Source organism: Prionailurus bengalensis, chromosome A1, assembly GCF_016509475.1.
Source record: "Prionailurus bengalensis isolate Pbe53 chromosome A1, Fcat_Pben_1.1_paternal_pri, whole genome shotgun sequence".
Classification (NCBI taxonomy): domain Eukaryota; kingdom Metazoa; phylum Chordata; class Mammalia; order Carnivora; family Felidae; genus Prionailurus; species Prionailurus bengalensis.
Window position 1 is genome coordinate 196,422,990 of NC_057343.1, and position 69,873 is coordinate 196,492,862.

General features: G+C 49.2%; 1 protein-coding gene across 2 annotated transcripts; it reads left to right on the top strand.

Moving 5' to 3' along the window:
- Window positions 1–6,419: 6,419 nt before the first annotated feature.
- Window positions 6,420–30,450, top strand: SPARC (secreted protein acidic and cysteine rich). 2 transcript variants are annotated; one of them, XM_043599264.1, is made up of 11 exons: window positions 6,614–6,674; window positions 15,410–15,612; window positions 17,220–17,289; window positions 18,586–18,648; window positions 19,200–19,287; window positions 20,721–20,842; window positions 22,658–22,778; window positions 25,594–25,727; window positions 26,414–26,562; window positions 28,641–28,789; window positions 29,257–30,450. In XM_043599264.1, exons 3-11 carry the CDS (start codon window positions 17,233–17,235, stop codon window positions 29,283–29,285), a joined length of 912 nt encoding a protein of 303 aa, XP_043455199.1. In that variant the 5' UTR covers window positions 6,614–6,674; window positions 15,410–15,612; window positions 17,220–17,232; the 3' UTR covers window positions 29,286–30,450. The 2 variants fall into 2 exon arrangements, with proteins under 2 accessions (XP_043455125.1, XP_043455199.1); XM_043599190.1 differs by lacking the exon at window positions 15,410–15,612 and having other exon boundaries at window positions 6,420–6,674.
- The last annotated feature ends 39,423 nt before the right edge of the window (window positions 30,451–69,873 follow it).

Below are 69,873 nucleotides of genomic sequence, written 5' to 3' on the forward strand. Positions count from 1 at the left end.
ATGTTGAATAAGCTCATGCTCTAATGATATGAGAGTGAACATTATGGACAGCTTAGGATATGCAACAGTGAGCCAGGTGTATGATATATATGATCTCCCAACTCCTCACAAGAACCCCGTTACGTGGGGGCTTACCCTGCACACTTGAGGACCTGAGGCTGGAGGCCCAATAATGTCCCCAAGTTTTCCAGAGCTGAATATCTTGCCGTAGAACCCAAGCCCAGAGATTTGACTCCAAAGCTGGGCCTCTTACCCACTCTCTAAAACCCATGCTCACTGGAGTAGTACACTGACTTTGTACCCACAAGGGTCAAGTATAATCATGCTCATTTTATAGATAAGGAAGCCAGATGGAGAGGACGGATGTCTGCCCAAGGACAGACTGTGGGCAGGGCTGTAGGGCACAGGTCCTACTAAGGGCAGAATCCATCTAGGAACTAAGGTTAACGCTTCTCCTCGGGTGGGTTTGTGTTCACGTGAGGAAGGACAGCCAACCATGTGTCACCTCAGTGAAGAAGGGGGGTCTGTGAGGTAGGCTTCGGTAAGCCTTCCCTGGAGCCCTGGCAGGAGGCACTGGAAGGAGACTTGGGTTGACTGTTCAGGTTGGACTCTTCACTTCCGCTCCCCCGGGGGTCAGCTGTGTGACCTTGGGCAAGTCCCGGAGGGATGCTTGCTGTCTGCTCAAGCCCAAAATGTTCTTAGTAAATCCTGACTTTTCTACCTCACAGACTAGCTGTACCACTCAAGGAGATTATGGGTATAGAAGTCATTTGTGAACTGTGAAGATCTGAGGGGAAAAAAATCTAAAGTTGCTCAGCGGGCGTGCTACAAGTGGGGAGGGGGCTGACGTGAAATTTCATCGTCTTCTCTGTTTAGCCTTGGCCCGGTCAGCAGCCACTCTGCCCAGGAGACCAAGGGCCAGTTGACAATGGGGTTTTTGTGCCCTTCAGCCAATGGAGGGCCTTCCTGGGAAAAGATACAGTAATAGGAACACAGGCTGAGTCAGTCTCTATACACCCAGGCCTTCCTAGCTTGGCAGCCTTGACTTTGAGCCAGACACACAAAGAGGGCATTTCAGAGTTTTGCCGCATAATCTTCATCCAAAGGCATCAGCAGGTCCAGTCTCTGCCTCTGGAGACCTGGAGCAGTCAGAGCTGGCCTCGGCCTGGGCCTGTGGCCTTGGACTATGCAATTCTCAAATTCCTCAGCCCTATAGGGAAGGTGTAGTGTTGAGTAGGGCTTAAGGGCCCATCCGTTCTGAGCTTCAAAGAATAGGAGAGATTCAGCCTGATCTTGAAAGATGGGTAGGTTTGGGGCAGACGGGGGGGGGGGGGGGGGGGGGGGGGGGGGGGGGGGGGGAAGGGAGGCAGCCTCACCAAAAGTGTGGTGTAGGCAGGTTTTGTGTTCAGAAGCCTTGGAGAATAGGGGGTCTGGAGTTGTGCTACTTGTGTGGATTCCTGGCTACACCACTGTGGGACTCTGAGCAAGTAATTGAGTTCTCTGAACCTTTGTTTCCTCATCTTTAAAATGGGAATGGTAATTGTACTTACCAAATAATGGCCCCCCCTCCCAAAGGTGTCCATGATCTGATCCCCGTAACTGTAAATATGCCACCTTACATGGCGAAGGGGACTTTGCAGATGAAGTTAAGGGTTTTGAGATGGGAAGATTGCCTTAGATAATCAGGTTGACTCAGTGTAATCCCTAGTCTTTAGTAGAGGGAGGCAAGAGGGTCAAAGTCCAGAAACAGATACGATAAAGAAGCAGAGGTCGGCATGTCGTTCTTTCAAGATGAAGGGATGGGTCACCAGCCAAGGAATGCAAGTGGCCTCTAGAAGCTGAGAAAGGCAAGGAGACGGTTCTTCCCTCCAGCTTCCAACAACACCCCGATTTTCCAACTTCTGACCCCCAGAACTGTTAAAGTAAATGGATGTGTGTTTTAAATCATCAGGTTTGCAGTAATTTGTTTTAGCGACAAGGGGAAACTAATACACTACCTAAGTGTGTATATTAAGTGAAGATTAAATGGGATGATGGATAGAAAGTATTTTGCCCAAGGTCTGCTCAGTATTACTGGGATTATTATTTCTTTTCCTACTTGAGTCATAATTATTCCACGGGGACCTGGTCCTCCAGGGGCCTGCAAGTTCCCACACACAAAATCTGTCAATGTTTTTAACTGCAAGGCCCATTCAGGATTTATGGCCTGGAGACCTGAACCCCTGAGATTCTGACACCGTTTCTGATGTAAGGCCCTAGGGGATGTTTCTTGGCACTGCTTTTATTTACTTGACTTTCTGCTTGGTTGCGTTCGTTCTTGCCAGAAGCCAGGTCGACAGAGACTCGCTGATCTATTTCCAGGGTCCAGACCTCTTGCTCCCTGTCCAGGTACTGCTGCCCATACGTGGGAACACTGGATCCCCATCTGGCTCCAGTCCAGCTCCCAGAGATGGTCCTCCAGCTAGTTCAGGTGACAGAGACTCTGGAGTTTCTGAGCAGAAAGACAAACAGGTTCTAGATAGGATTGAAAATCTGCCTCTGAGGTAGGGGACAGGAGACCTGGCTCTGAATCCCAGCCCCACTGGGTGATCGGGGCCTCAGTTTCCCCATACCTACAATATAGGTTATAAGCCCTACCCTGACTCCCTCACCAGACTGCTCTGTCCCTCGCTGAGACAGTACATGAGGAAATAACCTTAGAATGGCCAAAAGGGTGTAAAAATGGAACGAATGAAGAAGAGGAGAAAGAGGAAGGAGAAGAGGAGGAGGAACAGGAGAAGGGGGATCTCCGAACGGCAGTTCTTTTTTTTTTTTTTTTTTTTTTAAAAACTGCAGTTCTTATCATGGATATTTTTTTTTTAATTTTTTTTTTCAACGTTTTATTTATTTTTTGGGGGACAGAGAGAGACAGAGCATGAACGGGGGAGGGGCAGAGAGAGAGGGAGACACAGAATTGGAAACAGGCTCCAGGCTCTGAGCCATCAGCCCAGAGCCCGACGCAGGGCTCGAACTCACGGACCGCGAGATCGTGACCTGGCTGAAGTCGGACGCTTAACCGACTGCGCCACCCAGGCGCCCCTCCGAATGGCAGTTCTAAGCACACTTTCAGTTACTTAAAGATGCCAAGCTCCCCCTGCCCCAGGGTCTTGGCACCTGTTTCCCCTTGACTGGAATGTTCCTCCCGCCGCACCCCTCACTGACTCACCATGTAACCTTTTTTCTCAAAATTTGCGTCTTTCGAGAGACCTACCCTAACTACGCTATCTAAAGTAGCCCCCCCATTACTTTTTTCATTTCATTCTGTTTATCTCATTCATAGAATTGATCACAATCTAAAACTAGTTCATTGCCCGCCTTAGCTATTCGAATGTCTCTGTCCCACCTCCTGCTGTGTCCCCAGTGCGGTAGAGTCAATGAATGAATGAAGGAGGTAGCTGATGTTCTGGAGGTGTGGACAGCCTAGACGCCATGCACGCGTGCACATTCCCAAGGCAGTGGGTAGTAAAGCACCCTTGAGTTCCAAGGCTGTGACTGGGTCACAGGATCGGTGCTCGGGTCGGGAAGGACAGGATCAAGGTAGAGTAGGTCGTGTCTAGAAGAACACAGCTGGAGGGTGGCTGGACAGGGTGGTGGGCAGGCAGCAAAGATCCCAAGGTACTGACTTCTCGTTTTGCAAGCTGAAAAGCTGATTCAGTCTGATGTTGGATACACAGCATTCCCAACTAAGAAGAGGGGTACCAAATGGCTGTGGGGTCTAGAGTCTGCTGTCAGAGCTGTAGAGAAATTTAGGAGGTGGTAGATTGTAGTGGTTGAGCACTTGGGCTCTGGTGTTCTTTAAACTTGGGTTGGAATCTCTGAATTGCCATGTGTCTGGTGGATGAGCCTCGGTGTATTACTGATCTGAACTTCATTTCTCACACCTATAAAATGGGGATACTAATAGTTCCTATTTCATAGAGGTTAGATCTGAAAATATATGCCAAAGACTTAGCTCAGTGCTTGACGCATAGCAGGTGTTTAGTAAATTCTGGCTCTTATTACTACTATTATGCTGTCCAATCTATTTACAAAGGAAAACTGTGTAGCTCATATGGGGGCGGAGATGGGCCCAAAGTCACTTACTGATTCAGTGGCAGAGTGGGGACTCACAACCAGGTCTATCACACCTGGCCCAAGGTGCCCTTCTTTCCCTGCCTCTGAAGCCCTTGGTGATGGCAGAAAGACCGGCCTTAGTCCTAGCAGTTTCCCTTCCTAGGTCAAAGTCATCCTTGCTTCAGAGGCTCCTGCTTCCCCAGGGGTGCTCCTACCCTAGATATAAAAATCTACTGAGTCTTCCTGAGAGGGAGCCTGGCTCAAGGTATCCCCACAGGGGCTGGCAAGTGGCCCCTAGATAGAACCTCTCACCCAGAGCCTTAGCCTAACTCCAACCCACTCTCCAATTCCTGAAGCAAAGACCACATGGGAATGGTTCCATTGGTTCATTCTCATCAGAATCATTATCTTAGTTTATAAAGAAGAAACACAACATTTTAGTTAATTTTAGTCCCCACAATGCCTGGGAGCTATAGCAACCAATCCTATAAAAATATGCATCTGTCCAGATGGCAAAACACTTATCTGAGGAGTCTGCCAGCAGCCAGTATTGAACAGCCAACGCAGGCATCAGCTCTTGGCTTTTGGATCAGGCAGAGGCCTTGGGGATCATCTAGAGTAGAGTTCCTTTCCTGGATTCCTGACTAGTGCCTTTGGGAGCCTGAAGAAAGGCTTGGGCCTTCTCTGCAGAAGAATGCACAGCCACTCAAACTTTTACAATCAATTTTTATAGGGTTGAGGGTCTCTGGAAGACCAGTGTTGGGCACTATTCCAGTCTGGAACCCTATTAAAAGACAACCTCCTCATTGCGTGAGTGCCAGCTTTGCCTTGGCCACTGTTCTCAACACTTAGAGCATCACAGCGAACATGACATGTGAAGCCCCTGCTCTCATGGATCGTTTGTCTGGTGGGGGAGACAAATAGTTTCTGATCATGGCAAGTGCTGGGAGGGAAAAAAGAGTGTAAACCGGTGAACTATGCCTGTGAGAGAAGCAAGGAGACTAATTCCAGTTGGGTGGTCACGGGGGGCCAAGGGGCTTTGTTAGGAGATGACATGGTAACAACAGAGACCTGACGGATGAGGAAACTCCAGGCACAGGAAATTCAGATCGACAGCTGTCCCTGGCAGAGGTAAGTGCAAGTGCAAAGAACCAGAGGTGGGAACAACATGAGGGTCATCGAGGAACCGAAAGACTGGTGTCCCGGAGTAGAGTGAGCATAGAGGACAGGATGGCGAGAGAGGCAGAGGCCATATCGTGTAGAAGCTTATGAGAGTGTTCTCAGTCTTCTCTTTCCATGTTATTCAAACCAAATCCATGCTTCAAGAGCCACCTGTTCCAGGAAGCCTTCTCCACCTGCCCCAACGGAAGAATCCCTCCACTCTGAACTCTGGGATAAACCTCAGAGTCTGTACCACTCGTGTGAGTAAGTGTATGCCTAAGGCATGCCCTCTCAGCAACAGCCAAAGCTCCTTGAGGACAAAGACCAGGTATTAATTCCTGGATCTCTCAAAGTCCTAGAAACGCACTCATAAATATACTCATCATATATATGATGATATATATATTCATCATATATATATGATTGATATATTCATCAATATTCTCATAAATGTTCAACCAAGACCCGTTGTACCAAGAAGTTCATGTAGCATAAGAGTGAGCCAAGTTGAAATGTGGACTCAGCCTGCCCATACCACTTTAAGCCAGGTGATCTTGGGCAAGTGACTTAGTTCCCCTGAGCCTCTGTTTCTTTATTAGTAAAATGGGGATCATAACAAAATCTAAGTTAAGGGGTTGCTGGTGAAGATTATTAAGTGTCAGTAAACCTTGGCTATTGTTACTTCTATGATTATTATCACTATCATCAATCACCTTATCTACTCTATACTGATGACAGATTCCCTGGCTAGAAAGCTCATCTCTTATGTGTTATTAGTGGTGCAACTTGAGTCAGAGTTGTTATTTTTAGATTACATCCCAAATCATCAATGATGATGCCACCAGAGGCGGCTTCTCTTGTCTGTACAGAGGCGAGTCCCGGCTTTGCCTTTGTCACAGATACAACCCCCTTGAATTTCTTTGCCCTCCTCAGTATTGCCTAATGTTCGGGAGGGCTCTTGTAAAGATCCCTGGTCACAAAGTCAGGACATCTGGGCCTGGCTCTGCCCCTGGGGGCCTTTGGGTAATCCCTGGCCCCTTCCAGGCCTCAGTTCCCCTCTGAACAATGAGGAGGTTGTTCCTGGTGATTCCTGTGGACCCTTCCAGCCCTGGCACTCCATGAGTCTGTGTAGGCAGCAGTCCCAGAACCCATGAGGCAGGCAGAGTTGGGGAGTCTGGTCAGGACAGCAAGGAGAGAAAGAAAAATCTGGAAGACATAGCCGGCTTTGGCTATGGGGAGGCAGGGGAGGGGGGAAGGAGGAGACAGAGGAGGAGGAGGAGGGACTGAGGGGTGGAGGGGAGACAGACCCAGCCCAGAGCTCCTAGTGGTTTCCTGTTGCCCGGCTCTAAACCCTCCACATTCCGGCAGACCTTCACACAGCCCAGAGCACTCTGCCTGCTGCCCGCCTGCCTGCCACTGAGGTACGCACGACCCCCACCCGGCCTTCCCCTTCTCCAGTGCCCAGCCCCTACACCCTAGTTCACTCCTGCACTTTGTGTACAGAAAGAGAAGCTGGGCTGGGAGGTCTCTGGGTCAGGGACGGGGCGCGCATCTCCTTTGGGCTCCATCACCGCTGCCGCAAAGGGCAGGAGCCGTGGACTGGCTGCCTGTTGCTTTTCAGGTGGTATAACTTTGTCTCCCTTTTAGGTTTGCAGAAAATAATCTCATTGTGTCTTTGGGGGAGTGTTTTCTCTGTGTGTGTGTTTGGCTCTCTGGTTTCAGAGGCTGCCTGCTTATCCTCTTTGCTCCCTCCACAAATGTGGCAGCCTCCTTTCCTGGGAATCTGATCTGGTCACAGCTGCACAGGGACAGAGGGTGGCCAGAGTCTGCCCTACTCCCCCTTCCAGAAGATACTTCCTAGACTGGGTTCTTGGTCGGAGGTTCTGTTCTCCAAAAGGGACTTTGCATGAGAGATAAATTGATCTCTGGAGGGCAAATTGGGGGGGGGGGTCTCCACCTTTAATCAGTACCCTGGGAAGGTTCCTGTTTCCCTGGAATTCTCCCCCAGTGACCCCTCCCCCCCAACCCACACACTCTGAAACAGCACCGTCAGACAGTCACTCCTGGGTTAGGCATTGTTCCCATCTGGGGCTGCCCCGGGGTATAAACACAGGAACTCACTGGCAGTGGCCCTTAGTGTAGATAGATCTGAAGACCCCAGGCATCTGATATCATCCAACCAAGACACCTGGGTCCTTTGGGAGGCTGGGTGTGGCGGAGGATGTGCCAGGAAGGGGAGAAGGGGGAAGGCAAGAGAGAGAGAGTCCCAGGGCATCTCTCTCACACCACCTTATTTGAAAAGCCCAAACTCTACATGGGACTGGTGTCTAGCCTTTTAGGATGTTAAGTCCTCTTTGGACGCCCTCCTTCCCATCTCTACCGTCTTTACCTTCACTGGCTCCATTGGCTGGGTGATGAGGGGACTTCCTGGGGTCTGAGACACATCAAGGATAAAGGGGGCACTAAGATGAAGCACGTCTTCAAGGAAGCCCAGCCTGCCCAAAAGAGAACAGAGAGGCACACATTTTCCTCCAGAAAGGACAGCATTCTATGCAGAACACATGGAGAAAATGTTTCCACCAGCAATTCTCTAGGGTTACATTTCTATCACCTCCAAGTGCTGATGGTAGAAGTGCTGAGAAGCAATTAAGAAGTAGGTTGGCAGACTTAAAGCACACATTCTATGTGTTATCTTAGGTAAGTGAGTCCTCTGGACTTCGTTTCCCTATCTGTAAAGTAAGAAGACTGGACTTGGTCTTCTGGGTGCCTGACGTCATCTGAAACTTTCTAGGGAAGTTCTCTTAAACTGGAATCCATGGACTGGCCTTTGAATGGGCTTCAAGCATCTGCAAGCCACTTAAAATTATATGTACAGTAGTGTGTGTGTGTGTGTGTGTGTGTATGAGACAGAGAAAGAGAACGAGAACAAGGGGTATTCACAGCCTTTAGTCTTAACATATATTCAAATGGATGCACTACCCCCAGATAGCCAGAGGGCATGACGACGTGGGAGATGGAGTGTGGGTGGGACTGGAAGCAGATGTATATTTGCAGGAGGATAAACAATTTTGAAAGAGAGTGGTTGGGGGAAGAGAGGGTTAACTCAGAGTGCTCAGCTGCCACATCGACAAAGCCTGAAGGCGGCGAGGGAGAGAGGAGGGGGGAAGGGGTGCCTGGAGAAGGAATCAACTTTTGAAACTTTCTCCAAGTCCCACCCACAGAAAGGCTCTTCTTTGCCGTGACTCATTCTGGGAGGAATGTGAGTTGCCACGGTAACCTTTTTTTCAGGGTCTCTGCCTGCTGGCTGGGAGGGGACACTGAAAGACTCAGAACGTCAGGGTCAGGCTCATCAGGCTCCGTCTGAATGTCCCTTCCTTCACTCAATCCCCAGACATCAGGACAGCAAACTCTAGGTCCTGCCCTGCTGATCTCCCAGGATCCCAGGGCAGCTGTGGGGCTGTGATAAGCCTCCCTGACTTGGGTGTTTGAAGAGTTTTTGTTCCGCTGCTGTCCCCGGGGTGCCGTCTGACCTTGAACTAATCAGGTTCTCCCTTCTGAGCCCCAGTTTCTTCCTTGGTTAAAGAACAATAACAACCGTCACCTCCAAGGGCTATCCTGTGGAAGAAATGGGCTGACACACAGGAAGCAATTGGTGAACTGTGGTCCTCCCACCTAATGCAATGGGTTTTTAGAACTGATAAATTTATGGCATCCAGAGACTTAATGAAATCATTTCCAGCTTTTTTTGGCCCGGGAGCTCCATCATCTTGGGTTTGTATATGACTTCTCTTTACTAAAAGTGCTGACAGGCACAATTTAAGCAAAATATTGTTTAAATCCATTTTGATTTGGGCACCTTCATATTTCCCAAGAGTGTTGTACCCCCCAGTGTGAAAAGAGCATTGACCAAGGCTATGGTAGAGGTGAGTCTTAACTCACAGTGAGTGACATTAGGTAAGACCCTTCCCCTCTCTGGGTCTTAGTTTCCTAATCTGTTAAATGGGGCAGCTAGGTGGTCTCCCAGGGCCCTTCCAGTTCTGAAAGGGCCTGCAAACCTAAATCCCAGAGGTTGCCTTCATGAGAAGGAATAACTGGCCTACACTTTTAACACCTCCGTTTGCCTACTTGAAAAGGAAACAAGAGAGGAGGGGCTACGGGATCTTGGGTTGCATAATAGTCCTGCTAAAACCTTTATCCCTCTGAGGAGACTTGTCAACCAATAGCATGGCTGGGGTTTGCTATTTACAAGAACCAGCTTTCCTTGATGAAAATAAGCTATAAATAGGAAAGGATGATGGTGGAAAGGCAAGCACCCAGGATGTGAGGTAAATAGGAGAATATGTGGCTTTTGAGATTATTTACATAGGTGTGCAGAGATAAACAGGGGCAGACACGAACCCATGAGGATGCAGATTCTAAGCACGGCTTTTACCAACAGGACCCCACTGGTAGAGCTAAAAATAAGTGCCTCCACACGTGAGCAAAGACAGAAGGCCATACTCTCACATACCTCTCCCTGAACCGTATGCTGGCTCACAACACAGCACAGACAAGTCCCAGGTATGCACCTTGATGCACATACAAACTCTGACCCTTCCCTCCACAGGCCAAAACAGACAGATGCTGAGCCAGGTGGACACACAAAGACACACATACACAGCTTCACATGGTCTTCAGGGCCATACATAACTTACACACAGACACACTGTCCGTTACACACACACACACAACTACCATTTGCAGCCGCACACTGTTGTGCGTAGCCACACATAACTACAGACGATGACAAGGAGGTAGACATGTAACACACATACAGTACCAAATTGCTGGCTGTACTTCACAGATAGAGACACTGAGGATCAGAGAGGGAAGATAACTCATTCAAGGTCACACAGCCAACTGATGTCTGAGCCTAACTTTCAGATGTTCAGAAATATCCAAATGTTCGCTTTTTTCTTTTTCTTTTTTTTTTTTTTTTTTTTTTCTTTTTCTTTTTCTTTTTCTTTTTCTTTTTCTTTCTTTCTTCCTCTCTCTCTTTCTTTCTTTCTTTCACTCTCTCTTTCTTTCTTTCTTCCTTCTTTCTTTTTTTGTTTTCATCTGATCACTTTGGTTTCATGTTTGTACAGGCAACAAGCCCTGTGGATGATAAGTGAGGAGCAGTACTTTCTCTCTCTCCTTTGCTGGCCAGCAATGGCCTATCCCAGGCCTCATTAGGGAATTATGCCATCAGGACGGCACAATGTGGCTAATAGGTGGCTATTCATTTGCTTCTTGCTGGCTCCTTCCCTATCCTGTCTTTAAAGGAGGTAAGAGAGGGCTGGAGCTGAGCTTTTGGCCAACTCTGGGGATTAAAGAAGCCACCTCTTCTCTACAGCAGATGGCCTGGATCCTATCCCCAACCCTGAACTCGGGGATGGCTGGGCTGAGCAGAGCCAGAGGCAGCAAGCAGTGACTTGGCAGAATCCTTTAGAAAAACAGCCTCTTGTTATCCAGGAGGAAGAGATGGCTTAGGTAGGAAATTAGTTCTGCCCCCATTCTCAAGACATAGAGCTCAGTGTCTATAGAAAAAATATGGATGGAGATACCAACTGTCTCCAGAACTGGGTTTTTTCAGAAACTGGTTATTAGCCTATCTTATCTGGGGATCCCTCTGGGTCATCTTATATTAGTCATGGCATGAGGATCCCAGACTGATCAGATGAAATAAGAAACGAAACCAGGTAAACATCTGGAGGTTTCTGAACATCTGGAAGTTAAGCTTTGACACCCGCCTGCTGTGGGACCCTTAAGTGAGCTACTTTTCCTCTCTGAGCCTCAATTCCTTTTGTCTCTCAAATCAGAAGCATGGCAGAGAGGTTTCGCATGGCTTGCCAATGCCAATCCATAGGCAGTCGCTGCTAGAAGAACCCTGTTCAAGATTTAGACGCCACTCTGCACTTTAGGGGAAAAAGATCCTGTGCTTGATTAGTAATGTCTGCCACATGCACTGGAGGAGCATGTGGAGACATATTCACCATGTATTTACTATCCTAGGGATGTGACAGTCTGAGCTCTCATCCCCTCCATTTGTGGTCACCCCATTTGCAGCAGTGGCCCCTAGAGGGAGCCAAGGAGGAAAGCCTGAAGCTCCACCCCGGGGCCTCTCCTAACCACGATGAAACAGTGAAACGTGGCATCTTAGATGCCTTTATGGAATCTCGGGCTGATCCCAGTCCCAGACTCTGGGGCTGCTTCAGAGCTGCCCCAGAACCTCTTCACTTCTGGGCTTGAGCTTGAGTTTCCCTCAGATTCTTCTCTTCCAGCAAGAAATATTAAAATTGGAAGCAGAGTCCAGGGACAGGCTGGGTGGGGTGATACTCTGAAAGGTTTCTGCCTGAGCTGACTTAGAAAGCCAGAGCCATAGAAACCGTGGGGACCACGCTGCCCCAGGGTTTGCAAACTGTGTTTATAGGAGAACCCAGAGATGCTCCAACATGTCTCAGGGGTGTCCGAGTGTGTAGGACCTTCAGTCCCCTTCTCAGCATCACTTTTGCTTCCTTTTGTTTTTTTTTAATTTCATGCTGATTCACTGAACAGAAAAACGCCTTCATGTTTCAACAAATGCCAAAGGCCTTTAGCTGCTTCAAATATTGGACTTTGCAGAAGACCTCATTGAAAGAAAGGGCTTATGTAATTTTGAGCACCACTGATCTAAAACAACCTCCTCATTGTGGACATGAGCAGGGCCAGGTGTGGTCCAGGGAGCGAAGGAGCCTTCCCTAAGTTTGCACAGTGAGCTGGGAACAATGCTGCCAAGACCGCAGTTCCAGGACTCCCGACTTCTGTGTCACGAGACCACCTCTGAGTGGCGGTGCTCTCTCCCTGGTGTGAGTGCCAGGTCTCCGGCCTGGCCCGGCCCTCCTTCCAAGTCCCAGCTCTCTGGCGGGCCTGGCTCGCAGAGGGGGTTCCTTTATTAGCCTCCAGACTTGTTTTTCTCTCTTTAGGCTTGTTTACCAGGAACGTGTGTTTTTGGAACCCTTGTTTCCAAGCCAAACAGTGGGAGAGAGATGCTTGGTTTGCGTCAGCAGGCCAACGAAGGGGCCGGCCTGGGGCCCAGGCTTCGTCACTGTGTTCTCTGGAGGCTGGGATAGTGTCCCCTTGACCAAGAGGAGCAATGCCTCCTTTGTTCCACCCTGACACCCTTTCTCCCTAGGCCACAGGCAAAGAGCTGGGGTTCTTGCCCTGGATTCTTGAGGGGGGGACAGATATTCTGGGATCCTTGGGTGTTCTTGCAAACAACACTGCTTACTTCTATTCTCTCATATAAATCACCCGTGAGCCTCTCAAGGTAGGTGTGTTATTTCCGTTTTACCGATGGAGAAACAAATTGAGGCCCAGAGAGGGAAAGTTACTTTCCGAAGGTCACACAGTTGCTAAGCGGCAGATTTGAATCTGTACGCTCTGTCTCCAGAGCCCAAGAGCTTACCTTTCTGTTCTGCCGCTTCTATAAAAGTGTGTAATCACTCTGATATGGTAGCCATAAGCCGCATGTGGCTACTTAAATTTAAATTAATTACAATGAAATATAATTAAAAATTCAGTTCGCCCACACTAGCGGTATTTCAAGGGTTCGCCAACCATAGCTACCACGTTGGACACTGCAGGTAGAGAATATTTGCATCATCTCCAGAAGGTTCTCTTAGACTTCCCTGCTCCATAAACCTCTTTCTCTTCAAGTCAGATTTGATGATTACAGCTCAAATTCTGTGCTTCACGTTCTTAAGAGCCTATGATTCCAAGGCCCACAGTCTAAGGCTCCATGATTCTGAGATGTCCCCCCTGTGCTGACATTCAAGGGACTTTTCAGTGTCCAAGGAGAGCCCAAAGGAGGCCCTTTATATTTTGAGGGAGATGAACTGGGGGGGCTGGCTGTACTTTTCCACTTTTCCATCCCCGGAGTCTTTCTAAAGAGAGGAGTGACCTCAGCTTCAGGTCCTGCTGGCAGCCACGGACGGGTTTTCAGCCATCTCCAGAGCAAATAAAGGCAAAAAGGAAGGGACTTGATGTACGGAACAGGGGGAGGAGGCGGCGGTGGGGTGGGAGTGAGCAGTGTCTGCATTTGGTGACCACCAAGCCAAGGGAAACACACCTCCTGTTCCTCCCCTGGCCCAGGCTACTTTCCTTCCCTGCCACTCAGGCCAGTTCACAGCCCAACTGGGCTCCATTCAGGTGAGCACCTGGGAGGTAGCAGCTGCCAAGGGAAACTGTGAGACGAAGAGCCCGCCAGGGGTGGAGCGGGGCCGCCTGGGTCCTCACCCAGCCCTGCTGCTCACTCCCTGGGGCTCTGGGAAGATGTCTTCCCCTCTCTGGGCCTCACCTTCTCACCTGTACTACGGGGCAGGAAGACATGCCTTGAGCCCCCAGCGGGATGCTGGATTGTGAAAACACTTTGAAAAGGGTAGACATCTGCATCACCACGGGCTAAAGAGATACAAAGGAGCGAGTCTTCATTCGATACCAGTCATTTCTACGGGGCTGTTTATATTTTCACTGGGCGGACCGGATCTAGGTTTGGTTGGCAGAGGATGTGTTCTGAATGCTGGGGTTTGACTCTGTGTTCTGACCTCACTGGGGTTACTGTTGCACCCCATCAGCTCTGCGGGATGGACGGCTGGCCCCTTTGCCAGACCTGTTTCCAAGAGCCTCGGGGATCTTATGCACGTGTAGAAAGTGTGGCCATGCAGGAAGAATAGTCCAGACATCCCCCTTCCCTCTCAGCCCATCATCTGGAGGCATGGGGTTCTGGGACTGGTGATGTAGCCCTGGGCACTGGGCAGGAGACCAAATTTTGGAAATTCACGCTTTCTCTAAGATTTTGGGTCATTTTCTTAACACTGTCACTTTCTGCATTTCTCCCCCACTCCCCCACCAGACATAATCCCTAAATTGGCCCAACCCAACTCCACAAGAAGGTAGTTTGTCCGGGGAGTTTGACTTGGAAAAGGCCTGAATGTTGCACGATTTCTTCCTCTCAACCGCAGGCTCATCAGGAAAGTGGGACTGTAAGCCCTCCCGTGCCGTGTCTGCCCGTGTGTCACAGCACAGGCTCCAAGGGGAACAGTGCATATGTGAGCCCTTTAGACGCTAAACGCACTACAAGATTTAGAACTATTTTTTGGTTCTGGCTGCAAAACCAGCGGCGGGAAGGGTGATTGTGCCACTAGGAAAGAAATGCAGGAAGGTAGAGAGGCAGGACAGACCAAAGAGCTGACCAATAGACCTTTCCCTGGTCAAGGAGGGGAAGGAACATGGTTCCTCTGCTCACATGAGGGACAGACCGAAGATACTGGCCTTCCTGGCTTTTCAGTCGGAAGCTCATTACATTCCCAGTCCTGGCTGGGGTAGTTCTCCGATGGCATGACTTCTCTGTCATTGGAGCCCAGACAACACCTTTTTTTTTTTCCTTCTAGTTCCCAGTCTCACTTTGACCCTTTAACTTCAAACAGCCCCAGACAAGTCCTTCACTGATGTTTCTCTCTTGCTCCATTCATAAAATCTTATATGGGGGGTTGTCTTGCTTGTATCTTTCAAATGGGAAAGCAAACAGGGAGATTTTTCCACTTGTAGGTCTGGGGCGGGGCGGGGGGTGGTGGTGGTGGTGGTGAAACAAGCATACAACTGTGTGGGGCAGGAACATTCTAAAAATTTCCTGGAAAGGGAAGACTGGACTCGTCTGGGGGTTGGAGCCAGGGTGAAGCAATGCCAAGCTCCCAGGTTGATTCCTCTAAATTTCTATTACTTTTATTTCATACACACGCCATGAAATAAGAGGTGAGGTTTTAGGTCGATTTTAATACAATAAAGGGCCATTATGAATCTGCTCTCCCTCTGCCTGTTTCTACCGTCCAAATACCATAGTCCAAGCGAAGACGGGTTATACCACAGGTGAGGACACATGCCAAGACCAGCGTGTGCCTGTGACATTTTAAGGGCATTTTAAGAACCCAGCCTACAACCTCAAAGCTTACCTGGTCTGACCCTCACAACTAATGGAAGGGGAAGCAAGGTCTGGAGAGGATCAGTGATTTTAACCAATAACCAAGGTCGTTTGGAGGCTGATCAGGATCCCCTGGCATTGAATTCCAAGCTGCGTGTTTGTTTTTTTCCATGATGCCAGGGTACCTCCAAGGAGCTGGGCCAGTTGAAAAGTCTTGGAAAGAACTAGGAATGATGAGCCCGATATAGACGTTTGTGGGGACAAAAGAGGGAAGACACGGCCGCTGCCCACCTTGACTAAACACTGCTTGGAGGCAGAAGGAGAATTCTTGTTTTTGCGTAGCCACAGGAGGAGGAACAGAGTAGACCAGAAGTTGGAGGGAGGCAAGTTTGGATCCATATAAGGAAGAACTTTCTAAAGCCATCTGGGAATAGAAGTCCATCTAGTTAGAACAAGAAATAAAACGTGCCCACCACAGTTCCTTCGTGAGGGATGGCATTTTGGCAATGAATCATCAGAGAAGATTCTGCCTCCAAATCCCTTGCAGTCATGGGATTTTTGGAGCCAAGGGTTTAGCATCCAGAGGATGAGGTCTTAGCAGCGACCAGGGTAGGAGAAGGTTCTAGATCTCAGCCAACATCCTTCAACTGTGAGGGGGAAAGAAGAGAAAACATGAACATAAGTGAGCATTTGGATAGTTTCCCTGGGGGATCCAGAGAAGTGCTGTCCCTTCTGGGTAGAATGGAGACAGATGTGGCTGTCCACTGGTCACACTCCAAGACTATTGCTCTTTGTTTCATTTACTTAATGTTTATTTATTTTTGAGAGGGAGAGAGAGCATGATGACTGAGCCATCCAGGCACCCCTCTTTCTTTTAGAATGTAGATCTCATTGTCTCAAAGTGGCAGGAGGTCTCTGCCTATTAACTTCCCCCCTTCTTTCAGAGGGTAGAAAGGAGGAGGAAAAGGAGGAGGAGGAGGGTTTGGAGGATGGGAAAAAAAGAATTCCATAACATCGGGGATTAAGGGTCCTTGAAGATGATCTGGTTCAGTATTGCCCAAACTTGACTAGTTAGCCAACCACCTTTGACGAGACACTTTTTCAAACCTTAAATAAATGGGGGCGCCTGGGTGGCTCAGTCATTGAGCATCCAACTTCAGCTCAGGTCATGATCTCACACTCCATGAGTTCAAGCCCCGTGTCGGGCTCTGTGCTGACAGCTCAGAGCCTGGAGCCCGCTTTAGATTCTGTGTCTCCCTCTCTCTCTGACCCTCCCCTGCTCATGCTCCGCCTCTCTCTCTCAGTCTCAAAAATAAATAAAAACATGAAAAAATTTTTAAAAACTTAAATAAATGTATCGGGAAAAAAGACTTTATATCTTTACCGTAAGCGGAAAAATCTTTTGTCTTTTGTCATAAATGGAAGGAAACTATAAAAAAAAAACACACACAAAGAAGACAAAACAACTCTGTTGAATTCCAGCTGGATATAGTTTCCTGTGGAGGCTCTGAGCCGGAGGCCTGCTCTCTGTTAAAAAGGAGTGGGGAGCCTGGCTGGCTCAGTCAGTTAAGCGCGTCTGACTCATGATTTCAGCTCAGGTCATGATCTCATGGTTTGTGCGTTCAAGCCCCACGTTGCAGTGGAGTCTGGTTGGGATTCTCTCTCTCTTCCTCTCTGCCCCTCCCCTGCTCATTCTCTCTCTCTCTCTCTCTCTCTCAAAATAAATAAATAAATAAACTTAAAGAAAAAGGAAGAGAGAGGCGTGCTAGACAGGTATCGAAGACACCTTAGCAGCAAACTGAGACTTTCTCCTCATACAGTCAGAACTGGAAGAGAATGGAATAAAAGCAATTTCCTCTGGCACCTTCCATTATCCCTTTGCATGCACCACCTAAATTTTATCTCAGATATCACAGGAATTCAGCTCCAAAGGGGCTTTCCGTCAAGAAGCCTCCCACTCACTCAATTCTCCATCTCCGTCCCCTTGCAGGGTTCCCAGCATCATGAGGGCCTGGATCTTCTTCCTCCTTTGCCTGGCTGGGAGGGCCTTGGCAGCTCCTGTAAGTACTCAAACAGCATATCCTCTCGGTCTCCCTCCATCAGAGTCACCGACTTTACCGGCCCTGGATACTTGGAGGGGCAAGGGCTTCCCTATCTCATTTTGTGCCTTATTAAAAAAAAAAAAAAAAAGATTTTTCTTACGCTAATAAGCTCAGGAGAAAAATTGAGATGAGGATCCCTGGGTGGAGAGTCCAGGGAAGAGAGATTTCCATGTAAGGAGAAGGTGAACTTTTAGCATCCACAGAGAGAGGGCTGGTTAGTTTTCAAGTCAGTGAGGACTATTTGGTTGCAAGCAACAGGCTCCCGTCTCACCACGTTAGGAGGGGGAAGGATATCTACAGGGATAGATTATGAACTCTAAGGCCTTGGGGAGGGCTGGAGAAGGACAGGTCCAAGATCTGGGAGGTGAGAACAGTCTCGGAGATGCTGCCATTTGAATGGATCTGCTCCAAAGGTTTCACTTCTTGAGAAAACGTGCCAAGACGATCTAAAAAAAAAATTCAAGGAGAACCAATCCAGTTGAGCTTGGGTCCTGGGCCTGCTTCTTGGCTAGGGCTCGTGTAGAGCACCCTGACTGACAGACCGTCCCTCCAAGACTTAGACTTGCACGCAGAGGGCCAGCAGTGGACATTCAAAGCTAATCCGGAAGCCGTTACCGGAAGAGAGGGGAAGAAGGGTGTGGCAGACAAACAGTTTCTTGCAACCTAGGGTTCCCTCGGCCTGTCTCCACTAGGAGGTGTGAGTGACTGTGGACTCCGGCAGGTAATTTTGGCAAAAGATCTGGCAGGGTTAGCCGTTGCTAAGAAGGAGCCCCAACCAGCCAGGCACCTCAGAGTTGTATGCTACCTTGCTTCTTCCTACTCCCAGTTGACATGGCAAGAATAACAAATTCATAAGAACATCATACTTGCGGAAAAGATAATGACATCTGTTAAGATTCGCGGTGTTCATGCCCCCGTGGGTCTCAGTTTTCCAATCTATGACATGAAGGGAGTCGGTCGGCATCAGTGGTTTCCAGATTCATAGGAGTTCGAAGCAATGAAAGTGCTTTTCCAAGCTGAATCTTATTGGGAGAGACACCCCAGATAGAAAATATATAAAGGGGGGTGCTCCAGCGTTCCACAGGGCCCCTGTGTTTGGCTTCCCTTTTGCCCTCATCACCCTACCCATGGCAGTCCCTGAGGCACTGCCTTCGGGATCTCCAGGGAGCTGCTCTCCCAGCTCCCCAGGCTGGAGGCGCTTCAGAGGCGAAGCTGGCCCTGACCTCCCTGCACCCCATTTTCTCTTCCCAACAGCAACAGGAAGCCCTGCCCGATGAGACGGAGGTGGTAGAGGAAACCGTGGCTGAGGTGGCAGAGGTAGGTGGGTAGGGTCCCCAGATGTCCACATCCATTCCCTGGAGAAACCAGGGTGCTGGGAGTCTCGATCCTGGAACGGGACATTTGCCCCTTCCCGTGTGCACGCATAGCACCGAGGTGAATGCTGTGTATCCCCCAATCCTGACCTGTTCCTGAATGCTCCTCGTTCAGTGAAACCCTGGAGGTGGGAGCTGTGAGTTTGAAATTTTTTCTTTCTAAGCTGTGGGGCGATTTTTCTTAGGTGATCACCCACAGTCTCTCCATACGTTAAACACGAAGGGGAGCTGCTGTGGCACGGCTGGCGGGGATGGCGGGCTCGGTACCCCTCCTGCCCTAACACCCCTCGGAGCCTCTGAGGCACCTCGGTGGACCTGTAGGAGTCTGTCTTAATTCTGACGCTGGCATCTGTGCTCTCTGTGTGCCCTGGGCCTGGAACACCTTTCCGGCTCATCTCTCCTCTCGTGGGACCTGAAGCACCCAAGCAAGTCCCCTCCAGTCTTTACCTCTGCGGGTAGGGACCATTGGACTCACTCTTCTCCCCCCACTCCCAGGGACCTGTGGGAGCCAACCCCGTGCAGGTGGAAGTGGGAGAATTTGACGAAGGTGCCGAGGAAGCCGAACAGGAGGTGGTGGCTGAAAGTAGGTCCCGTTCTCGTGTCTTGTCACATCCAGGCTTTGCACTCCATTGCTTGAGCCTGGGGCGTGGGGACAGCCTACGTGAGGTTCCTTCCCAAGGAAATTCAGGGTGAGGTCCTCCCCCTGGGGGGGAGGTGGCTGTGGAGGAGGAACAGTGTTGACTCAAAGGTTGGGAATATTCTCTGGAATCTGGGAATGATCTGTTTATAGCCAGGCTGTGGGTCTCAGCAAAGGATGTTCCCAAGCTAGAAATGGCCTTCTCCCCTCACAGCTGTCCGCCCTGATTCCAAAGTTGGGCTTCATGTTCCCACTGAGGCCTCAGGTCACATCTGGTCCCCGAGCTCCTCGATGACCTCTGTCTCAGCCCCTGTCCCACACGGGCACAGACCTCCAGGAGCTTTTATACTGCTTAGCTTATGTGAAAATTGTTTCACACAGCCGTGAGGAAATAAGGCCTGGAAACCCGACAAAGCTCATATAATGCTACCCTTGGACTTCGTGCCAGAAAGACCGAACTGTCCTAGGGCCATCGGCTCCGGCACACCGTGCATCTCCGACCCAAGGGGTTAACAGCGTGGACTTGGGAGGCAGACCCACGTAGGCTTGCCTTTAAACTTGCCAACTCCCTCTGCGAGTGCCCTCCGACAGCCTTAGCTCCGTTGAGCCCGCTTCCTCACCTCTAACCCAGGGATGACAAAGATGCAGACCCTCGCCCCACGGCTGTTGGAGGATTATGAGATAAAGCGCAAGGGCACTTGGACCACCGCCTGGCAGGGCAGGCATCCAATAAAGAATGACTAAAATACCCCAAATCAAGCACCAGGAGGAAACGGCTAGATTGAGCTGTCATCCTGAGGGCACAGAATTTTTGTCGGAGCAGAGGGGCATCTAATGGGTCTGTTCCTTCCCTCCTCCAGGCCCACCCTCATCCGGTGTTTACCAGACACAGCTGGGCTCTATTGTTCACTGCGGGCCTCAAGGCTCTTCTCCCTTTTCCTTTACAGCCACTCAAGTCTGTTTTGCTTGGCCTCACAGCTCCCTGGCTCCATGACAACAGCTGATTTTCCATCCTTCTAGAAAGTTTATTTTATAATCCAAAAACGCCTCACTATCACTGAGGAACAGAGCTGAGAACACAATGGTTGCTTCGATCCTCAAGGGAGTCATATGGTATCCAGGGCTCCTGGGTCCCAGATGAAGCCTGCAGGCCCCCAAAATGTGCCCGACCCTGACCTCACACTGAATCTCTAATCCCCAGACTGAGCCAATTTCTCCCTTAAATGCCAATTGCTGGGCTCAGCAGAAGAGAAAGGAGGACTCGGGGCTGCCCAAAGCCCAGAGTGGGGGCCCCAGGAGAGGAATTCTGCCCCGGGATCAGTCTGGTTGGGTTCGGGTGGACCGGGTGGTGCTAACTACACGCCCTTGTACTCTACCAGACCCCTGCCAGAACCACCACTGCAAACATGGCAAAGTGTGTGAGCTGGATGAGAACAACACCCCCATGTGCGTGTGCCAGGACCCTACCAGCTGCCCTGCCCCCATTGGCGAGTTTGAGAAGGTAAGGGCCGGGGGTTGGGGGATTGGGCCTTCGCAAACATGGAGTGGCTGCCCAGAACACTGGTGGCCTGGTGACTCTGTGGGGCAGTTCCAGTCTCAGAAGTCCCCACACTGGTCACAGCAGGAAAGTGGAGGTAAGGCTCTGTCCGTCACCATGTCTCTCCAGCAACTGATAAGGATTTATTCGGCACTGTCAGGTTCCCAGCTCTGTACCAGATCCAGAAGGGAACATATCAAGAACATCAGACACTGAGATAGGGACTTCAGTGCTTGGGAGCAGCCTAGCAAAGCATCCAAAAATGTGGGTTCTGGGGTCAGACTGAAGGTTGACTTCAAACCCTATCTCCACCCGTGTCAACTGTGAGATCTTAGCTAGATGTCGAACCTTTCCAAGTCTCAGCTTTGTCATCTCTGACATGGGGATAGAGATTGTCTTTATTTCATAGGGTGGTTGTGGATATTTGTTAGGTAGTGCTTTGTACTTAGTACCCAATATATGCTATTTAAAAAAAGCTTTCAAACCCATCCATTCTGCCTCTAATAGGACTCATTCACTCAACCAACCATCCATCGATCCAACCGTGTAATTATTTATTGAGTGCCCACTCATGATAACCAATGTGTTAGTGATGACCTAGCTCAGCATATTTGGTACTGGCATTGTTCCCACAACCTCCCATCCGGGTTCTCCGTCAGTAGTCTCTCCCCAATACAACTTATCCTCTGGGCTCCAAATTTTAGCATCGTTGTCAGGTCTTTCCTCCTCCTCACCCCTTTACTCCCATCCCACTGGTCACCAGTGCCCATCAACTCTCCCTCTGTGGTGATCTATAAGCCATAGTGAGTATGTACAGGAGGTTCCACACAAGGCTCCCTGCCTCCTAACACAGATACTTCCTGCCACAGTCCTCGTTCACCCCGCGGCATCTCTGCTTGGCCACCCCCCCGTGCAGAGAGAGATTCACTAGGAGGACTCACGTGACCCAATGTACAGTTGTGCTCACAGCTAAGACTTATTACAGTGACATATTAAAGATACACAGTATATCACGTGGGAACAAGATGTAGGGAGAGCCTGGAGGAATCTAGGCCCAGGCTTGCTTGCTTTCTCCACTCGCATGAGGGGTCTCACAAAATGCACTCTTTCCCCAGCTACAAAGATGCAGCCACGTGTGAACAATGTTTCTGCTCAAGGAAACCCATTAGAGACTCGGCACTCAAAGTTTTCATTGAGCGCTAGTCACGTAGGCACCCTCTGACTAGCACGTACCCGAATTCCAGACTTCCAGAAGGAAAGCAGATGTTCAGCACAAATCGTATCGTTTGTATAAGCAGCCTAGGCTCAGTGAGGCACCCTTATCATCTGTGGAAAGTTTTATAGCAGGTGCAGGGAATTGTTTATCGGCCAAGTTCCCAGATGCCAGCCAAGGGCCAACATCGCAAGCGGGCCTTGCTAAGGATGACAGTCCCAGGCTTTCTGCATTAACTTTTTTCTGTACTCTGCCTGTTCACCACCCCCCATCTTTCATTCCTCCTTTCCACATCTGCCAGGCTTGTTTCCCATATCTCTGCCTGATTCAGTTGTACCTCCGCTCAGAGGCCAACAGTGGCTCTCGCCATGGGCTCGTCATCGGCCCGGGAGCCCACAGAGTGGGTTCTTGTTGCAGCCCCAGCACTAACCCACCGCCTGACCTTGGGCTGATCACATTCCTTGCTTGGCCCCTCGTGTCCCCATCTCTGAAATGGGCAAGGATGGTGGGGCCAGTGAAGGGTTTTGGGAATCAGGGCGTGGCCCTCTGTGCTCTATGCTTTGCAGGTGTGCAGCAATGACAACAAGACCTTTGACTCTTCCTGCCACTTCTTTGCCACCAAGTGCACCCTGGAGGGCACCAAGAAGGGCCACAAACTCCACCTGGACTACATTGGGCCTTGCAAATGTGAGTCTGTCCTTGGCTTCTTCCAGCGCCTCATCTCGGGGAGAGAGCACTGAGCTGGCACTGATGCGGGCTCTGCACCCCCGTGCTTCGTGACATTGGGCGAGTCTCTTTCCCTCTCTGAGCCTCAGGATTGCCATTCACTACATTTTAGATGTTTATTCATTTATTTAGAGAGAGGACACATGTGCACACACACAAGCAGGGGAGGGGGAGACACAGAGAGAGAGAGAATCCTAAACAGCTCTGTGCTGATGTAGGGCCGAGGCCCCGAACCATGAGATCATGACGTGAGCCGAAGTCAAGAGTCGGATGTTGAACCTACTGAGCCACCCAGACGCCCCAGGATTGCCATTTATAAAATGGGATGATTGTCTAGGAGTAGCTGCCTCTCGGCTCTGCATTCGGGACACCTCCCAGGAAGGACTGAGCAGTTGTGGAGGTCAGGGAGGGTTTTTGGATCCTTCCACTAGCATCCAAGACAACCCTTCCTTTTCTCTACTGATGAGGATGTTCTTCTATAGGGCTAACCCAAATCTTTAGTGCTTCAATATGGCAAAGCAAAAATGATGTTCTCTCTGGGCCTATAAAGTGTTTTTAAAAGACAGTAAAACCTTGGTTTGCGAGCATAATTCATTCTGGAGACATGCTTGTAATCCAAAGCACTTGTATATCAAAGCGAATTTCCCCGTAAGAGATCATGGAACCTCAGATGATTCGTTCCACATCCCAAAAATATTCATATAAAGTGATTACAATACTGTAATATAATACAAAATAACAAAGAACATATAAAATCTAAAGAAAAATAAACAAATTCACCTGCACTTACCTTTGAAAACCTTCGTGGCCGGTGTGAGGAAGACAAGAAAGAGGAAGTTTATTGTGTAGGGCGACTTTCACTATCGCTAATGGAATCACTGCTCTCTATTGGCTCAGTGGAATCTTCTGCATGGGGGCCATTGTATACACTCGCATGGATGTTGACTACAGTACAGTATTAATAAACTCTTGTCATAGACTGTATCGAATGTAACTGGCAACAAGGTAGCCGAGGAAAGGGTCTCGATCTGCAGGCAGCCTGACCCAGAATGAAGCAGAGCATTCCTAAGCTCACTCTTGTATGGAACAGCGGAGGGCTGTCCATAGGTGCTTTGAAGGGACAAAAAACACAGTAGTGCCAGTTGGGGGCACCTTCCAACCTTCTGAAAAATCACTGATTTCTGCCAAACATTGTGGCCTGAGACCCAGCATCTGTGCATGGGAGACGATCACCCACAATCCCACAGTGAGAGAGAGAGAGAGAGACAGAGACAGAGAGACAGAGAAGAACCATTGGCCCAGTTGCGATCACGTGATGTTCAGCAACACATACTACTCGTATTGCAAGACGTCACTCACTTATCAAGTTAAACTGTATCAGAAATGCTTGCTCATCTATGGAACACTCGCAGAACAAGTCGCTTGCAATCCAAGGTTTTACTGTATTTGAACTTGAATGCTTTAAAATATGAGGCATGCCAGTCAGTTTCCTTCAGGCCCCATTACTCAGCGTTGCCCTATCCTTGGCCTTTTCAATCCATCACATTCCCATCTGCCCACTTAAGACCTACAATTAACCACTTTCCTCTAGAAACCTGGGAGTCAGGTGTTGGGGGAAGGGATGCCAGGATACTGTCTAGCTTCTTGTTAGTGATTCCAGGTGCAGATCCCACTGGCCCAGTTGCCTCTTTCAGCATTGGCAGTCTCCTTATCACTTCAGACACCCAAGGCCACATCCTCCTCCAAGACAACACCCATGTGGTGTCTCTGGTACATTCTGGCACCAGATGGCACTGGGGAGAGCCACTCACCGGCTTCGTGAAGGTGTGCAGGGTTCAGAAAGGTGGAGGAGAAAACCAGGTTTTCCCGTGGTCAGCCCCATGCTCCCAGTTATGGGGCTCAGGAGGCTGGGGAGGAATGCTGATAGGAATCCTTGGGCAGTGAGACTGAGGAGTGGGCCAAGAGGCCTTTTACCGAAGTGGTTCTTTCTGTCCTCTGGGGTGTGTTGCTCACTTGTTCCAAATCCTAGTGTGTCCACCACAGATGTTCCCTTCCACTCCCCATCTGGTGGTGGAGAAGGTAGTTGTCCTAACCACAGAGGGGACTTTCCCTAGACTCGGGATGAGGGAAGGACAGACCTCTAAGCCCCAGGGCAACCATATGCCAGGGATGGTGGATGAGGGATGCCAGGGATGGCTGATAACGTGACCTTGAGCAAGCCCCTTCCCCCCCCCCCCCCCCGCCCCACGCTGACCTTTGATAAGTCCAATAAGAGGGCAGACTTGGTCTGACATTCTGGGATTCTAAATTCCAAAGATCAGGATGCAATCATCATGAAGAAGTTCTGGTGGGTAAGTATTACTGACCTCCCCGCCAAAGCTAAGCTGGGCCTATGGATAATGTTATTCAACCTCCCAGCTCAAACACCTCCCAAAGGTTGGTATCACCAGTGTGGGACCTGGACCTCTGCTTTCAGAGCCCCATCACCCAGAAAAGTGCAGGAGTCACTGGAGTGAACCATTTCCCTCAGCAGACTAGATCAGGCCTAGGGAGGAGAAGACGTGGCTCAGTGGAACCTTCTTCCCCCACACACTCTCCTTTGCTCACTGTGGTGTGAGAAACCGTCCCAGGAAGGCCAAGCCACTGTGCCCAGGTCATCGATTGAGATAGCCGTAGGAGGAGGCCCTGGGTGAGAAGAGTGGCCCAGCCAGCACGCTGGCCCTCAGGCGGGGAGAGTCGGGGTCTGTGCTGACCACTCTCGTGTTTTGGACCCTAGACATCCCCCCCTGCCTGGACTCCGAGCTGACCGAATTCCCCCTGCGCATGCGGGACTGGCTCAAGAACGTCCTGGTCACTCTGTACGAAAGGGACGAGGACAACAACCTTCTGACCGAGAAGCAGAAGCTGCGAGTAAGTGCTCTCTTCCCAGCCTGTCCCAGGGCCCTTGCCTGGCACTGAGCGAGGTGGCTCCTGGCCCCGGGCTGGCTGAGATCCAGTCCCATCCCTAGAACTAGGCCCCCACGTGTAAGCCTACACCGCGGCGCTGACGAGTGCCCTTGTTCTGGGCGCTGGGACGCCGGCTTCTCGCTGCCTTTGGAGGCTGATAATACACGTTCACGTCTTAAAGCCCGAGGAGCCCTGTAATAGAGAGACCTGCTCACTTTGTTTGGCCCAGGGTTAAACAAAAGGAGCACAAACGGCCCAGTTGCTTTTTCCTTCTGAATCTGTGGATCTTTAACGTTACTGGACATATCAAGCACTTGGAGTACTGATAACGTGCAGATTCCCGAGCCCCATCTCGGGCCCACAGAATCAGTGTCTCTGTGAATCCGGGCCCAGGAAGCTGCATTTTCACACACTCCCCAGGTGCGTTTGGTGGGACAGCTCTAGGCAGATAGACAGCTTTGAGATTACCCCAGGCCTCTGCTTTTGTGGGTGAGATGCTGGTACCCATCTATGCCACTGCCTTCCCTCATTTCAAACCTTGGCCTGGGCTGGTCTCTTCCGGCTCCGGCCTACTGTCGGAAGAGGAGGGGCCCTCCCTGGCCTGGACGGTCTCCCCTGGACCCTTTGTCACGCAGCATCTGCTCTCACAGGTGAAGAAGATCCATGAGAACGAGAAGCGCCTGGAGGCTGGAGACCACCCCGTGGAGCTGCTGGCCCGGGACTTCGAGAAGAACTACAACATGTACATCTTCCCCGTGCACTGGCAGTTTGGCCAGCTGGACCAGCACCCCATTGATGGGTAAGGCCTCAGGCCCTCAGGGTCACGGGGCGCCGCTCTGGCTCGGTGCTGGAGGACGCAGAGTCGTGGGTCAGGGCTGGGAGGTGCACTGGGTATGGCCAGAAAACTCTGCAGACTGCTGCGTGCAGTCTGGAGTCCCACAGTTTGTGTAGGGGCCGAGCAGGAAGGAAGCCATAATACACGTTCATGCCGGAAGAAGTGGAAGTCAGCTGGAATTGAAAAATCCCTCCTTACCCCTGTGCGCACCGGCCTTGGGTATCCACTAGTTGAGGGAGAGTGAGCTGGAAAGGAGCTCAGACTCCGTGGGGTAGTGGGGCGGAGGTGGGCTGGCCTGTGTGCTCACAGTCCTTCAGCAAAAGACCTGAGACCCAGCAGCCCCTGGAGGGCAAACTGAACCTGGGACTTCTTAAAAAAAACTCCACAGAACCAATCCCATCCACACCGCAAGCCCTTGTTGAATTGCTCTTCCCTGTCGTCCAGATGGGTTTTGATGTGCCATGCAACCACATGGCAGAACAGGCACCCAGCTGTCCGTGACCCAACACTCACTGAGCAACTATTATGTGCTCAGCCCTGTTCGGGCAGGGGGTTTAACCGTGATCAGAGCTGATGTGGTCCTTGCCCCCATGAAGCTCACGCTCTGGGTGACAACCTGCTTCTCACAATCGAAGGACAACAGTAAAAAGGCCCCCAGAAGGTGTAAGTGGGTGGCCGGCTGCACGTGAGGCCGGGCAGTGGTTGTCACGACCCTCACCACAGCTTTGTGGCCTCCTCTTGCTGTGTGTTCTCGGGGGAGCCCGGAATGCAGGGCCACCTCGTTCACATGCCTGGGGGAGGACACCGGGCCCAGGGATGGTCCTCTCTGGGCTGCTCACCCCTCGTCTGTGCCTGGAGCCCACCCACCCTGGCCGCAGTCTCCAAGGGGTGGGGTCTCCTGAGCTCTGGGAACCTCCTTGCTGCTTCTCTCCCAGGCTCTTTCCATGGCTGGGATTCAACTGAGTCGCTCACTGTGGAGGGGAAAGGGGAAGTCAGGGGGGACATCTGAAGCTCAGACTGAGCCACTTCATCCCATCACAATGAAAGCACCGGGAGAGAGGCTTCCGGATGGGGCCGCAGGACTGTGCGTCTGGGAAAGTGCTCCAGCCTGGGCCAGGGGGCCCATGCCCCCTCTCTTCTTGTCCCAGAGCTGCACGGTGACCTTGCCTGAGTTTCTGCCCCTCTTTGGGCCTCAGTTCTCCCACCCATATGCAACAGAAGGGGAGGGGATGTTCCTTCCAGTCGAAACATTGTGTGATTCCTTCCACGAGTTGGGTGGCATGAGGGAGTCTGGGGGTTAGAGAGAAAATTGGAGTCACAGTGCGGCCCCTTGGGGAAGAGTGTTTTGCGGACAACTGGTTGGGGGCTCTGGAGGATAAGGAAAAAATTCATACGGGTGCTCTGGAGTCCAGGCCGGCTGGAGGAAAGGGAATGGACAGCGGGAGAGAAGCCAGAAGGCCTCCCTCTCACACGTTACCAGGTACAGAAAGTGAAAGCTCTTGTGGAGGTCAGAGTCCTTCTGACCGTCCTGCCAATCCCAGCCCCGTCCCACTTCTCCCCAGAACCCAGCACCGTCACCATTTAGTGTGTTTCTTTTTAGACTTTTTTCTAGGCATTTGTCGCTATAGACATGTGTGTCCCTGGAAACACGCACGGTTGTTTCATATTAGATTTTGATCTACCAACAGAAGAAGATTTTCACTTTAAGTGTTTGTGCCCCGGTCCTCAGCCAATAAGGAAACAAATGCACCAAGAGGCCCCTGTTATGAACCCATTGGATCTCAGAACCGGAAGGGCCCTTAGCCGTTACGGTCAACTCTCCCCGCTTTGATGGAGGGGAAACCAAGGCTCAGAGCAAGGCATTGCCGGCTCTCAGTCCCACAGCAGGTCAGCGGCAGAGCGAGAGGGCAGACCAGGACGCTGGCTTCCTGCTCTGCTTGCACACCCCTTCCTTCCACCCTGTGGGGCAGCCTTGCTCTCCTGTCTCTCCTGGAGCGTGGGGCTTTCCGACACCTCAGGCCCTCCCCGTCTCCTGCCCACAGGTACCTGTCCCACACAGAGCTGGCCCCACTGCGTGCACCCCTCATCCCCATGGAGCACTGCACCACCCGCTTTTTTGAGACCTGCGACCTGGACAATGACAAGTACATCGCCCTGGATGAGTGGGCCGGCTGCTTCGGCATCAAGGAGCGTGAGTGTCTGAGCAAAGGGGCCCCGCATCCTCTCCCCGCCTCCCCTCTGCTCTCTGTCATCTGCGGGTCCGTCCTCTCTACCCAGCTCTGCTCTCTGTGCCTAGTTAACTCCTGTCTGCTCTCCCTGTCTGGGCGGGCCTTGCTATCTCAGGTGGCTTCTTGTCCATCTGGCCGTCTTTATCATTCCCTTCCTCAAGCGTAGCACTCAGTCTGTGCCTAGCCCTATTTTGGGAACCAGCAGGCACGTAGACAGGAGACAGGAAGTGTAATTTGGCAGTGTGTGTCAGTGACAGGAACAGGGGCAGGGAGACCAAGGTTGTCAGTCGCCACGTTCCTGGGTGACCCTGGGCTGGTCATCTGACCCCTGGCCTGCGGATGGGGGGGGACCCACTGACTCCTCGGGAAGCCCCTCTTCACCCGCACAGGGCCTCACGCTCTAACTCTGTTCTCTCGTCTTGCTTTGCAGAGGATATTGACAAGGATCTGGTGATCTAAATCCACGCCTGCCTCCTTCCGCAGTTCCGGATCCTCCCTCTTTGATCTTCCCCTTCCTGTTTCCCCCAAAGTTTAAAATGTTTGGATGGTTTGTTGTTCTGCCTGGGGACAAGGTGCTAATATAGATTTACATGAATACATTAACGGTGCTAAAAATGGAAATTGTAACCCAAGTCATGACATTCTTAGGTGTAACTGCTCTCACTGCCTCTTGCTCGCCCACTAACGGCCCCATTTTTCTCTCGCCCCTTGCGGTGTCCCCCGTTGTCTTAGTGGCGTGTGGGTGGGAACTTTGATCTGCTCAAGCCTGCCTTCAACACACATTGCGTCTTCAGATTTTCTCTCCTCTTCTGTTTGAAACTAACGCTCACCAAGGTAGTCTTTGTGTTCATTTTATTTCAGGGTATTGGCTGCCGGGGGGGGGGGGGGGGGCTCTTCCCCTCATGGCCTGAAGGTGGGAAAGGGAAGGAACAGGCACGTGATGGTGGCAAGGATGTTTCTGGGACTGGAGGCCTAGTGGGAGAAAGCCGTGCGGAACCTGCCAGCCAGAACCGCAGGTGGCAAGGCTGTTGCTGGGAGAAAGGACCCGAGTCTGTGTTAGGAAAGTATGTTAAACTCTCGCATACGCCAGTTCCGCACCAAGTCCCCGTCATCTTTCGGTGCCGTTTCTTTTCACGTTAGGCTGTTTGTCCAAACTTTTGGGAGCCGGGGTGGACCATCAGCTCTCTGGAATCCGCCAGGGCCCTGCGAGGGTGGGTCACCACACTGTGCGGGGCTTCTCCCCTCCTAGATGTCTTTGGGAAATGCAGGACTGGGAGGTGCTTTCGACCAGGAAGGCCAAGGTCTAGAGCAAGGTGTAGAAAGTTGTAAAATAGAAGTGTGGTTGGTGAATTTTTTTTTTTTCCACATTTAGATAGCTGTCACAAGAGGTCTTTCCCTCGGTTTCTAGCACATCCCTCCTTTTCTCCCTCTCCCCACTTTTTTCCTTCTATCAGTCAAGAGTAACTTCAAAGTCAATGGGATGGTCGGATCTCACAGGCTGAGAACTCGTTCACCTCCAAGCATTTCATGAAAAAGCTGCTTCTCATTAATCTTGCAAACCCTCGCCATGATGTGGGGAGTTTGACAAATCTTTCAAAATAAAAAGTAACGACTTAGAAACTGCCTTCCTGAGTGATTTTGCATGTGTCTCAGTCTTAGACACCTCATTACCCTGATACGCAGACCCATGGGCGGACGTGTCTACACACAACTGTGCAATTGCCGACCTTTGCAAAGACACTGCTAGGCTTTGGTACACACAGGCTTTTTTTTTTTTAACTTTTTTTTTTTATGTTTATTCATTTTTGAAAGAGAGGGACAGGGCACAAGCAGGGGTGGGGTGGAGGGGAAGGACACAGAATCTGAAGCAGGCCACACAGGCTTATTTATATGCAAGGGGTGTATTTGTACACAGGGAATGTATGATTCCTATATGCACAAATTTAGCTTACTTTTAATTTTATGACCTGTGTGCTGACCCTTCTTCATTACTGCACTTCATAATCAGAAACACCAGGCTAAGCAACTATCTCCTTCCAACATCCATCCATCCATCCATCCGTCCATCTCTCTATCTGCTCATTCATTCAGTCAACAAACATTTATGATATACCGACTACACACCAGGTCCCATGCCCGGTGATGAAGACTCAATTGTGGCAAAGCAGACAAAGCATTTGTTCTAGAATGTAGAGCCTAATAGATTAAACAACTGCAGGACCAAATATAAATTACAAGAAGAATGAAAAGTGCAGTAAAGGAAGAGTAAGAGAAACCATGAGTACGTGCAAAGGGGGGGTGGGGGTGGGCAAAGCATTATTCTAGAGCTGCACAGTCCCACAGGGTGGCCACTACCCATCATGCATGGCCACTTAGATTGAAGCTTAAATTAACTAAGATTAAAACTTCAGTTCCTTAGGCACATCAGACACTTTTCAAGTGCTTGTTAGCCACATGTGAGTTGTGGTTACCGAGTGAACAGGGTAGATCTAGAGCATTTTTATCATTGCAGAAAGGTCTATTGGACCGGGCTGTTCCATGGCTTCCTTGAGAAAATTTGAGCTGAGTCACAAAGGAAAAGAAGAGAGTGAGTGTGTGGAGTAGGGAGAGAGCAGGCAGACGGCAGGGAAAGAGCATTCCAGGCAGAAGGAACAGCATGTGCAAAGGCCTTGAGGTAAATGGGGGGCATAATGAGTCCCAAGCTGGCATGGCTGGTGCACAAAATGAGGGGTAAGCCATACTGGACTAAGCTGAGGAAGTGGGCAGAGCCCTGGGAACGCAAGCTGGTGCAGCCACTCTGGAAAACAGTGTGGAGTTTCCTCAAAAAACTAAATGTAGGACTACGCTACGACCCAGCAATTGCCCTACTAGGCATTTACCCACGGGACACAGGTGAGCTGTTTCGAAGGGACACGTGCACCCCCGTGTTTATAGCAGCACTATCAACAATACCCAAAGTATGGAAAGAGCCCAAATGTCCATTGACGGATGAATGGATAAAGAACATGTGGTCTATATCTACAATGGAGCATTACTCGGCAGTCAAAAAGAAGGAAATCTTGCCATGTGCAACTATGTGGATGGAACTGGAGGCTATTATGCTAAGTGAAATTAGAGAAAGACAAAAATCATATGACTTCACTCATCAGGACTTTAAGAGACCAAACCGATGAACATAAGGGAAGGGAAACAAAAATAAAATAAAAACAGGGAGGGGGACAAAGCATAAGAGACTCATAAATATGGAGAACAAACAGAGGGTTACTGGAGGGGGTGTGGGAGGGGGGATGGGCTAAATGGGTAAGGGGCACTAAGGAATCTACTCCTGAAATCATTGTTGCACTATATGCTAACCAATTTGGATGTAAATTAAAAAAAAAAAATTAAAAAAAAAAGTGGGCAGAGGCCAGACCACGTGGTCTCGTAAGTGATGGTGCGGAGTTTGGATTTTATTTTTTGTTCAATGGGAAGTCATTGGAGGGTTTTAAACCAGAGAAACAGACAGACAAACAGGATTAGATTTGCTTTAAAAAGAGCACTCTGGGAGCACCTGGGTGGCTCAGTCTGGTAAGTGTCGGACTCAGGTCATGATCTCACAGGTCGTGGGTTCTGGCCCCGCATCGGGCTCTCTGCTGTCAGTGTGGAACCCGCTTTGGATCCTCTGTCTCCTTCTCTCTCTGCCCCTCCCCTGCGCACTCTTTCTCTCTCTCAAAAATAAATAAACAAATAAATAAACAAACATTTTTTAAAAAGGCACTCTGATTTTGGAAGGAGATAATGACAGTTTAAGTCCACAGAGCACATTTCAAAGTTTACACACGTTCATCGTGCTAGTGTGATAGTTCCGGCTGGTATTCCAATTCTCTCGTTACAGAGCCCAAGAAGTGAATGGGCCACAGAGCTGGGTCTTTAGGTGCCAAGCCCAGAGTTGTTTTCACCCACACCCCCCCCCCATCTTATTGAAACTATTTTCAAATTACTATACTAATACAAACACACACACACACACACACACACACACACACACGAATGTCCTCAAGGGAAAGGCAGCAGCAGAAGGGCATAGGCATGAGTCAACCCAAGGCCCCCAGGGAGGGCGGGGCAGGGCTGTACCCCTGTTGGCTGCCTCACAGTTCATCAGCCTTCAGGGCCCCCAGAATCCAGACTCTTTCAAGGCAGTGTTTCTATATTCTTCTACCTGTGTTCTCCCTATCGTTAAATCAAATCACTTAAAACAAAACAAACAAAATTAACATTTAAAGGAAGTTGTTTCATTACCTTAGGTAGAAAATCAGTATCATCTACCATTACTAGAGATGAACCTTAAAGATAAATACAGTAAAAATATAAACACAGAGAAAAAACAATGTTATGCAATTGTGAATGTGTTCCATGCTTGAAGGATAGTTTGTTTCTTTTTCTTTCAAGTTTATTCATTTATTTTGAGAGACAGAGAGAGTGTGTGAGTGAGGGAGGGGCAGAGAAAGAGGGAGGGAGAGAGAGAATCCCAAGCAAACTCCATGTCAGTGCAGAGCCTGAGGTAGGGCTTGATCTCACGAACCTGTGCGATCAGGACCTGGGATGAAATCAAGATCATGACCGGATGCTTAACTGACTGAGCCACCCAGGCGCTTATTTCTTTCTTATTAAAAGAAAAGATCTAAGAGATTTCTCTTTGATAATCAGATGGCCCCAAAGAGAACTGAATAATAGCTCATTGAATGTTAATTGATGCCAAATCTGTAACTCTCCTAAAATCATCTCCTAGGCCGGAGTGGGGTCTCCCTCCCTTTGGGCCATTCCTCTTTGCAGTAAAAAGAGTGTGGGTCCTTTGGAGACCATCTGAGTCCCCGGCAACAGAAGGCTCCTTCCTTCTGAGTATCTGTCTCCGAACTGGATTGAGCCCTTCTCGGGCAATGACCTAGCACTCAGCTCGTGTCCTGTCTGATGATAGTGGTCTCCGCCTCATAGGTCCTTTCGTCTGACATCCCGGAAGCCAATAATGATAAACAGATGAATACTTTCAACTTAACTGTGAGGGGCCTGTTCTTGCCCTGCTGCCTAGACTGCTCCTCTGTCCCTGGTCCCCTCTCAGTTGGAAGGGCTCCTGCTTCAAGGCCACACCCCCTCTGTAAAGGGGTTCCCAGGTGTCCCCCATGTCAGGCTGTGCTGGGCTCCCCGGTGTAATGGTTTTGGCCACAGGACTGCAAGAGTTAGGCGTGTCCAACAGGAAACAGAGAAATAAGGCACCTTGAGGAGGTAAAGGGGCCGTGGCTAGGGAGACAGGAGTCTAGTTTCCAGGCCACTGGTGTGAGCCGGACAAGGGTCTCCCCTTCTGGGGGTCCAGTCTCAGCTTCTAAACAGCGGGGGAGTGGGATGAAATGGTCTTTATCTTCAGAGCCTTTATCAGAGTCTGTGAGATCTCCCCTTCTTTCCTTGGGAACAGGCTGTCCTAGGGATGAGTAAGTCCCTGGGACCTTCGAGACCTCACAACCTGGTTTCCAGATGGTCCCCAGAGCCAGCGGGACCGGTTGTCTCCTGGCTGAGCCACAGCCCGCCAGGCCGCTGAGGAGGGTGAGGGCGCCCCCTGGCGGGACCTGGGAGAAAGGCTCTCGGAGCTGTGGGATGGGTCTGAACTGACTGCAGTGGCATCCAAGCCTTATACAAGGACCCATGGAAGGCATCTAGCCCAACCCCTCATTTTCCAAATGGGGAAGCTGAGGTTCACAGGCGTGAAAGACACTCTGTTGGGTAAAGTTTCCAGATAAAACACAGGATTCCCAGTTAAACTTGTTTTCATATAAACAAGAATAATATTAACATTTTTTTAACGTTTATTTATTTTTGAGAGACAGAGAAAGGAGCATGAGTGGGAAAGACGCAAAGAGAGAGGAATACAAAAAATCCGAAGCTGTCAGCACAGAGCTCCAAGCAGGGCTTGAACCCATGAGCTGTGAGAGCATGACCTGAGCCGAAGCTGGAGGCTTAACTGACTGAGCCACCCAGGTGCCCAGAAATGAATAATTTAAAAAAATAATACATTTTCATTTATTTATTTTTGAGAGATGGAGAGGGAACAAGTGGGGGAGGGGCAGAGTAAAAAGGGGACAGAGGATCCGAACCGGGCTCCGTGCAGACAGCAGACAGCCTGATGTGGGGCTCGAACTCAACAAACCATGAGATCGTGACCTGAGCTGAAGACAGCCGCTTAACCGACAGAGCCACCCAGGTGCCCCAATAATTTTTTTAATATAAGTATGTCCCATGCAACATTTAGGACATACTTCTACTAGAAAATTACTTGTTAGGTACTTGAACTTCAAGTGTAAACAGTGTCTTGTCTTTTCTTTTGCTCAGTCTGGTAACTCGACTGCAAGTCCATCCACTGAGTTAATGTCTGAGCTCGGACTGCAGACCAGACATGGGTCAGGGCTCCTTCATCCCTGACTAACGTCTTTTGCTTGCAGCTCTGCCCAGCGTTCAGCAGGAGCATGGGACACGTCCGTTGACATTTTCTGGGAGAGAGCAAGTGGAACGATATATGAATCTTGTCTTTGACAATCCCAGGAATGTTTTAAAGGTTCAGACAGAATGTTTCAAAGAGATGGGTCCTTCCCAATTCATGCTACCATCAAAAGCCCACCTTCAATGTTTTGGTAATAGAATTGCCTGACCTCCCTGTCCTGGTCTGATTTACAAGGTTAGGGAGGAACCTGGGCGAGGAAAGAATCTGCACTGATAACTGGAATTCCTCAGTTATGCTTCTTGTGGTGAGCATTGAGTAGTGTACAGAATTGTCGAATCAGTATGTCATACACCTGAAACTAATATGACATTACCTATTAATTATACTTCAATTAGAAATAAATAAGTAAATAAGTGAATACATGTCTGTATGTTCCCCAGGTGCTTCTGATACATAGCAAAGATTGAGACCCCCTGGGTTAGCTATGAGGAAGAAAGGTAGCTGCTTAGATGGGGCAGGTTTTATCTGATATATATCAGTAACTGCCCATCTTCATGATGCATAGGTGGAGGGGGCTGGGTTGTTAAAAAGCACATTCCCAGGGGGCATCTGGGTGGCTCGGTTGGTTGAGCGCCTGACTCTTGATTTCGGCTTGGGTCATGATTTTGTGGTTCATGGGATCGAGCCCTGCATCAGCCTCTGCGTTGATAGTACAGAACCTGCTTGGGATTCTCTCTCTGCGGCTCCCCCTGTGCACTCTCTCTCTCAAAATGAATGAATAAACTTAAAAATAAAAAAAGCACTTTCCTAGTCTTACTTCCAGAGATTCTCTTTGAGTAGATCCAGCCTGGGGCCCTGGAATCTTCCCTTTTGACCCACACTCAGGTTCACCTGTATTTGTAATGTATTTGATTTGTTAAGAAACAAAAACAGAACTGAAGCAAATATGGATGGGTGATAAAGTTCTTCAGACAGGAAGTATATGAATACGAACATTATTCTATTTGGTCTAACTTAAATATTTCACTGAAAATACTTGTAAAACTTAGGAGCATTTTAGGGGTGATCTGTGATGTAGGTGGCAAGAGGGTGGACAGAGATGCCCACTTCCAGATGCAGACTGGTTGCCCTCCATGTCTAAGAGTTGCAGTCTGGGGTGAGATGAGCCGGGCTTCGTCCTGCAGGGTGGGAAAGATTCAGAGAAGCAGAGGTCAGCCTCACAGTCAGGAAGCAAGGAGTCTGAGCAAATGGGAGAGTAAGTGTCAGGCGACTAGGGCTGTGTCTTGTTCGTAGCCGGTGTCGATAAATGACCTCTCTTGCCCTATCTCCTATCACTACTCAGTCACCATACCTTAGCCGAAGGCCTTCTTTGTGTTCCTGAAGCATGCCAAGTTTTGCCGTGCCTCAGGGCCTTCGCACTTGCTGCGCCCTCTGTTGGAACTACCCTCTTTTCCCAGCTTTTCCTTAGTGACTGCCTCTTCGTCACTCTCAGGTCTCAGTTCAAATGTTAGCTCCTCAAAGAGGCCTTTGCTGTCTACCCTTCTTACTCCCATGCTCTGTCCTTCATTTCGAGGATCACAACCTGTAATTATTATCATATTTATTCATTTTTGTTGCCTGACACCCCCCACCCTGATGCAAAATGTAAGATACATGAACACAGGGACCTGATCTCTTTTGCTCATCGCTATTGCCCCTCTCCCTGAGCACATCTCGTGGAACATGTTAAGTTCTCCCAGTCAATTATTTGTTGAATGAATGAATGAATGAATGGTGGGGCAAGGCCAGAATAGGGAAAGCCCTTGGAACAAGGGAAAAATGTAGGTAGACATTGGAGTCTGAGAAAATACAGGGGAAAAGCTCCTTGACATTGGTCTTGGCAAAGATTTTTTAGATTTGACCCCAAAAGTACAAGTGACAAAGCCAAAAATAGACAAGTAGGACTTCATCAAAGTAAAAAGCTTCTGCACAGCAAAAGAATCATCAATACGACAAGGCATCCTACAGAATGGTCGAAAATATTTGCAAACCATCTAATGTGTTAATATCCAAAATATATCAGGAACTCATACAACTCAATAGAAAAAAATTTTTTTGATTTAAAAATGGACAAAAGGGGAGCCTGGTTAAGCATCCGACTCTTGATCTCAGCTCAGGTCATGATCTCATGGTTTGTGAAATTGAGTTCTGCGCTGCGCTCTGTGCTGACATTGCAGAGCCTGCTTGGGATTCTCTCTCTCTCTCTCTCTCTCTCTCTCTCACCCTCTGCCCTTTCCCTACTCATGCATACCCTCTCTCTCTCTGTCTCTCTCTCTCTCAAATAAATAAATAAGCTTAAAAATTGTTTTAAATGGGCAAAGGACTTGAATAGACATTTTCCCAAGGAAGACGTTCAGATGTTCAACATGGAAAGGTGTTCAACATCACTCATCATCAGGGAAATGCAAATCAAAATGATGGTGAGATATCGCCTCATGCCTGTCGGAATGGTTGTCATCAAAAGCACGAGAGATAAGAAGCCTTGGCGAGAATGTAAAGAACAGGGAACCCTTGGGCACTGTGAGTGGGAATGTGATTAGCATGAGTGAGTGGGAATGGCATTAGCACAGCCACTGTGGAAAACAGTATGGGAATTCCTTGAAGAATTGAAAACAGAACTATCATATGATCCAGGCACTTCATTTCTGGGTGTATATATCTGAAGGAAATGAAAACACTATCCCGGGGCACCTGGGTGGCTCAGTTGGTTAAGCGTCCGACTTCGGCTCAGTTCAAGATTTCGTGGTTCATGAGCCTTGCGTCAGGCTCTGTGCTGACAGCTTGGAGCCTGGAGCCTGTTTCAGATTCTGTGTCTCCTCCTCTCTCTCTGCCCCTCCCCTGCCCATGCTCTGTCTCTCTCTATCTCTCAAGAATAAATAAACTTTAAAAAAAATTTTAAAAAAAGAAAAACACTATTGCAAAGAAATATCTGCATCCGCATTTTCCTTGCAGCATTATAGACATAGACATAGAGACAACCTAAGTGTCCATCAGTGGGTGAATGGATAAATACAATGGAATATTATTCAGCCATAGAAAGAAGGAAGCCCTGCTCTCTGTGACAACATGGATGGACCTTGAGGGCATTACGCTAAGTGAAATAAATCTGACAAAGAAAGAGCAACATTGTAGGTTCTCACTTATCTCTGGAATCTGAAAAGGCTAAATTCAAAGGAATAGAGTAGAATGGTGGTTGCCAGGGGAGACGTTGGTCAAAGGGTATAAATGCCAGGCTCTGTGATGAGTAAATTCTGGGGATCCGAGGCACGGTACAGTGACTATAATCAACAACACTGTGTGATATACTTGAAAGATACTAAAAGAGATCTTAAATGTTATCACCACACACACAACAGAGGGAATTCTGTGAGGGGATGGAAGTGTTGATCAGCCTCATTGTAGTAAAGCATTTCTTAATGTATCAAATCATCACATTGTACCCCTTAAACTTACATATGTTGTTTGTCTATACTATTGCAATAAAGCTGGAAAAAAACACACCACACCAAACCTCCACATTTCCTACGTCTCCAATTTAGTAATATTTAGTTCTCCATCTGTTAAGTCTCCGGTCTCTTTTTTTCCCCCAAAGTTTATTTATTTTGAGAGAGAGAGTGAGAGAGCACGCAGCGGAGGGGTAGAGAGAGAGAGAGGGAGGGAGAGAATCCCAAGCAGGCTCTGCACCATCAGTGCGGAGCCTGACCCGGGGCTCAAACCCACGAACCGTGAGATCGTGACCTGTGAGATCGTGACCTGAGCTGAAATCAAGAGTCGGTTGCTTAACCGACGGAGCCACCCAGGTGCCCCGTCAGATCTCTTTGCTTGCATATTTGCCGAGGGACATGGCTACAAAAGCAGGCGGTGCAGGGAGGTCAGAATGGTGACGGCATTAGTGCCACTGGGGACGTGATTTTCAGAGGCGGGGATGGACAAACCTCCGTGAAGTTCAGAGAAAGCGAAGGGCCAGCATCCATCAACTCACAGGGTCACAGCACTTCAGTGTATCTTAAAGCAGAACGAAGCAAAACGACAACAAAACAAACAAAAGCCCGAACAGCTTTGCTCACGTTTGCAAGGGAGAGCTAGATTCCGGGCTCAAATCCTTAGAAACAGGATTTCTCCATCCGTTCGTTGAAGAGCCACGTGGGACGTGGGACAATTCCTCACGGTGCAAGACTCTCTTGGTCTTGGCCCCTGCCCGTTCAAAGGCCAGCTGTGCCCTCCTGACTGACCCCACAACTCCAAAAGGAACCCCGGCGACGATACACCACCGGGAGAACCTCTTTCTTGGACGCTTGCTGAGCGCTACCCGAGGCCAGCAGGGGGCGGCCTGACTCCAGAAATGAGCGCTCCTGGGCCGGCCGTGGACCTCAAAGGCCCACCGGGAGCCCCCGGCCTGTCCTCTCTCAGGACACTGAGGGGTCCGCTGCTCTGCCCCACTCCCCCATTGCACACCATTCTATAGGTGAGGGAAACTGAGTCTCAGAGGGGAAGAGGGATGGGAGATTTGTGCCGTGTCTACTTTGGTGGCACAGTCTGGAAAGGAATTCAAGAAGCAGAAACCCCAACCCCCACAATGTCATCATCCCTGTGCGCTGAGAAACGTCATCGTCACCTCCCCAGTCCTCAGCCGTGGGACAGACACCAGGGACCTGAGCCCTTCTGTGCCCAAGGCTGGCTCCCGGGCCTAGCAAAGAAGTCAGTGTGCTAGAGGAGAAGGAGGGAAGCCAGCGGACCTGGTCCTGGGTCCAACCCTGGCAGGAACCGCAATACCACACGATTCCCCTCTCTGAGCCCCCGACTTTCTTTTTCTAAGGAGAGTATTGCATACACGGCAAAACCCTACCAAACATAAAACTCCAAACTCTGCAGAAGGGTTTAAAATGTCTCCTCCTCTTGGGATGAGCACTGGGTGTTGTATGGAAACTAATTTGACAATAAACTTCATATATTGGAAAAAAAAAATGTCTCCTCCTCAGCTTCCATTTCATTTCCTAGAGTAAACAAATTGTTAATATTCCTCATATATCTTTCTGGAGAAATAATATGCAAAGATAGTTGTGTGTACATATATACTTTTAAAAAAGGTTTTATCTATTTATTTATTTTTAAATGTTTATTTATTATTGTTGAAGGAGAGAGAGAGAGAGAGACAAAGGGTGAATGGGGGAGGGACAGAGAGAGGGAAACAACAGAATCCGAAGCAGGCTCCAGGCTCCACGCTGTCAGCACAGAGCCCAACAAGGGGCTCGAACTCATGAACCGTGAGATCATGACCTGAGCTGAAATCCAGAGTCAGACACTTAACTGACTGAGCCACCCAGGTGTCCCTAAAATTGTATCTATTTAGGGAATCTCTGCACCCATTGCAGGGCTCGAATTCACAACCCTGAGATCAAGAGTCGCATGGTCTCCCCACTGAGCCAGCCAAGCACACAGATTGGATTATACTCAACACTTTATTCTGTGTTTTGTTTTTTGATTTACACTATCACCAATAATCTTTCCACAGCACGGATGTGTGTTTACCTCCTTCCTGCCCGTGCCTGTATACCACTCCATAACACAAATGTCCCACAGTTAAATGCCCTTTCCCTCCAGTCCCAGGAGGGTGGAAAGTATGTGAGGCCTCCCCAGTTCCCGAGTCGCTGTGGGAACCTTCTGAGTCCTTCCCTGCCTGCCCATCCATTTTTCCCACCTGGTTTAGCAACTTCTGCCTTCCCTCCCAAGGGCTCCCATGCGGGTCTCTTTAGATAACATCTTGTGAAGGCCTTTGCCAAAAGCACGCCTTTTTCTGCCCCTGGAAGGAATTATTTTCACTTGTGCCGAAGAAGAGTCTCTGCAGGTACTTGTAACCCCTGCCAAGAAATCTGAGAGGCCCCAAATTCCTCAGTGCCTGGATCCCAGAATCGCTTCATCTGCCGGCTGCTCCCTTCCAAGGGGCACTGAGATGACGGAGTTACACGCTGCTTAAAGGCTTAGAGGGTGTCAGATGAAAGGGTTTGGGGGAAGTGGTGTTTACAGGGATCAGGGCAGACACACTGGAGGGGCCAGGGTCCCCCTTCCCTTCTCAAAGATGTCAGAGGACTGGCATCATCCAAACCCCTGAGGAAGTCTCTGACCCTTTCCATCCCAAAGCCACTTAGCATCAGGACTGTTAGCCCCTGAAGGTTTGTGGGGACTGGAGAGCACGATGGGGGCTGCTTCACCTTGCACAATGCCAGGGGGCTCTGTTTACATTGACTATGCGGCGAATGGTACCCAGGAGAGGTACAAAGTGGTGCCGATGACCATACTACAGCAGCCAGCGTGATCTTTTTAAAATGTGAAAAAAAACAACTAATGATTTCTTGCTATGTCCCAAATAAAACCCCTAAATCCCTCTGCATGATCCAGTCTCATTTTCCTCTTAACTTGATGTCTACCATCACGCTGGCTCACTAAGTTGCAAACACATTGACCTTTCTGATCCCAAACGGGCCTGGGGGCCTTAGTTTCCACCTCAGGGCCTTTGCACAGGCTGCCTCTAGACCTTCCCAAGATTGGCTGCTTCTTGTTATTGAATGCCCTTCTTATTTTCAGACATGAGGTCTTTCTATTCACTTCCAACTTACATTCAAAGTCCCATCTGCCAGCTCTGCTCCTTTTGAACATGCCCTTTCTTTTTCCAGCAGCTGGCGGGGTAAGCTTGTATCCACGGAGTCAGCACAATGCCTGGCACCTTATGGACGTTCACAATTTCTTCTGAACAGACGTTGACTTGAATCAAGGCGGTTGGCAACACCCTTGAGCTGTAAAGTGCTATGCTTTATAGTTCCCAAGTAGCGGAGAGCAAAGAGTTGGGGTCGGAGGAAACTTAGTGTCCCCTGGTTTCAGAAGTTTTGAAAAAACAGAGAACTTCTCTTTGGGGTCAGCGCATGCTTTTAGCCCTCCCTGCCTGCACAGGCTTATAAATGACAGGGCTGGCAGGAATGACCCAATCCAGCTCCATTACTGTAATAATGGGAAAGCTGAGACTTTCCCAAAGGAGAAGAAGACATTAGTAGTTGAGCTGAGACTAAGAACTCAGGTCCCCATCCTTCTGGGCCGGTGTACCCCAGTGTGTCTGTTGTCTAGATAAAGAATGACGTGGGCAATGCACTTTGAGGGGCGGCCGATCTGCCCTGAGAAACCCGTCACAATGCTCGAAATTCCTAGCCGTTTGTCTTTCACCTGAATCAGGGTAGTGTGTCTGAAGAAGGCTGCTATCAAAACAGAATACTTGATCGGAATCTCATCCCTTAGAAGGGATTGGTCTCTCAGGTAAGTCGATGTGGAACAGTGAAGAGTGGGACCCTGAGTGGGGAGAAAATCCCACGGGTGGTGGTGGCGGCGTTTGTTACAAAGGGGAAATTTGGGGGTCCAGGCTATGTCCAGGTACGGCACCCAAGCCGAACTCCTCCAATCTCACTTTGCCTCAGGCTGGCCTCAAATGTGAACCACAGAGAACTGTTCAAATGCCAACAAACAAATGCAAGCAGCAAACAAAGGGCTGTTTGTGCCGGGAAGAACCAGTCCCACGGGTGGTTGTGGGTGTAGCGGAAAACAAGGCTCAGGTTTTGGAACAGATGGCATTTAGAAAGCTGAGGAGAGCGAGGGTCACCTCCTTTCTCCCCATGCCACCCTGCCCATCGCCCCTGTGCCGCGGGGACGGTCTGCATCAGAGGCACCTCCCAGGGGGCTGGGACACACAATCTGAGCCCCCGTTCATTTGTCCGGCCCTCCTGGAGGGTGGGGTAAGGGACACCCGGGGGGTCTATCGCTAGTGCTTGGACAGCTGGAACAGGCAGAAAACAAGCAAGTTCAGCAAGACCCTGATATTCTAGCCCGAAAGCTCAGAACCGTCCACACCCGGCTCCCTGCAGTCAACGACTAGCAACACCTACAAGAAACTCAATGGAGCAAAATAATGTCACCAGCAGAACTGGTCCTGAGCATCCCTTGGTTCTGTTGGCAAGTTGGTTCCATTCAACCTGCTTCTCCATGGAGGGAAATGAGGCCAGGAACTGCCTCCTGAGCTCAGTTTGAGGTTGGCTGAAGAGGCTTCCAAATTGCAGAGGGTTTTTCCTTCTCTCCCTATTCTAAGCTTATCTGTTCTTAAGGGCTCCCATAAACTTCCTTCCAGTCCACGGCAGCTTCTTTCCTTTGAACTCCGAAGGCTGTTTTCCACGCTGGGCTTTGCACAGGCAGGCCCATATCACCACTGGCTTACTGGATGCCTGGCCTGTCCCCCCGACTCATCCTCAAGCTCCTTAGAGCCATAGTGCTGAGCACACAACAGGGTACCCCGATAAAAGCCCGGAGCTGGGCGGAACTCGAGTCACCATGATGGTCCGCTCCCCTCATGTTATAGATGCAGAAAAGTAGAACAGGAGTTGCCAGGGGCTGGGAGAAGGGGGCAAAAGGGACTTGTCGTCTCATGGGTACAGAGCTTCAGTCCTGCAAGATGAAAAAGTTATGGAGACTGGCTGTGTCACAATGTAAAATATACTTGTCGCTACTTGTCTATACACTCAGAAATGGTAAAATGGTGACTTTGTTACATTTTATCACACACTAAAGACAAAAAATGAAACAAGTCCTTAAAGCTATCAAGTGACTTAGTGAATCGTGGATGCCTCCCAAGGGCAGGGATTTTTATCTGTTCTGTGCACTGCTGTGTCCCTTGCCCCTTGAAGGTGCACGGGGCACGTGCTCAGTGCGCGTTTAGAGAGTAAGTGAACCGTAACCACTTTGCATTGATACTTTATTCACAAACCCTTTGAATTAATTAATTAATTAATTAAGAGAGCGTGTGAGCAGAAGGAGGGGAGAAGGAGAGAAGGTGGGGGGTGGGGAGAGGGAGAGACAGTCGTAAGCGTGGAGCCCAACACGGGGGGGGGGGCTTGATCTCACGACCATGAGATCGTGACCTGAGCTGAAATCAAGAGTTGGACACTTAACCACCTGAGTCACCCAGGCGCCCTTTTTTTTTTTTTTTTAATTTTTATTTTTTAAGTAAACTCCACCTCCCAACATGGGCTCGAACTCATGACCCCAAGATCAGGAGTCACATGCTCTACCGACTGAGCCGGCCAGGTGCCCCTGTTCGGGACTCCTTCAAGCACGATGGTGATATAGCAACCACTGCTTGAAGGTCAAGCCAACCTCCAGAAGGTCCCACGGGACTTGCCCTTTCCCCTACTTCTTGCCACCAGCTGAATTGGCAGAGCAAGGGAGCCGACTGCTCGTGGGCTGTGATAACCCAGAACCCATCCAGCGCCAGACCTCAGCAGCACTCTTCTGGAGAACTTTAAGAGTCGTGTCTCACCCCACTCTCAGTCAATTCGCTCTATCAGACGTGGATATGCGAAAACCTATCTGAAACCGGACGAAACAAAACAAATAACTATGTCCAAAGGGCACAATACTTCTCACTTCTGTGATGACTGTTTTGGCCGGATTCCTTCTCTTCCCTAACTTGCTTGGCTCTGAGAGCAGGAGCTGTGACTTCCCTTGTCCTGGCTTCTGCATTCTTACACAACCCATTTCCATCTGCTTCACATCTACTCACACACACTTCCCCCCTTTTTGTACTTTATGTAAACTTTAAAAACAATTTTTTTAAATAAAAAAAAGTTTTTTAAATGTTTATTGCTTTTGAGAGAGAGAGAGAGAGAGAGACAGAGCGCAAGCAGGGGAGGAGCAGAGAGAGAGAGGAGACACAGGATCTGAAGCAGGCTCCAGGCTCTGAGCTATCAGCACAGAGCCCGATGCGGGGCTTGAACTCGTGCACCATGAGATCATGACTTGAGCCGAAGTCGGACGCTCAACCAACCGAGTCACCCACGTGCCCCAGGCTATGTAAACTTCTAAAATGTTTGTTTATTTTTGAGAGAGAAATAAAGCACGTGAACAGGTGGGGGGTGCCGAGGGAGGAGGGGACAGAGGATCCGAAGTGGGCTCTGTGCTGACAGCAGAGAGCCTGATTCGGGACTCAAGCCCGTGAACTGTGAGATCATGACCTGAGCCTAAGTCAGATAGATGCTCAACCGACTGGGCCACTCAGGTGCCCTAGGTAAACTTTTTTATTGAAGCAAAGTACACATGCAGAAATTACATGCACAAATCCTACATGTACATGTGCAATTCAATGAATTTTCACAAACTGACCACATCCATGTGATCAGTACCTAGTTGCAGAAACGGAATGTTACCTGCTCTCCAGAAGTCCCTTTGTGTCTCCTGGAAAGCCTCTTACTGATTTCCGGTAGAATATTTTAATTTTGCAGAAGAGAACACTAAGGCCCGACGGGGAAAATGACTGTCCCAAGAGGGCAAAGGGCAATGCTCTGAGGCTACTTTGTAGCCTCAGAAGTGCAACACCTCCTTCACAGAACACACCCCTCTAGGCGGCAGTTACAGGCACCTGCCGAGCAGAGCCCTCCAGGCCCCGAACTCCCCTCTGCTCCGATGGTGCTGAAGTCAGGGCATGGGCTGTATCTGCTCTTTGTGGAACTGTTGCTACCCTCTGGCCCTTCCCAGGGTTCTGTTCTGGCCTCTTCCCCTGACGACACACTCTCAAGAAGCTTAAGCAGATTGTGCCAGGAAGGCCCTTAAAGATCTGATCAATTTATGATTTGCTTAAAAAAGAAGGAAGGAAGGAAGAAAGAAAGAAAGAAAGATGAAAGAAAGGGGAAGAAAGAAAGAAAGAAAGAAAGAAAGAAGTAGGAAGGAAGGAAGAGAGGAAGAAAGAAACCCCATAAAACTTTGTTCTTAAAATTCCCTAAATTAGTGGGTTGTTACTGACAAAAAAAAATAAAATCTAACAATAGAGAAACGTACTAAGCAAATATAGAATATTTCCTTGCCTGGATTGTGAATTAGTCAGGAGTATAGGCAGCTGTTGGTAGGTGGGCTTTATATGCATGTATATGTGTTATTTATTTATTTATTTATTTTGAGAGACAAAGTGAGCAGGGAAGGGGCGGAAAGAGACGGAGAGAGAGGGAGGATCCCAGTCAGTCTCTGTGCTGCTAGAGCAGAGCCCGATAGGTCGTGAGCCTCGAGATCATGACCCGAGCTGAAGTCAAGAGTCTGATGCATAACTGACTGAGCCACCCAGGTGCCCCTGTGTGATTTTTTTTTTTTTTTTTTTTTTTTTTTGAAACAGCTGTCTCTTTTCCTTCCCTCCTCCTTGGCTTTCTCTCAAAGTCATTGTTTTGCTGCCAAAAGCTGGATGAGGAGGAGATGGGAAAGAGTTAGAGTGATTGCCCCTGGCTATGTACCACAAAAGCCCAGCCTTGTCAATCACCTTTGGTGTGATGCCTTTGTGTGTGATAGAAACACAGAGCAACCGCGGTGTTCTCAGCACTAAGGTCTCTGTAAACGGAATCGTGTCCTAGAGAACATAGCAGGTTGGAATGGGAAGCAGCTTGTAATGTTCAACCACGTAATCCTTCGGACGGATGATGTGGGGAAGCCCAGAGCAGCTTGGTGCTTGGTGTTGGGGATCTCGCCCAGCAGACTGCAGATAAAACCCAAGTGGCTTGACTCCCCGTGCAGTGCTCTTTGTACTATTCCACCTCAGTTCCCAGGGTAAATCTAATTTTTCTATTCTGTCTTCCTTCTTCCCCAGACATCTATGTATATGTGTTGTACCATGGGTGTCAATTTTGGATTTGTGGAACCAGATCATCATGGCAATAACTCAGCAAGCTTACCCTTCAAGAGCTAAATTGGTGAGGGAAATCCCGGCCGGTAGCATGCATAGCAGTCAGAATGAATTCAGTTGCCAGTGACAGAAACTGAGATCAAATGAACTTAAGCAAAAAAAGAATTCATTGGCTCATGTAACCAACAAGCTGGGATTTCAGGCATGGCTGGATCAAGGGCTCTCTTCTCTCTATGCCTTAGCTCTTTTCTCGTTGCCTGTTGGTGTTGGCCCCTCTCTCTCGTTGCTGCTAAGCTTCCTCCACGTGGATGGGTGTGGTGGGCTGAATGATGGCCTCCTGAAGATGTCCGTGTCCTAACCTTCAACTTGTGAATGTGTTTGTTACATGCTAAAGGTGATTTTATATATATGATTAAGTTAAGGATCTTGAGATGGGGAGATTATCATGGATTATCCAGGTGATCCCAATGTAATCATGAAAGTCCTTTTAAGAGGGGCAGAAGGGTCACAGAAGAAGAAGGAGATGCGATGACAGAAGCAGAGGTCAGAGAGAGAGAGATAGAGTGCTTTGAAGACGCCACCCTACTGGCCTTGAAGACGGAGCAATAAGCCATAAGCCAAGGAATGGGGACAGTGTCCAGAAGCTGGAAAAGTCAAAAAAATGAATTCTCCCTTAGGGCTTCCGGAAGGAATGTGACCCAGCCGGCATCTTGATTTTAGGACATCTGACCTCCGGAACTATAAGATAATAAATATATGTTCTTTCAAGCCATTAAGTTTGCGGTAATTTGCTACCATAGCAATAGGACATTAACACAAGGGGCTTATGTCTCCAGGTTGATATCTTCTTCTGTGCTAATCCAGTAGTCCGTGGGGGCGGGGAAAGTTTCTTTCTCCCAAAGTCCCCTTAAGGGCCACAGATTCTCCCTGGCCACAATCAGGTCGTGGGACTGTTGTTCCGATCACTGGTGCCGGAGCAGGCAAGACAGAAAGCTGGCTCAGCCTGAGTTCTGTGGCCATGGTGGTAGTGTTGGGGGGCACACCGGGACCGACAGGCCCTTTAGAATTACTTGAAATGGAGAGAGGAAGGCCGGCTGGATGGATAAAAACAACACACCCACCCTACAACAGGGGATTTTTGGAGTAACAGGAGGAGACACTGAAGGCTGGGTTAGGAGGTGCTGAGGGTGGGGAGAGGTGGGTGAACCAGGGGAGAGGCAGGTAGAATTGCCAGAAAGACTTCTGGGCCCCCCTGAACCACATGGGAATGTTTTGTTGCTACACTGCCGAGTTGTCCGTGCAGATAGCGCTGGAGAGGGATTCGGGGGGGGTGTGTGTGGAGGGGGGCACACGGAGGAAGTAGCCAAATACAGTGGTTCAGCTCTGAAGAGTCCCACGCTCCTAGCCCAGCTCTGCACACTTCCTGGCTGAGCAGCCTTAGGTAAGGCTCTTCATTTCTCCGGAGACTCAGGCTTCTCATCTGTAAAATGGGGCCAATAGAAATCTCTCCCCTCGCGGGACTATTGTGAGGGGTAAACGCGATCAGACACTTAATGTGCTTAGCCCAGTGTCGGCACACCACAAATACCACCTGAACGGTAGCCGTTGTTATTATTATTTTAATTAAGGAGAAACACCTACGACGTCTGAGTGATTTTGAAAGGACAACTTTGTGCAGAACTGGAGGGCAGAGCCAGGGTCCGAAGGGAGGAAGCCACAGCTCAACATAAGAAAGAACTTGCTGTGGATCCGCCTTCATGAAGGAGGGCCAGGCTGTCTGGGAAGGTAGTGAACACTCATCACCACGTACTCAGATGCAGAGTGGGGGGCCACTTGGAGGGGATGTTATGGAGGGCATAAGCGCTCAGTTTAAGTTTTTCTCTTGCTCGGGGAGCCAGTGGCTCTCAGCCCTCAGGGGGGACCATCCCCATGTGAGCTGGGCAGTTGCGATTTCAGAAACTCTCCAGGCTCCATCAGGTCCAAGTGCATTTGGTTCTGACATGCCCAGCCTGGGATTTCTTCCAGGCTTTCGGCTTGCAGCCCCAGAGCTTGACTCCATCCCTAACTTGTTCACCTGGAGCTTAGAGAGAGGAGGAATCCGTCTGTTCTCAGCAAGCACGTCAGGAACCCTGCGTGGAAAGCTTGGGAAAGTCGCTTCTGTTTGGGGGTAAGAAGCCGGTGCCCCACTAGAGAGCTGAAAACATCAGCAGTTCAGTCTTCGACCGCCTTGTACGTGCCTGGCACTGTGTGAACTCGTATCAACCAGACTTCAGCTCAAGTGCATAGCAAAAAAGCCGAATAATCATAGCTCACACACAGAAGTTTTGTTTCTCCTGTTTATAAAGAAGCTTGGCACAAGTGGTTCCATATTGATGTGACAGCGCCGTGTAATTATCAGGGATCCAGAATCCTATCTTTTTTGTTTTAGGGCAACAGTTCCCACAAAGTGTTTGGTTGGATAAATTTGGGCCACACTGCCTGCTACCACCCTCCCTTAGAGATTCACATTGAACCCCACCGTGCTCAGGACGTGCACTGCTTCCCTGGCACTCTTTATGGATAATTTTTGACAAGTATTGGCTTTTTTAGGGAATGCAAACTAGTGCAGCCACTCTGGAAAACAGTATGGAGGTTCCTCAAAAAACTAAAAAGAGAACTACCCTACGACCCAGCAATTGCACTACTAGGCATTTATCCACGGGATACAGGTGTGCTGTTTCGAAGGGACACGTGCACCCCCAAGTTTATAGCAGCACTTGCAACAACAGCCCAAGTAGGGAAAGAGCCCAGATGTCCCTCGATGGATGAATGGATAAGGAAGATGTGGTATACACACACACACACACACACACACACACACACACACACACACTGGAGTATTACTCGGCAATCAAAAAGAATGAAATCTTGCCATTTGCAACTACGTGGATGGAACTGGAGGGTATTATGCTAAGTGAAATTAGTCAGAGAAAGACAAAAATCGTATGACTTCACTCATATGAGGACTTTAAGAAACAAAACAGATGAACATAAGGGAAGGGAAACAAAAATAATATAACAACAGAAGAGACTCACAAATATGGAGAACAAACTGAAGGTTACTGGAGGGGTTGGAGTGGGGATGGGCTAAATGGGTAAGGGGCACTAAGGAATCTACTCCTGAAATCATTGTTGCACTATATGCTAACTAATTTGGACATAAATCAAAGTACATACATACATAAAATTTAAAAAAAGTATTTGCTTTTCACTCAAATAGTTCATATTTGCTATGAAAAACTTTTAAGTCCAAAGCAAAAAAAGAAAAGAATAAAAGAGAAATTGTACTTATCTTTTCACCCAGAGAGACCCCTTATTAGAAAATTGGTACACTTTTCCAGACTAGATATTAAAAAATATACAAACATAAGTATTCCCCTAAACGGGACCATTCTCACACACTATTCCAAACCTGTTTATTCCATTTAACAAAGCATCACAAACACCTTCCCATGTTAGGAAATATGGTCACAGTATCAAATTCATTCCTATACGCAACAGTTTATTTGGTGTCTATGCAGTGGTGGTTCGCACCTACTCCAGGGGGGTTGGACACGACTAGAAGCTATCCCTTCCTCTAGGAGCTTTCTCCATTTCTCCACAGTGCTGTGTTTCACCTTGTTGATTTTTGATCACACACACACACACACACACACGCACGCGCATGCACAAGATTTATTTAAAACAAATTTTTTTTTAAGTTTATTTTATTTTGAGAGAGACGGAGACAGCTCAAGTTGGAGAGGGGCAGAGAGAGAGGGAGAGAGAGAATCCCCAGCAGGCTCCGTGCTACCAGCACAGAGCCCGACGCGGGGCTCGAACCCACGAAACTGTGAGATCGTGACCCGGGCAGAGATCAAGAGTCCGATGCTTCAGCGACTGAGCCTCCCGGGCGCCCTGAGATGTGACTATTTATTGAAACAGACACAGAGTGGGGAGTCAACACGACATGAGCACAGCATGGCAAACCTCTCCATACGTGCGCATCCCTGTAACCACCACTCGCACACAGAACATTTCCGGGGCCCAGAAAGTTCCTTCTTGCTCTTTGCCCAGTCACAGACCTCTCTTACCTGAAACACACTTTGGAGTGAGCAGATTTTTCGTGGGGGTGGGGTGTGTTTCTAGAACTGGATAGAAGTTGAGCTGCTCAGCACAGCCTGTGTGCCGTGCCTACCTTGGCCCTCGGGACAGGGTGGGCTGGTGAGCATTACGGAGCAAGACTGAGGACTGGGGTGTGCTCCATGGGACCCTGCAACCAACTCTCCCAGCTGGGCAGGCTGGAGGCCGAGGCACAAGTGTCTGTGCTCCCAGGTCAGAGGAGGAGAGCTTAAGGGCTCAGGGCAGCACCTCCCATCCTGTCTGGCCTGGGCAAGCCTGAGCCAAGAGGGCAGTGGAAGGGGCATTAAGCGGGAGCTGGGTGGGGGGTGGGTGGGAGAGAAAGGATAAAAGTTCTTATTCATGTTGCCTGGGGCGGTAGGGAGGGGTGCCTGGGCACAGGGGTAATGAGTAAAAATAATAACCAGTTCTGAGCGGGGGGGATGGGGTTGAGGGGGGAACAAGTAGGAAAATCTAAATATGGACTGTGGATTAAATAAATAATGGTATTGTATCAAAGTTAAATTTCCTGATTCTGATCCTTACGCTGCGGTTCTGTAAGGGAATGTTCTCGGTGCACACAGCAGTGCTGAGGTGTGCTGTCTTTGACTTACTCTGAAGCGGTTCAGATAAAAATAGACGTGTGTGTAGATATATGCAGAGAAGACAATGGTAGAGAAAAGGGGGCAAGAGGTAAACATACGACGAATCTGGGTAAAGGGCTCATTCGAGTGTCTTGTATTATTCTTCCAACTGTTTGGGGCAAGTTGGAAAGTATAACAAGATGAAAAGTGACAGAACAGAATGGTGTCTGCGACCTGCCTGGGTTCTGGATGTGTTCACTCTGACACTGGTGAGCAGTGTAAGCGTGGGCGGCTGCCTGTCTCTGTCTGGTCCTAAGGCCCTGCCGTGCAGGTGAGGAGACTGGACACCAGATGACCTTTTCCATTGTAATTGCATTCTAGTTATCATAGGAATAGGTAACCCATACCAAATCCATGTGAACAATCCCCTCCTAGACCTGTTCCCTATCACCTCCAGGGCATATCTATGTTGTCAAGTCTTTACTCCCAGAGACTCATGTGTGTGTGTGTGTGTGTGTGTGTGTATAAACAAATTGGTTTACAAATTCTGTCCTTTACACAAATGGTAGTGCTCTCTCTCTCTCTCTCTGTCTCTCTCTCTATATATATATATGTATATATAGCTGTGCATTTACCTTTTTACTACTTAATATTGTAATATGGAGGTCATCCCATAGTGTATATAAAATCCTTTCCCATTCAATTTCTATAAAAAGCTGTACAGCGTTCCATCACGTGGATGCCCAGTAGCTGATTTAATCAACCAGGCACTGGTGGACATTTAGGCTGTTCCCAATCTTTCCCAGTTAGAAACAGAGCCCCAGGGAATACATTGTCCTTTTGAAATTCCTTTCAGCCTCTCTCAGCCATGATGTCCCACACGGAAAGGACATGGGCAAGGCAGGACACAGGCAGCGAGCCTCAGAGCAGCCGGGACAGGGTCTGACTCCTGGTTGGACCACTTGGTCCTGTCCCACCTTGGACCCCTTGCTCATTCCATGTGAAGCAGAGGGGCCTGGGAATTTGCGTTTCTAACACGCTTCCTGGTGAGACTGGTGTGGGGACTGTACTTTGATAACCACTGTGCTAAGCGACTAAAATATGGACTCTGGTAATTCCCATCTCTTCAGGTGGGGATTAAGGTACGTAGCCCTGTAGCACCGTGCTGGTACCAGACTAAGAACTTAATACATCTTAGTGATTATTACTAGATCAGCCCTCTCACCACAGAGCGAAAAGTTAACCAGACGTAGGGATGATGCATAGCGATCCTCAGAGCCCTGATCTGTTCTCCAGGGGGTTTAGGGGTATGCTGGAGCTTCTCTCCAAAATCTCCTCTAAGACCTAAGTCTGGAATGGCTGGGGAACTCTGCCAAGTTGCCTGGCATCAGAAATTGTCATTTTGATGGTAGCTGGGGTGGAGAACTGGGGGGGTAGAAAGAAGCCCAACTTGGAGCCCCAACGCTGACTGGGTGATGGATGCTTCTGTGGGCACCGTCCTGTGCCAGCTTGCTCCCTGGTGAAAGGGTGTGCAAGAGAAGACAGAGAAGGGGCTCATCACATGCCAGCTCCTACCCCAGCCATCAAAGGGCCCCCTCTATCTTTAGAGCCCTTGTAATCTGCTCTCATTAACAGTGCTTTGCGGGGGGGGGGGGGGCATCAGTGGTGGAGAACCCCAGGCAGCCACTGCAGGCCTGGTCATGCCGTCACTGCTCTCTCCTTGGGCCTTGGGAGGGGAAGCCTGGAGTGAAGGCCATGCTTTGCTCCTTCCCACGCCACCTCTCTGCAGGGAGGCAGGGACTCAGGAGAGCTGGAGGAAGTGTGTGAGTTTCAGTCAGAAGAGGGGCACTCAGCACAGCGCCAAAATCACGGGGGGGTGGAAGAAGTGACTGGGCTAGGCTCTACCCTGCTTTGTGACCTTGGGTAAGGCCTTTTCCCTCTCTGAGCCTCCGTGTTCCCTCTTGTAAAATGAGATGTGCTCAGGATCTGCACCTGGTGCCCTGAGTCAGTGTCGAGTCCCAGAATTAAGAAGTCAGTAGCATTTGGGGCACCTGGGTAGCTCGGTCGGTTGAGCGTCCAACTTCAGCTCAGGTCATGATCTCGCGGTTCACAAGTTCGAGCCCTATCTCGGGCTCTGTGCTGACCGCTCAGAGCCTGGAGCCTGCTTCAGATTCTGTGTCTCCCTCTCTCTCTGCCCCTCCCCCGCTCATGCTCACTCTGTCTCTCAAAAATAAATACAAACACTTAGAAAAAAAAGAAAAGAAGTCAGCAGCCTTTTCCTTTGGCTCACCTGTGTGCAGCCCCAGGGACGTTGAACTTCTAGCACCTGCATTTGGCCCTCCTCTGCTGCCCAGTGCCCCAAACTGCTGCCCTCTCTCCCCAGCCTCCTTTTCCCCGCTCCGGTCGGCATTCTACTCCCTAGGCCTTGAGAGCCACACCACTGTGATGCTCTGCCACTCACTGGCTGTGGGATGTCAGAGAGCCATTCAAGCACTCAGCTTCCCCGTGTATAGAGTGGAAATAACATCATTATCTGCAGAGGGGGCTGCTGTGAGCGGGACCATACGTGCAGAGGGCTTAGCATGGTTCGGGCACACAGCAGGCTCTCCATACCTGCGAGCCATTCTTGCAATTATTGTCGTTGTTTCTTTAAAAGCTAAGAAGAGCCAGACTCTGGGCAGAAAACACCTAACTCTTGAGACTCTATGTCTTTAATTTTGTGTTTTTTTTAGAAAATGTTTATTTATTTTTTAAAGCTTTTTTAAAAAAATTTATTTTTATTTTTTTTAATTTACATCCAGATTAGTTAGCATATAGTGCGACAATGATTTTTGGAGTAGATTCCTTCGTGCCCCTTACCCATTTAGCCCATCCCTCCTCCCACGCCCCCTCCAGTAACCCTCTGTTGGTTCTCCATACTTATGAGTCTCTTCTGTTTTGTAGCCCTCCTTGTTTTTATATTATTTTTGTTTCCCTTCCCTTATGTTCATTGGTTTTGTCTCTTAAAGTCCTCATATGAGTGAAGTCATATGATTTTTGTCTTTCTCTGACTAATTTCACTTGGCATAATACCCTCCAGTTCCATCCACGTAGTTGCAAATGGCAAGGTTTCGTTCTTTTTGATTGCTGAGTAATACTCCATTGTATACATATATATACCACATCTTCCTTATCCATTCATCCATCAATGGACATTTGGGCTCTTTCCATACTTTGGCTATTGTTGGTCGTGCTGCTATAAACATGGGGGTGCGTGTGTTGCTTTGAAACAGCACAACTGTATCCCGTGGATAAATGCCTCGTAGTGCAATTGCTGGGTCGTAGGGTAGTTCTCTTTTTAGTTTTTTGAGGAACCTCCATACAGTTTTCCAGAGTGGCTGCACCAGTTTGCATTCTAAAAAAATGTTTATTTATTTATTTTTGAGAGAGAGAGAAGAGCGGGGGAGGCAGAAAGAGAGGGAGAGTGAATCTCAAGCAGGTTCCGCACTGTCAGCACAGAGCCCGATGCAGGGCTCGAACTCATGAAGTGTGAGATCACGACCTGAGTGCAAGATCAAGAGTTGGACGCTTAACTGACTGAGCCACCCAGGTGCCCCTAATGTTTATTTATTTTGAGAGAGACACAGAGAGAGAGGAGAGTATCCCAAGCAGGCTCCACACTGTCAGCACCGAGCCCAACGTGGGGCTGGAACTCACTAACCGAGAGATCATGACCCGAGCCGAAATCGAGTTGGATGCTTACCCGACTGAGCCCCCTCAGGCGTCCTGAGGCACAGGGAGGTTAAATGCCTCCCCCAAAGTCCCAGCAGTCTGGCTCCAACCACTACACCAGAGGCTCTCATGGAGTGGTCTAAGGACCCCTGGGATCCCAGAGACAATTGAACATGATCCACAAGGTCGAAATAAATTTCATTATTACTAAGAACTTGCTTGCCTTTTTTCCTCTCATTTTCTCATGAGTACACAGTTGAAATTTCCAGAAGCTACATGACTTGTGATATCATAGCAAGTAGAGAGGAGAATCCAGGTGTCTCTTGCAGCCATTCAAAAAAAAAATGTACAGCAATGCCACTCTTCTTCTCGCTATTTTTTAATTTTGGAAATAGTTTCTGAAGGATACTTCTATGATAATGTGATGAGTTTATTGTGACTTTTTAAAATAAATAGCCCTGTAGGGGCGCCTGGGGGGCTCAGTCGGTTAGGCGTCTGACTTTGGCTCAGGGTCATGGTCTCACGGTCCATGAGTTCGAGCCCCGCGTCAGGTTCTGTGCTGACAGCTCAGAGCCTGGAGCCTGCTTTGAATCCTGTGTCTGCCCCTACCCCACTGCACTCTGTCTCTGTCTCTCTGTCTCAAAAATAAATGAACATTAAAATAAATAAATAAATAAATCGCCAGGTAAATACTTAGAATGTTCTTCTCGGTTTTAACAAGGTAAGAGTGTAAAGCAGTCATTCACCACAAAGCTTGAGAATCACTCACTGTTCAGCACTAAACAGAAATGCTCCCCAGTCATCGTAACGTGGGTATAATGCTCCAAGGGAGGCCCACTGGGGGTGTGTGGTCCCTGTGCTGCTTGTCAGTATCATTAATATTATTAAGAGGGGCGCCTGGGTGGCTCAGCCGGCTAAGCGTCTGACTTCAGCTCAGGTCACGATCTCACAGTTCGTGGGTTCGAGCCCCGCGTCGGGCTTTGTGCTGACAGCTCAGAGCCTGGAGCCTGTTTCAGATTCTGTGTCTCCCTCTCTCTCTGACCCTCCTCCATTCATGCTCTATCTCTCTCTGTCTCAAAAATAAATAAACGTTAAAAAAAAAAAAAGAAAGAAATAGATACCTGGATCATGCTACACGGAGTGGCCCATGGGATAACCAGCCCTATCATGAATCAACGCCTGTGATTCAGAGTGTCTGCTCTTGTGACTTGCAATATGGGACTTAAATTGTAAATCCCTCCTTGTGTTTCTTTCTACAGTTTCCTAAGGGTTGTGGCCTCTCTCTCTCTATTGCTCTTTTTTAAAGATTATTTATTTACTTTGAGAGAGAGAGAGAGAGAGAGAGAGTACAAGTGGAGAAGGGACAGAGAGAGGGGGAGAGAGAATCCCAAGCAGGCTTCGGGCGCCCCCTGTGGCTTGTCTGTCTTGATCAGCAACCCTGGTAGTGTCTAAGATGACTCCCCTGCTCTTTGAGATGCATCCCATCTGAGCCCTGCAAAAAAAAAAAAAAACCTTTGTTTCCTACACAGCCTATATTTTATACAAGATGCTTATAAACACTCCTGCCAAATTTTGTGACAGCCCATCTACTTATTTTCACTTGATATGGTGACAAATAGAAACTGAATAATGAAAATGACAGTAACAGTCATATTAGAAATTCAGTAAACATCGATGGCACAGAGGCAAATGCCAAATAATGGCAAATCTAGAGAAAATTTTGTGGAAATGTTCATGAAATCTGTGTGTGTGTCTCTTGCAGGGGAATCTGGTCTTCTGGGTGGCAATCTTAATTTAATCTTTCATATCACTTTTTAGATTGCTCTCTTTATCTGGAACTCTGCACGAAGCTTCTTGGAGAGATTCCAAAGGATAAATATGCTTGAGAAGAATTTCATTCCAGAAATATTGTTAGGATCTGACATGAACATGATTCTAACTTTCAGTGTTTCTTTTTTCTTTCTTTTTAATTTTAATGCTTCTTTTTTTCAACTGTATTTATTTATTTTGAGAGAGAGAGTGTGTGTGTGCACAGGCGGGGAAGGGGCAGAGAGGGAGAGGGGGAGACAGAGAGAATCCCAAGCAGGCTCCACACTGTCAGTGCAGAGCCCGATGCAGGGCTCGAACTCACAAACTACGAGATCATGACCTGAGCTGAAGTCCGACACTTAATCCTTTACCAACTGAGCCACCCAGGAGGCCCCTAACTTTCAGTGTTTCTATAAAGGTTCCTTCAAAAGACAAGAGCTAGGTTTTTCAGCCGTGTTGGGTAGATGACTACGGCCTTACGGGATGTGTTAATACTCTATATAGAAACCCCACGGAGCCTTCTGTATCTTGCTTGGCAGCCTGGTTCACCTCACTCTGCTTTGAACTTTGTAACCCAATCAGAGGCTTGCCTGAGAGCCAGCTCACAATGGCATCGTGTCAAAAGGAACGAGCTCCAGATCTGACCTGAAAGGTAGGGATCCTGGCTGAACGGGTAGACATTCTAGAGCTTCAGGTCTTCAGCTGTGAAATGGAAAATGAAATCTACCCCTCTTAGCCCTACGGTTGTGTTCTAGGGATCAAACAAGGTAAGTCCTTTGAAAAACAGAAGGCATTTTTCTCCCGAGCGATTCCCACGTGCAGTTCTGCCTACCTGGAACCCACTCTGCCCGCACCCCCCCCCCCATAGCTGTGTAACCCCAAATGGTCCTACAACGTGGCTTCTCTTGCTGCAGCCATGCTGGCCTCCGGGTGCAGGCGTGTCTCAGCGTCTTTGTTACTTTCACACCCTTTGCACGGAATGCTCTTCCCTTGGGTGACGACATGGCCGAGCCCTGATTTCCTTCCCATCTCTGTCCACATGTCACCTTATCAGAAGGCCTTCTCTGAGCACACTGTATGAGTTAACATCCAACCCCCAGCAGCCCTCCTATTTCTCTTACACCACATCGGTGTTCTTTGCAGCACGTATGCATTCCCTAGTTATTTGTGTGCCTGTCGATGGTCTGACTACAGTGGCGGTTCCACAAGGGCGGGCGCTTTGCTGTGTTCTGTTGTGATCCCAGTGCTTGGGACCTAGCATGCACACCCTCTTCCACCAGAATAAAAAAAAAAAGTGAAGAGACAAGAAAATCGCAGACTGCCATATCAGAGTGTGAGACGGGGTGGGCTGGGGGCAAGAAATTTCAGTGGGGCGGACCATACAGAACAAAGGAGAGGAGACCCCCTGTTTCCCTTTGGCTCCCCTCCCACCTCTCGGCTTCAACGTATTACGGCAAAGCCTGGGTGTAATTATGGGCATTTAGATTGTTTACTCCTTGTTAACCACCCTCTTTGCTCACTTAATTGGTCCAAAGCCTGTGGTATGAGTAACCAGCCATGCGGCAATTTGGCACGTGGGGCATAGTAGTGGTGATGGGGTTGAGCAGGGATCGCTGCCTTCACACTAGCTGAGTTCTGGGTGCAGCCTCGTGCCGAAGTGGAGCTCAGATGGGCGGCGCCCTGCAAACACACCATGGGGACTTGCCCAGCCCCGGGATCTTCACTCTGGGCTTCTCGGGGGTGCCTGATTGGTCTCCCAAATTCCGTGCTTTGTCAGCACCCTACCCAAGTGGGTGGAATAACTCCCCCTCTCCCGCTTCAGGGGGACTAAAACCCAAGCTGCATCTACACGGCCTGGCTTTTGACTGCCTGGCCACCTCACCTCACAGGTCTCTCCTCCTCGCTCATCTCCTACCTGCTTTCCTATACCGGTCCTGCCTCAGGACATTGGCACTCACTGTTCCTCTCATATCCTCATGGCTGCCTCCTCCTATCCATGTATTAGTTTATATGAATGACTGAATGGATCGTATGACTTTGGGCAAATCCTGGTCTCTCTCTGTATTGCCATTTCCCCAACCGATAAATAGGTAGATGGGTTTAAGTTCCACGTTCCTTTCCAAAACGTATGTCTGAGAATCACACAAGTCATTTAATGAGGTCACAACATTTTTTGCAGACCCTACTGGGCCCTGGGTTCTAGAGGCTATGTAAATAGTGATGAAAAAAATAAAGGTAGAAATCCTGCCCCGAAGGGGCAGACTTTCTAGTGGGTGGAGATTGACAGACAATAAACATAGAAACAAATAAGGTAATTTCAGTGACTGGTAAGTACGGTAACAATAAAAATAAGGGAACGTGATGGAGAGTGAGCCATGGCAGGGGTTTTGGTTAGAGTAGTCAACGGGAGCCTCTTTGAGGAGGTGACTTTTCAGTGGAGACCTGAGTGACCGTGAGCTGAGACAAAGATTCCAGGGAGGAACAGCAAGGGTAGGAGCCCAGAGAAAGAAACGAGTGTGTTATCTTCAAAGAGGAGAAAGAAGGCCTGTGCAGAGAGGGAGGGTGTCTGGTGGGCAGGATGTAGGGGATGAAGGTCTTGTCCGGGGCCATGGTACAGAGTGTGGATTTCATGTTTGGGGCGATGGGTTGTTCATGGTGGGTTTGGGGAGGAGAGTGACTTAACATCTTAGAAAAAAGTCATTCTGGCTGCTTCTTAGACTGAAGGGAGACAAGAGAGGAGGCAGGAAACAGCCGTCCACGGGAGAGAAGATGGCACCTGGGTCAAGGACAGAGGGGCTGGTGGAATTCCGGGTGTACGTTTTGGAGGTAGAGCCGAGAGCGCTCACTGCTGGATTGGATGTGCTCGTGAGACAGGGATGCAGCTAATATGTGTCTGGTGAATAACAGACATGGCTCAGCGATCCCTGTGGGAGGCTGGTTTGCCAAAGAGCTCAGCATTGGGGTTTGGGCACAACTGAAATGACCTTTGTATTTCCTACTTGTCATTGTCCTTGAGGACAGGCACCGTGTGGCTTTTGTTACTTTACCCCTGATGCCTAGCACAATGCCAGGCACAGAGCTTGTATGTCTCCCAAGGACCTCCCAGGGAGGCTGGGCCAGGAAGGCGACCCAGGGCTCACAGGCCACCTGCTCTCTATGATCCTATCAGCCCCATGTGTCGCCAGTCCGAGCAGGTAAGGCAGCTACGCTGCATCGCCCCTTGCCATCTTCAGGTCACCCAGAGCCCCCTCCTGTCTGCACCCCCTCACTGGCGCTAGGAGCCCAGGAGCCCAATTTCGATGCAGTCTGGCTGCTTTCCCAGCTCAAAAATATGTCCCCTGCTTACAATTCACCACTAGTCTGGGCCTCCATCCACTTCTTCCCCTGTGGGTCACACACAGGCTTTGGGGAGACCCAGGAGTCGGCCTCACATTAAGGGTGAAATGTCAGTTGTACGGAGGAGATGTTAGGGGCAGGGGTTTGGGGAGGGGGTGTGATCTGTATTAATCCATACTTTTCTCAGCTGGGGAGCTCCCCACTCGGCCTGTGATTAAAGGCTGATACAGAAAAAAGATATTCCTTTTTCAGGAAGGTCTTCTCCAGGATGCCTCCAGCGGGGAAGAATGCTCCCCCAGAGGGGAAGAGTGCTCCCCCAGAGAGCTTCTCAGGGAAGGGACTCTTTGCATTCTTGGCTCAGCCTGACTGATTATGCAGGCTTCGCCCTGTTCCAGGGCTAATAAGAAATCACAGCCCCAAGGCACTGGGGCTTTGTATTAAATTTTTAATAGCCACGGTGGGTTTGATCCCACACTCATGGGTGAATTAGTCACTGCAGGTTCAAGTGAGGAATTTATGGACAGGCCTCAACAATCTGCTTCTAATTTGGGGATGGAAACTTTGATTTAAGAATTCTAAAAGGCAATATGGTATATAGTCGAGGAGGCCTAAGTCCCTGCCATTCAACGAATCTTATTAATCTACATGTTTGGCACTGTGCTGGTCTGGGCTCCTCCCTGTGAGTCGAGCAAGTTACTCCTGTCTTTGGGCCTCAGCCTCTTGACTTGCAAATGAAGGAGGGGGGCTCCTCCCAGCTCTTTCCAGCTAGGTCTATGAAGGACAAAAGTTATCTCCCGGCAGCAGCTGCTCCTTGGAGGCCTCCCTTAGGGAAAGTTGGCTTTGGGGCAGAGCACTTGCTAGAAGCCCAAGCATGCCCTGCCCTGAAGCCCCGCCCTGAATCTCTGCTCCCCTTCCTGTTGCTGGGGGAGAGTGGAAAGGGTTAAAGTTGGCTCAGCAAGGCAGGAATAGACTCACTGGATCCCCTCCCTCTTCAGGTCCTCTCCCCGTTTTGTTCTCAGGGATTTGCTCAGTTTGGTGAGGTTAGGTAAACCTCCTTGCTGGGCTGGGAGCCATGCCTCTCTGCCTCTCTGCTGCTAGAGAGCTGAATTGTAGCAACTTGCCTGGGTTCTTCCCCCAGGCAAGAAATCTGAAGCTGTGGCAAGGGGTGGAGAAATCTTGGATCCTGAGACAATGATTCTGGCTGGAGCCAGAAGTGACTTTGGAGATGACTGAGTCCAATTAGCTCTTTTTGCAGGTGGGAAACAGATTCAGAGAGGGGGCTTTCCTTAGGTTCGCCCAGTGAGTTAGGGTTAGACTCAAATGCAGGTTCTGAGGTTCCCAGGCCAAATCCTTTCTCCTGGGTTGATCCCAGGAGTTTGGGGGACAGTCTTTTGGGCTGAAGCTGTCATGAATAGATAATGTGGTGGGAGGGGGGACACAGAAGGAAAGTAGAGGGGGCATGATTCTAGGGGTCATGAGGAAGGAAAAAAGGACTGACTCTTTGTTGATGCTTTTTTGGGGCTGCCTTCCTGACACTCATCCTGCCTTTGCCAGGCTGTCCAGGCACCCCAAATGTCTACCACTTTGCTTTTCAGCTCACAGTAGGCAGGTCTGCTTTTGCTAAGAACCCAGCTTGAATGGAGGCTCATTCATTTAGTTGTAAACAGACTTGCTTCAAGCCCCAGTCTCATTTCTTCCTTTCTTCCTTCCTTCCTTCCTTCCTTCCTTCCTTCCTTCCTTCCTTCCTTTTAATGTTTATTTATTTTTGAAAGAGAGAGAGCGCAAGAGGGAAGGGGGCAGAGAGAGAGGGAGACACAGATCTGAAGCAGAACCCATGAACCTGAGATCATGACCGGAGCTGAAGCCAGATGCTCAACTGACTGAGCTACCCACGTGCCCCTAGCCTCTCTTCTTATTAGCTGTGTGATCTTGGGCAAGTTGCTTAACTTTTCCGAGCCTGAGCTACCTGTCAGTGCCAACAGTAACTTCTTCACAGTGTTGTGAAGAGATGCCTGAGATAATGCAGGGCCAGGCACAACGTAAGTGCTAGAAAAATGATAGAGCTTACCAGCACTCCTCTGTCTTGGTGTCCCCTCATCGTCTTGTCTTCTCCTTCAGTAGAACAGACCTGTCTCTGGGCCTGCCCTCCTCAAAGGGTAGTGTGAAGCTGATAAGACAACGGAAGTAAAGGAGCTTCAAAAAAGACTATGTGGAACCAGCGATCTCTCCTGGTGGTCTCTCTGACTCGTTTGTCCCACGCCCCGTGGCTCCTGAACAATCCCTGGGTTGACCAGTTGTTGGTCAGCTCAGGATTTGGCTTGGGGAAACACCGGGAACCCAGATGCACCAGGATTCATCCTAACCACCCATGAACTAAGTGGCTCTGGGCATGTCATGTTGCCTTTCTAGGACAGTTTTTCCCATTGCAAAAAGGGGCCAGAAACCCTGGTTTTCCTAATTCACAGGTCTGTGTTGGAAACTGCAAAGCTCTCTGGCTGGTCCTGTGTCCACCCCCCCCCCCCCCCCCCCACTTCCTCTGGTTCCATACCTGATTTCCATGAGACATCCAGCCCATTCTGACTTTCAGTTTTGACCAGTGGTCTGGGGCAGCTGACCCAACCTCTGCTCCAGTGTTGGGTCTGAGACCCGCCTTGCCCATCAGAGCCCTGAATTCCCTATGGTCACTGTGATTGGCTCAGGGACGGGCCTGTGACCCGATCACAGCCAACTAACATTTAGCCTGGAACTTTGGCTTATAGTGATAGGGAGAAGTGACTCACTCTTTTTTCTGCTGGACAAGAGCCTGGGAGAATGAGAATTTGGAGCTCCCAGGCACCATCAGGTGTGAGGAGAATCTACCTGATCCTTAAGCAAATACAAAGCAAAACAGACAGAAGGCAGAGAGGGGCAATCTTCTGCCAGAGTTGTTTGCACATTTGGTCCTAGACTTAGCTAAAGCCAAACTATTCCTGGACTTCTCAGAAATATGAGTCAATTTATTTATATGTAATAATATAAAATATATATAATAATATTTAATAATAAAACATGATTTCCTTTCCTTCTTTCTTTCCTTATTTATCTTTGCTTAAGTCAGTCTTATTTGACTTTCTGTCACTTGCAATCAAAAATCCCTAATTAAGGCAATGAAAGAATTGTTATTATTATTTTTAACGGAAAATAATTATGATAGTTACTGGAATAAACAATGTTAGCTGTTGACCCAATTTCCATTTCCCTTTCTTCCTCATTAATAGAACCCTGGATGGGGGATGGTAGCAGGTAAGTCCCAGGAGAGATGAGATGTTTGGCCTAATCTAATCATGACACCCCTGTTTCTTGTTTTTCAGAGCCCTTGCATTAACAGTGGCCATGTGACCCAATTATAGACTATAAGACAAGGAGAAATCTGCTGGGGAAAGTAGGTGTCTGGGAAAGTAGACAGCCAGCATCACCCTGTCTCCTTCTTCCTGCCTTGGAAAAGGATGTGATGACTGGAATTGCAGCAGCAACATTGTGACCATGAAGCAGAGGCCAAAAGAATTGCAAAGGTACCTGTCCTCACAACATTAAGCCAGTATACTAATGCCAACAGCTGTCTGCCTGTATGCTTCTTGTGATAGAATAAAAACAAACACCTATTTGTTTAAGCCACTGTTAGTTGGATTTTCTATTATTTGCAGCTCAAAGCATTCTTTAGGAATGAATCATTTCACTCATGTAGAACTCAAGTAGCTATCTAGCAATGTCATTGACCCAAAACCTGGACAAAGATACTAGTTAAGAATAAAACAACTCAGCCTGTTTTCTCTCCCTAGGGGCAAAAAAAGAATAAAACAAAATAACATTTTTGGAGTAGTTACTCTTGCCAGGAAGTGTGTTAAGTGCTTTAGCTGCAATAACCTTATGGGCAGTTACTATTATTAGATCAGAAAACTGAGCCACAGAAAGATATTTTTGGGGGTCACTTGGCTAATAAATCCTGGAGACAAAAAGGCTTCTGGGTAGCTACAATGGATTCTACCAGGTACTTCATTCATAAAAAAAGCCCCTTGCCCAGAGATCATATACTCATTTTGTACACAGTGCAGGCATGGAGTTCTCTAACAGATTTACTGTTGTAAAAAAAAATAGAGACAGAAGCGCCCCTGATTTAGTGACAGCTGACACTCTGTCAATGAGCAATTATAAAATACGAAAAAAGAAAAGCCTGACTCTTTCAGTGTAGGTGAAAATAGCCTAGCATACCTTCAAAGCCCCGAGGACACCACTGTATTAAAACTCAATTCCATCATTAATGTTTTATAATGGCCCTGAGTCATCAAGTAAAGCTGAAATTATGCTTTGCCTCTTGTTTGAGAAGGCAGGGAGCAGGTAGTACATCTGGGAAGGTTCCTACTTGAAATATTTCAAACAAAAGAAAATTTTAGCATTTTAATCCACAGTACTTCCTGCTTCTCCCCACCCCACCCCAACTTTCTGGAAAAATCAGCTCACAGAATGCTTCCTCCTCTAGAGGCCCAGAGGCCAAGGTGTTAAGAGGACTGCATTTTCCATCACCATTTCCCCAAGCCTGTAGGTCAGTAAGTCTGTTTCTAGCAAAGGTGATCTTAATTTACAATGCCTGGGGGTTACCTCGGGGCAGTCATGGCAGAGAACCCAGAAACAGCGTGAAGACTTGAAGAGCAGCACTCGTTAGCACCCCCACCTGCTGCCTGAGCTGGGACCCAGAGGCTGTACAATGAGCAGAAGGCTCAGAGGCAATTAAATGGTTCCAGTGTCTAGATGGGCAGGGGCCTCTGGACAAAGGGCCGGAAGGTGAAACCTACACCACGCTGAGAGACTGGAGGTGGCCGTTGACGTCTGTAATCCAACCTGCCCTGTTAATAGATAAGGAAACCGAGGTCCAGAGATGGGAAGGGACTTATTCAAGTTCCCACAACAAGGTTATCGCAGAGCTCAGAGCCCTGTTTCCTGACTTTTGACCAGGGCACAGGGGAACACCAAATCAAAGTCCCAGGGCCGGAGAGGTCCTCTGAGACTTGTGTTCTGAGCGAGGACTGGGAACAGCCTGGCTGAAGCTCCTCTCCCACCCTGGGCCTCCTCCTTGGGACTTCCGGGGCTTCCCAGGCAGCTGAACCAGGTGGGGCCTCTCTGCTCTCAATTCAACAAATATGTATTTGGTATCCAATAGGTCCTCATAATAGTGAGAGAGATCATACGTGCCGGCTGTCCTAGTGGCTGAGATGATAGGTTCTGGTGTCGTTCGCCAGGCACCAAGTTTGGGGGGCCCCTTGCTTGCTGCACTTAGACACAACCTAAGTTACACCGGCCACACAGAGCCACACAGGCATAGGTAGAGTGGTCCACACGTTCACCCACAGACACAAACATATAGCTGTATGCATAGCCATGTGCCCACATCAGAGACACACACACACATAACACACACAGACACATGCATATATATATATATATATATATACTCACAAAGGCACGCACATGTGCACACACACACAGAGCCCCCCTGCACCACCCCCCCCCAACCTTAAACAAATTGCAGTTTTAGCAACATTGGAGATGACAGCTACATACTTCTCTGGTAAAATACTTCCTCAACAGTGCCTGACCCCAAACCAGGTGTGCCCAGGTCCCTCCCCCACACCCCTTGCTGCTACAGGTATTTGCTGAGTCGGGAGGCTGGAACCCAGATCTGAACCCTGCCTGATTCACTTCTCTCTCTGGGCCTCAGAGCTTCCTCTTCTCTGCTCAGAGCAGCCTCCCAGGGCTCAGCACCTTGAGTTCTGCCCCTGACTCATCCTGCCTTAGCACAGTATGAGGACTGTGGTTTGCACAAGCTGGGGCATGACCCAAGGTGGGGATGGGGTGATTTCGGTGCGGGGCGGGGGTCACTGTTAGGTAAGGGCCCAGGAAGCAGGATGGGTATGGGCTGTGTGTCTTATAGGGGCACAAGGAATATGTACCATTCAGTCCTGCTGGGAAGTTGCCTTATGGAAGCAAAGGGGGGACCCAGGAGTAACCCCAGGATTGTCTGTAGTTCGGATTCCCCTCACCCCAGAGCTCCTGAGCCCTGCCCTGCCCCTCCCACAGCTGCATTCTCCCCATGGGGTCAGAGTATATAGAGCCAGTGGGCTGGTTCACCCCAAGCTTAGGATTTCCACTTCCGGATCACATTCTGGGCACCCAGGATCTGGTTGTCCTGTTCAGAAACCCCCAACTAGTTTCCTAGGCCTGTGCAGCGGGCCTCTGCTGGGCACCTGCCACCCAAGGCAGGCTGCGCACCCCTGAAGGGTGGGAGGGGGGCCAAATTGGTGCTGTTTCCTGGCCAGGAGTAAGGGTGGTGAGTGGGTGGAGCTTGGGCTGGCAGGTGTAAGCACCTTCTTTGTGGAAAGGGAAGGAGGAAGGGAAGGCTGAAGCCACGGGGCTCTCCATGTGCACCCTTGCTTAGTACCCGGCAAAATTAGGGGTGGACCCACCTGAAGTCAGTCAGTCCTGGTGCAGGGATGTGGAGGCCTCCGTGGCAAAAGCATGAGGCTGAATGTCAGAGAATCTGGGCTCTGGCCAGCTCCCACCAAAGAGTCCCATTGGATAGGAGCACAGGCTCTGGGGTCGGCTACCTGGGTTTCAGGGTTCTGGGAATGTCTAGCTGTGTGATGTCAGACAAGATGTCCTCTCTGAACCTCAGTTTCCTCTTTGGTCAAATGACACCACTGATTGTCTCTACCTCGTGTTGAATAGTAAAGGGCTTAGCACAATGGCCGGTACCTAGTTAGTGATTAATTAGCATGATGACCTCTAATCTTGGAAGACCCTTGCTTTTTCTCTGAGTCTCAATTCCCTTTCAGGAAAGGGAGGGATGATGCTAAATTCAAGGATCTTTAAAGTTTCTTTGGACACTCGGTCCAGGATTAGGTCTGAGGGAGATGCCTCTCAGTGTCTGGAAAGCCCCAAGGACAGAGTGAAGCACTGGGTATTCTCTGGGTACTGAGAGCAGCCCTCTGCTCTCACTGACGGTCTGGACCTGCATATCTTCATCGAAGCGCTTGGAGAGAGAAATGGGGCCCAGAGAACGACACTCCCTCAACCTCAGGGCTGTTGCACATGCCAGGCCCACTGCCGGGAACACTTTCACTGTCTTTCCCTTCTCACCCGTTTAACTGCCATGCATGTCTCACATCTTACGTCAAGTGTCACTTCCTCAGGAAAGCTCAGATCCGCTGTTACCGGGTTTCATTGCTCCTTGTGTCTAATTCCATCTATAATTAGATCTACGTAGGCGATCACTGGATGCCACTTCCTCCAAGGGGCCTTCCTTTCAGCCCTGTCGAAGCTTTGTGCCCTCCAGATGTACCCCCACGGCACCCTGCGCTTTATATTTCACATATGTCTGTGAAATCTTTGTTTTTCATCTCTGAGGGGCAGGCGAAATGTCGCCTCATCTTGGGGGCGCTGGATCAAGATGGGATCCCCTGCTGCGTGTTCCCATCCTGCTCTTTACGCTCCTTTCATAAAATGCACTGAACTTGTTAAACTTGTCATGGCTTCTTCAATATCTGTCTTCTTTCACCAGAACAGGAACTTCCCGAGGCAGGAACATACTTGCCTCATCCACAGTTGTATCCCTCGCATGTAGAACAGTGCTTAACCCATTGAAAGAATTAATAGCTATGTGTTTATCCTTTTCCCTCTGCAAACACACCCACCCACCCATGCACACGCACACACGCACAAACCTACTTTTGCTCTCAGTGCCTAGGACAGTGGCTGGCACAAAGCAAACTCTCAGTTAGCCCTTGTTAAATGGAGGAATGAATACGTGAGACTCCTCTACGGCAGTTGAAGCTCGGGAGGCCAGGGATCACGTCTTCAATGCTGTTGTTTTCCGTTTTTTTGTCAACGTGGGATCAAGTGAGGTCCCCCCGAGAATGTCCCCGTCATAGGACCAGATGTCCAGAACTCCACTCCAGGCATTCACAGCAGGGTCCGCAGAGCCTCCCTTCTCCGCTGTTCACAACCTGCCCCACTCTCCCACCCGGCCCCACCCTTTCTTTCCAATTTTAATTTCCACAACTTCCTCTCAACTTTGGGATCTCAGCCACGGACACCCTCCCGGAACACAGAGGTAAAACCACCTGTTTTTCTCCATTGTCCAATAGCTGCCATGGAGAGCCTGATGGAGTAAGGGCAGGAGGTGATGCAGTAACTAGTTCGGTGGGACAGAGGAAGCTTCATCAAAGCCATGACATTTGAGCCTGACCTTGAATGTAGGTGCTAGGTAGCCAGGCAGAGACCTCGAGGGCTGGAGTAGTAAAGAGTAAGGCAGGAAAGGCATTTCAGGCAGAGGAAATAATCAGCAAAAGCTCAAAGCAGAACCGGCTAAGATTTCTGGCATTGTGGCTACTCCCTGAAGAACAGTGGGGTGCAGCAACATGGGGGGAGCAGAAGGACTGCCAGGGGCTGGAAGAGAACCCGGAAGTGGTATCATTAGAGAGAAAGGAAGTAATGGTACCATAGCAACAGCAAAAGTAAGATGTGGCTTTTCCTTTTTTTTTTTTTTTAATGTTTATTTATTATTTTGAGAGAGAGAGAGAGAGACACAGTGTGAGTGGGTGAGGGGTAGGGAGAGAGGGAGACACTGAATCCGAAGCAGGCTCCAGGCTCCAAGCTGTCAGCACCGATCCCGATGTGGGGCTCGAACCCATGAACTGCGAGATCATGACCTGAGCAGAAGCCGGACGCTCAACCGACTGAGCCACCCAGGCGCCGCTGGCCTTTCCTTTTAAATTTTTTTTTTTTAACGTTTATTTATTTTTGAGACAGAGAGAGAGACAGAGCATGAACGGGGGAGGGGCAGAGAGAGAGGGAGACACAGAATCGGAAGCAGGCTCCAGGCTCTGAGCCATCGACCCAGAGCCTGACGTGGGGCTCGAACCCACGAACTGCGAGATCATGACCTGAGCAGAAGCCGGACGCTCAACTGACTGAGCCACCCAGGCGCCGCTGGCCTTTCCTTTTAAAGAGACCACTGGGTAACCGTGCATGGGACTCTGCCTTTCCCGGGCCTACAGAATAAATGTTTGCATGAGCTGATGTCTCCAAGTCTTTCCAGCTCTGAAGTCCTGTGACTGAAACTAAAGTCTCCCTGGGCTTCTCATTCCAGTTTTGGCTCAGCGCCAGGACTTGTGACCAGCGATGAGGTCAGTCTTGTAGATTTCAGGACAACCGAGGGCTCTGTCTATGCAGCTGGTGCGC

Bases quoted from the DNA above. Each gene is read 5' to 3' on its own strand.
- SPARC (XM_043599190.1), top strand. From the start codon at position 17,233: ATGAGGGCCTGGATCTTCTTCCTCCTTTGCCTGGCTGGGAGGGCCTTG. The intron at 17,290-18,585 runs GTAAGTACTCAA...TCTTCCCAACAG, and splicing joins GGAGGGCCTTGGCAGCTCCT to CAACAGGAAGCCCTGCCCGA. The intron at 28,790-29,256 runs GTGAGTGTCTGA...CTTGCTTTGCAG, and splicing joins CTGCTTCGGCATCAAGGAGC to AGGATATTGACAAGGATCTG.